Source organism: Chenopodium quinoa, unplaced genomic scaffold, assembly GCF_001683475.1.
Source record: "Chenopodium quinoa cultivar QQ74 unplaced genomic scaffold, ASM168347v1, whole genome shotgun sequence".
Classification (NCBI taxonomy): domain Eukaryota; kingdom Viridiplantae; phylum Streptophyta; class Magnoliopsida; order Caryophyllales; family Amaranthaceae; genus Chenopodium; species Chenopodium quinoa.
The window spans coordinates 2251074-2323162 of NW_018745684.1; the positions used below are offsets into that span (position 1 = coordinate 2251074).

Sequence of the window (72089 nt, forward strand, 5' to 3'; positions counted from 1 at the left end):
GAGGGCAGTTATTATGTTTAGTCAAAATTGTGCATTAACGTTGTCTAATCAAACTATCAATTAAAACAAAGAGTAATAAAATGAGTTTAAGAAAGATATTCAACCTAATAATGTATACCTACAAATGTTTTATTGTTGGTTTAAAACAGAATACTTCTATTACATAAGACTTGTATATCATGTGTACGATGGAATTTGGCTATAAATAAGTGTTTTAATTTGTGATTGAAGTTTCTTCATTATTTGTTTTGTTCAAAACCTTACAAAAATAATCTAGTATTTCGTTTTTTTATGTTTCCGTTAAGCGTAATTTTTAGCTAACATCCCTAATGGGCCAATGTATACTTAGGCCCTTTAGTTTGTCACTGCGTTGTATATACACTGGCTCATGAGAATGAAGGCAAGGAAATAGAGTTCCTAACATGGTATCAGAGTCAAGCCTACAATATGGGACTCTAAATGGCTAAAGTTCACTGGGCCATCAACAGGTTCATGTGAGGGGAAGTGAAAAAGTATTCTAGCTCGAAAAATCACATGAGGCAAAGTCAAAGGGACCTTATATGCGAGGGGGAGTGTTGAAGAATAGACCTCCCAAATATTACCACATATAAGTGTCCCACAATAGTTGAAAAAATAGACAGTTAATCATTTTATAAGGCTAAGGGCTACTCCTCCTATAGCCATATGGTTTTGGGATGGAACCTCCTTTGACTTGTGAAGTGGACTCTCTCTATTGGTTTGCGGGTGCGGCTCTGACTCGTATTTGACATGGTATCAGAGCGTACAAAGATGATAAGTTGTCGTACACCTGTCAAAAATAAATTCCTAACAAAACCAAATAACAATTTAGTAGGGTAAGTAGGGTCGAATACACAGATAGATGACTATTCAATCTAACTTCTAAGAAATTGGAGAAACTAAATTATGTCACGAATTGGGATAGAAAGGTAGTCTAAATTAAAATAAGAATAAAACAATTAATAAAAAGACCTAGGGTTATGGTTCACCATGTTTATAGTTCTAAATCTATCAAATATCAATAACAATTCAATTAGTCAATTATCTTGAGCAATTGCAAAGCCTACGGTCGGGTCTTAACGCTCTCAATTCAACATATGTAATTCGGTCGCTAACATAATCAGAATTGCTAATTGTACGTAAACCTCTAATAGTAAGATCTTTTGATTCAAACTCTTATTAACAATAATTAATCAAACAATTGATCAGGTTGCAAGATTAACAATAAAACACTATCAATTAGAGAAATCTATAATCAAAATATCAATAATATCAATTAAGATTCATTATATAAACATGGATTACAAAACCCTAGAAGTAAACTACTTTAGCATGAAATAAATAATTAAAGCTAGATTTAAGGGATAAAACGTATTTAAAAGCAAGAAATAGAAATATAATACCTCAATGAATTGAAATATTAAACCCAAGAATCATCCACGGAAATACCACGAGAAATTAGGGTTCAAGAGAAAAGTACAACGAATGTAAAAATGGCATAAGGGAAAATAATAATCCCTTGGAGTATTTATAAACTTCCTAAATTCTAATCTCAAAATAAATAAAGAAAATAAAGAAGAGTACATAAACATAATAATTGGTTGAACGCAGATGACGAGGCGACGATAATGAGCTACCATGAATATATGGGCGTCTGACGGGCTGCGGGGGAAACAGATTCGAAGCTTGGGCGTTGCTCGCGGAAGCTGCGGGCGCAACTCGCCCTGTAAGACTGGACAGCTTTGAACAGTCCATATTTCTTATTCAAGGAGGTTTATATAGGCGTGTGACCTATCGTTGGAAAGATCTTCAAGTCTAATTTCCAACACAACTTGAATCATTTCAATACAATTTTTAGAACTCAAGTTATGATCGAAAGAGTGAACAAAGGTTATTTTTAACACTTCGTAAACCATCGTTTTTCTTTGTTTCTAACTCAAATTCATTTCCGAAAGATGCATAAAGACCCTTGTGAATGCTATATTCATTCCTCACGCATATTAATCTCAACCTAGGCTTCCACGAACGCATATCCTTCATTGAGCGACCTTGATTCATCGACTTTTCATCCTTTCGTTGTTCGATTCTTCCAAAACTACTCCGAAAGCGTCCAAATTGTTATGAAAATTACCTGACACATTAAGATAACACAAACAAAGCGTAATAGAGCACAAAATGGACAACTTTTACGACCTAAAAAACAACTATAAAACTAGCATAAATATGCCTATAAATCCTATATATAAATGTGATTCATGAAAAGCATATTGAGGTTGATTGTCATTACGTACGTGATGCTATTCATGATGGTATTATTCGTACTTCATATGTGAGAACGGACAAGCAACTTGCAGATATCTTCACGAAAGCTTTTGGCAAGCGAAAATTTGTGTACTTACTTGACAAGTAGGGCATTTGTGATATGCATGCTCCAACTTAAGGAGGGTGTTAAGCATAATTATTTAGCTAATGTCCTTAATGGGTCAATGTATACTTAGGCCCTTTAGTTTGTCACTACGTTGTATATAAACCATGGCTAATAAGAATGAAGGCAAGGAAATATATCAGAGTTCCTAACAGTTTCTAATTCTTTTTAATAATAAAAATGACGTAAAAGCTCTTACAGTCTTACTCCTATAGTTTTGATCAATACACCACAAATTCAACTCAACTTTTGCATTTCTAATTATGGCAATCCAAACATTCAAGAATGCTCCCCAAATAAATACATACTCCGATCCGTAAAATAGTACACCAACTAGTTTAGCACCTGTGCCATGCACGGTAAGTCCAAAACAAATTATACATCAATTATACAACTATATAATAAACAAAATAGGTCGAAAAAAAAAAATCAGAGATATGCAATGAATATCGAAGACCTAAATAAATTATGAATAATACAAAATGCAAATATAAACTAGTTAAATAAAGTAAAAATATAAATAAAGTAGAATGGTGAACTAAAGGTAGTTGATCACCAATCTTATGGTTGTTATTTTCAAGGTAGAAAAAACATTGAATTATATAAATATTACCTTTGTGTCGTATATAACACCATTTCCAAAGAAGCTGTTTCATTAAAACAAGCTTTTGAAGGTGCAATCCATAACCTAATTACTCTAGCCTGTATCACTACATGCTCATTGGTAGCACTAATATCGTTAATTGAACTTTGATTTGTGTCATGATAAAAAGATGTTTGTGGCTCCTAAACACATTTATTAATAGATTTATTTATATAGTATAAATTATTCAAATTTAACAAAAAAAAGTTGGGGTTAGCTAAGTTTAGTAGTATGAAAAAATATTAGAAGAATTTACTTATGAAACTTATATTATAAGATTGTTATTTTATGAAGATATTGTTCATGTATAGGAAAGATATTGTGATATTAAGATAATGTATGTGTCCCATCTAATAGTAATGATTCATCAAATAAAAAAAAATCTAATAGTAAAGACATTGTAATAAATTTGAGAAAGTGTGATTATATACACGTGTATATTAAAGAATAAATTTCTTCAAAAAAAAATTAAAGAATCAATTTACACTACTAGAAATAGGTTGATTTCCGACGGACACAGAAATCCGTCGAAAATTGGGAATTTCCGATGCATTTTGTGTCGTCGGAAAATTCCGTCGGGAATTCCTTGTTCCGACAGAAAATTCCCTCGAAACTTTTCCGACGGAGTTTAATTCTGTCGGAACTAAAACTTTCCGACAGAATATTCCCTTGGAATGATTCCGACAGAATATTCCCTCGGAATGATTCCGACGGAATTTAATTCCGTCGAAAGACTATAATTCCGACGGAATTAATCCTCATAGGATTCCCTGAACTTAAACCGCGAAACTGGTTTTTAGAGGAGAGAAAAATTCGACGGAATTTGAAAGAGAAAAGAAAGAGAAAGAGAAAGGGACGAGAAAGAGGAAGAGGAAGCTTGGGTTTTTTTGGATTTTGTTTGTTTTTTTTTTGTTTTCAGTCCTCTAACCCTCACCACCTCCGTTGCCGTAGCCACCACCGTCGTTGCTGCTACCAGAGGGAGTTAGCTACCGCCGCCTTGAGGTCGCCGGTGGTAAGTCCTCTTGTTCGTTTCCTTTTTTTTTTAATTTTTTGACAAAAACCCGAAACCCTAAGCCACCTAATTCACACGCAGCCAACATCGAAGCCACCTCCACCACCGCCAGCTCCACCACCGTTTCCCCTTCGTCGCCGCGACTAAAACCACCACAATTCCGATGGTAAGTCCTCCTAAATCCCCTTTTTTTCTATTTTTTTTTATTTTTTTGTAATTCTTTTTTACTTAAATGAATCATTAGAAAACCCTTTTATGTTCTTTTTAGTTTTAACTAAACTAAACTAAACTAAATTTTGTGTAGGATTTGTGCAATGCATGTTAGTTTAATTTAGTGTATTTTAATTTAGTTTAGTTTTATGTAATGAATGTTAGTTTAGTTTAATATTATGATATGTTAATTTGGTTTGGTTTAGTTTAATATGATGTATGTTTGATTACTTTAGTTTAATATAATGTAGTTTAATTTTGTTTAGTTTAATATAATGTAGCTTAGTTTAGTTTAGTTTTATATAATGTATGTTATATTGGTTTAACATTATGATATTTTAGTTTACTTTGGTTTTGTTTGCTTTGGTTTATTTGAATATTATGATGTTATGATATGTTAGTGTTATTAGTATAATGTATGTTAGTTTAGTGTATATGTTTTGTAGATGAATCATTTTCATAATCATTTTCCTAGATACTCGTTCAAGGCATACACATTAGGAGCATGTCTTGAATAGTCCCCGGTTGGGACTGTCCTTGTACGCTTATTCTCACTTAGGTGGTGAATGTATGCCTTGTTATTGTTTCTAGGGAAAATCCTGCCTTTTCATTTCTCTACAATGTTCTCTGGGTACATATGTAGGTGTGTTTAATCGCCTACATCGTGTACTTGGAGAACTGTAGGAAAATGCTGGCGGATTTTCCATAGAACTGAAAACCTGGCTTACATTCACTAGTGAGATTAAACGTACAAGGATGGGTTAGGTTGGAGTGATAAGGACCCTTTGGAAGCATTTCAAATCTCATTTGCATTTCCATAACACTTTGATGGATAATGAATAGGAAATACGCTTTATGACTAATGTGATTATACATATGCGTGAGCTGTGTAGAAGTTGTAATCATGAAACAAACAGAACGTAGCTGGATGTATGAAAGGAAGGTTGGGAAAAGTATTAATCCAGAGTTCGTGAAAGGGGTTGATGAATTCATTCAATACGTCAAAGATAATCCCGAGAGTAGTAACCTGAATGAAGTTAGGTGTCCATGTGCTAAATGTAAGAACAAACGACTTTGGGATCCAGAAACGGTTAAAATTCATCTGTTTCGCACGGGTTTTATACCTAATTACTATGAGTGGATGTGTCACGGGGAAGGGTTTCCGAGAGTTCCTGAACGGCGGTCCAATGAATATTGTGAAATGGTTTTCGATGCGTTTGGTCATAGTCAGGATCAAGGGCATTCCGAGCAGGCTAGTGTTTCATCAGAGGAGGAGCCTAATGCACAAGCTAAGCATTTTCTGGATTTGTTGAAGGCTTCTGAAAGGCCATTATACGAAGGGAGTTCGTTGTCTGTGTTAGAGATGGCCGCTAGAGTCACTAGTCTAAAGTGCGAGTATAATCTACCCCACAGATGCGTTGATGGGTTTGTTTTCTTATAGTTAATTATTATAATAAGTTTATTATAAAGAATCAATTTATTATAATTTCGAATCAATATATTCATTGTTATATAATGTTTAATTTTCTATTATGATATTTATATGTTTAAAATATTTTAATCAAAATATATTCAAATTATATACTTGATATATATAATTAAAAAAATTATAGTGAAATATTATATATAAGGAATGACATAGTTTTGGGAGGGAAAATGACAGCACTAGGAAGTGACACGTGTCATTCCTGGTGTCTGTTTTAGTATTATGTTATTGATTGATTAAATTTGAACAATATCTTACATTAACTCGAATGTTTATACTCTTATATATTCCAAATCACACATGAAAAAATTCAAGTGTATTACAATATTGATTTTGTAAATTAGTGTTACAATGATAAAGGAGTACTTTATATCTTTACTTCTTAGTACTTCTTATTTATTAGCTGGAACAACCATTAAAATAGCGTCAAATGAAATAAAGCTCCACATAAACGAGCTAAGCCTTGTGATAATCATGCTGGTATACAATGGCCTCCAATATCAAAATCGATTTTACATTTGCTACCTTCACAGCAGGAGTTGTAAACGTCGCAATAATCCCCCACAGGCCTGCAACGGTTTTGCTCGGGGTCTACAAACAAAGTTTTACAAAGCATACTACATAAGGTGTAAAAGTGTCAAAATCTGACTTGACTCAAAATAATTTGATCTGAACTAAATTATCACAATTCAATTATATCATAAGAAAATAATGACACAATTTGCCACTTACCTTCTACACATTTGTGACCAGCACCTTTGCTGCACCTGTATCCCGGACAACAATTATTAAAAAATAAGTAAAATGAACATTTTTCTCTGGCATTACCACAACTTTCAGATTTATCAACCATAATTTGCACTGCAAAAGTTTCCCAAATAACATCAATCTGTAGGGTTAATAATCTTACGATATATCTGGTATAAGTATGCAGTAATAAATCAAGGTAATGAATATGAATTTGTGTTGTAAATTTATAAGAGATTCAATTCAGACACTAAGGTCCATGGTACGTAATGTCAATTGACCTTAATTTATGATAAAAACCACATACATTATGATGCTACTTAATTTATTTCTTGTCAAATTACACTCAAATTCATTCTCATTACCACCATCAATTATCAACTACGGTATCAAATAGACCATTAGTACTTAGATGATAAAGTTTATCTAATAATGATTGAAACACCTACAAAAATATAATGAACTAATTAATTGCATCATATGTGATTATAACGAAATTACTTACCTAGAGCCAGGATGAAAAAATGGCTACTACATTTTTCTTGGATTTGTAAAAAACCATTTTTCCCTCCATATCGAGTGATATATTTGGAAGACTATTAGTATATTAATTAATTAATTAAATCATTTAGAAATGTTTGTCTTATATATTAGGGATCCTTCCTATTTATATACAATTTTAACTGGTTTGATATCATTATCCTATGTACCTATATAATTAGTACTACAACCTAGCAACCAACATTGGTAGATCGATATTGTTTAAATTTGGATTTTTTAATCTGTCAATCCATTAAAATACATGCATGAATGCATATGTTATTTAGCATTTAATTAGTGTGGCTTCTTGGAATTTTCCATGAATTTGTTGGAAGAAAAAAATTAAAGTCCTTGTTTATCACTTGCAGCAAATTTTTGTAGAAAGCGCACCTGATTCACTAAAGCATCCAAATTAATTTAATCTCATGTCGCATACCTGGCTTATGGTGGGTTTCACTTGCAGCTATAGTTAGTATACTATTTAGCTTCTAAATTCATAACTTTTCAGATTTTTTATAATTAACCATTCTATTCATTCTCTTATGTTCAAATATCAAATTATTATTCAACTAAAAAACAAGTTTTTAAACCCAAATTATTCCTCAAGTTATCATTGCATAGTACTAATGAGTAATGACCATTGCATTGTGACCTTTATGTGTTAATTCTTGACTACTTAGAGTTTTTTAAGTTCTTTTTAAAATTGTAATTTAATTTGAAATTGGATATCTTCATCAATCACAACATTATTTAATCTATATTTGGGGATTTGACAAGTGGATAATTCATTACTACTATTTATCTTCCATTTCGTTATAGATGTTATACTTTTCATAAACAAAAATGTCACCATACATGCTATGATAAGTGTGTATGCTATACTCTTTTTTTGTCCAAGATTCGCCACTGTTTGACATCTATATATCATCGTTCATCAAGTTTTTCAAACTCTTGGAGCCAAAGAGAAGAAAAGAGATGAGTGATTACTACATCATAGGATAATAATTAGGCAATAATTATAGTGCACTGAGTCAAGGCCGACCCGCGAGGAGCACAATATTAGTGCAAGATATTATGTTTTTTTAGTTGGTTAAGCAATATATAACAAATTAAAATATCATTCCTCTCAAAATGAAAATATACGGGGATCAAATAAATTTCCTTACGTTAGGTTATGAATTTATGACCAATCTAATATTGCTAGCTAGAAGTTCTTAAAATAAGAAGGCAAAAATTAATGTGCAACTATTTTTTTTCACCCCATATTAATATTATTGTACACATATTCTAATTTACAAACTATAAGATTTTTCAATTTCAGTAAAATTCACAAAAAAATTAAAATAAATAAATAAATAAAATAAAACCTACACACTATGGTGACAAAAGACAATAAATTTCCCATAAAATTTTAATTTAGAGAACATGCTTGTTTGATTCTTTTCTGTGACACAAGCATAATTAGAAACTCCAAAAGATGATGACCGAACGATATGTGCATCTTGCACTAAAAAAGACACTTGGTATTAACAAATACAGTATTTAATTAGTTATCTTATCCTTTGAATTAATGCGTACTCCATTTTATAATCACAATGGATCTGTCATGCAGAAAAATAATACAACTTGGATCAACTTTAACTTACTCCAAAAGATTCCTTTTTCTTGTATTCTTGTATAATCACAATTTAGACTTGGATTTTATGTCTGGAGAAGTGAAGTAACAATCACAAAATTTAGCAATAGTTAAAAAAAAAAAAAAAAAAAAAAAAAAGGCAAAATTAGTAAAATGTAATTTGTTTTTACTTGAGTTTGTGATTTTTTCATCATTTCTTTTTATAAATATAATTTTGTTATTATTGTCAAAAAGCACATACCTTTTAAATTAAAAAATTTATCAAAATAACACCATAAGCACTGTACGGGAGCTTATTACCTAATTATATACAAGTGCCTATAGTTTTATCAATCATGCATATTACGAAGTACTAAGACTACTACCAATAAAAACACGCTTATGTTATGCATGGTTGTAAAAACTTATCCTGTAAATTTCTTGTATAAACTTTATAATTAAGCATGCATTCATCATAGATGAGAGAGAGAATTACACCTTGTTACATATCATATATTAGTTAGAAAGAAGCATCTTAATTAATTGATAGGCAATCTAATTAAAGAAACTCAAATTGTGATAATCAATATTTAGGGGGTCTACAATGGCCTCCCACAATGCGGTTTCCACAATTGCTTCTTCCGCAGCATGACAAATACGTTAAGCCACATACTTCTCCAACCGGTGTGCAGCTTATTGTAGAGGCTACAAAAAAACTTTGAATTAAACCTTTGTAATTATCAAGGTAATTATATATATGAAACATATTACATAAATTATCCAATGTAAGTTACAAATGGAAGTTTAATTAAACTATACTACTTTTACTAAGGTAGCCTGGCTATTGATTTACTTGATTTTTGCTTTACATGATCTAATTATTTGAACTTTTTGACAACCTTTAACTGAGCTGTTATTTCCTAGACTAAATTAAACTTTGAATTTATTTTTCCTAAAATGATAATAAAGTTATATTACGCACGGTAATCATCAAGCTAAGTATTCGAATTATTAAATTATTAATCAGCTAATAGTCTCCTTAAAAAAATTAAAAAAAATTAAAAAAAAAAAACTAATTATATAAATTTCAGGTAAACTTTAAATGTATCATTAAAAAAATTAAAAAATTCCAAATTAAAGTTTTGTCACTTACTTTCTACACTTCTTTGACCAACGCGGTGACTACACCTATATCCCGGACAACTATCTAATTGAAAGAATACATAATATGAACATTTATCTCCGGCAAGACCACAACCTTTAGATTTACCGACCATGATTTGCGCTGCACTACCCAAGTTCCAAACACACCAATAACATACAATATTAGTAAATTTAATAAATAGCAATAATGAGAATGAATTTGTGTTATAATACGTAAGAAAAGTTATGCATGCGCTACGGCTCATGGTAATGCTATTAATTTACGTCAAATTATTTTATTAGTTTTCTTTTTCATTTTTTTTAATTGAAATTTAATTTTTATCCTAAATATTAATCTTCAACTATCTATTATAATATAGGATGTTGAAAGAAAAAGGAAAAAAATAAACAATTATCATTTTTTTTTTTTTTGACGGGAACTATTTTCATTTAATTTAAGGAGTGATAATGGGTGAGAATGAAAATTTATGTTAAAGTGTTATGGTTTTGATGACATTACCATATAGTCATTATGAATTTATGATGCTACTATTATTTTTGCCAAATTACACTTATAATCATCTTATATTCCTGATACTATCATAATTACTCGAACAATTCGTTAATACTTAAATGAATTAAAGTTCAAGTAGGTCTAACTATTAAATATCTACAAAAACAAAATTGATCGACTAAATAATTATTAATTGACTAATATATAAACAATTACGAATTGAATTAAGTAATATTGAAGTAGCTAATTACCTATAGTTAGAATGAAAAGTATGGATATTACATTCTTCTTTGATTTGTAGAAAGCCGTTTTCCCCTCCATTTTGGGTGATATAATAGGAAGACTAATTGTCGAATTAAGTAATATTGATTAATTTTAATTAAAGATATATGTCTCTCTTATATACTTTGTATAAAATTTAAGGATTTTTCCTATTTATGTACAATTCCAACTGGCTTAACAACTGGCATCGTTTAGAGTTAGATTGTATATCTAAATAAGTTTGGATTTTTTTTTTATTTTTTTTTTGTTATCCATTTAAAAAAATCAAGCATGAATGCATGATCTAGCTAGTATCTGTAATTGTATTTTGGAAGTTGTCATGAATTCTTTGGAAGAAAAAAAAATTCATCACGTATACCTCCTTTTTTTTAAAAAAAAAAAAAAAAAAATCCTTAAACACACAAACTAAACAACTATAATTAGCCGTAGTTACGAGGATATGCGCCTTGTCTACACGATTCCTCTGAACCTTGTGGATGCTAAATCATGCAAATGTCGTACTAGCTCGGCGAATGTTATCAATCGTACTGTCCATCGAAGACTGACATTTGTGATTGTATCGCCCCTAAGCATCCTACCAGAGAAACAGAATCGATCCGTGTAAATTGTGACAGCATGTATTAAACGCGTTGTATTCCCCATAGTAGGCCTTCAAGACATGCATTCATCTCCGCATGTGAGGCCGATTGAGCCAAACCATAAGTCGCTCCTCCCAACTCTCCTTAAATACCAAACACTATAGCCTCCGGGCACCACCCCATTCCCGATCCATCACGTATATCCTTGCTGCTATATATTGTTAGTTATTACTACTTCCGTTTCAAATTATTTGCAACTTTTTTAAAAATATTTATATCTTATAAATAATATCTCAAATTTGCAAGTAGATAATATGAAAGGAAGGTATTACATACTACGATAATAAGTCAGTTTTATGATCATTTAGGATAAGATTTCATGTAACCTAGTTCAGGGCATGTTATATTAAGTGCACATTTGCACATTTTTTATGAAGACATCAACTTCTGGATCGGACTATGGAGGCAATAGATTTGAGGCCGGCCTGCGTCTTGCCAATTAAGCTAATGGTCGCATGGTCTTCGTACCAGGCCGGCCTCGAAGCTATGAAGCCGTCATAATTGTCGTCAATGTGTGCTCTTCTGGCCGTGCACACCACCTTCTCCATATCTGAAGACCACAAGGTTGTTTTGCTGTATCTGTCAACTCTTCAACCTTGTGTTTGCCCACCTTCCCCAGCTATAGCGCCAATGCAGTATAACATTTTAATATAAAATCAGTACCATAATAGAATATTAGAATGAAATGTTATGGTCACAACTCACAACACCTAGAAAGATAGAGGACTTTATAGACCTTTGGTAAGCTTTTTATGGTTCCAACTCAACTAATTAATATGACCGTAAGGACGCCCTATGCATTTCCGTCAGATATTGAATTTTTTTTTGAAATTGGCCTAAAAGCGTGGATTATATAACCTTTAGTTTTGGACAAGTTTAGACTTTTTTTGGACCCATGGAGGTCGGGGTGTTTCCTATGGACTCAGGACACCCCGAGAGTCTATTTGAGTCGTTTGAAATTGCCCTCTTTGCCTTTAAACTGTCAATTTAGCTATTTATAACTTAAGTCTTCTTTCATTAACTCAAGCCACCATGGGACTTTATATGGCCAACAGGTGTTCATATATAATTCCAAACAACATTATTTTACCTCGGGATGTAGCGCATCCCCTATAATCCCAATATTTTTCAACACTGAATGCCAAAACCTCTTAAATTAGTCCGATTACATGTAATGTAATCTCTAGCTAGTTTTGGACATTTTTTTTACTTTATCAGATCCGAAAAGAAAAAGAGGTTGATGTGCTTCCCATGGAGCCCACGACGCCTCGGAAGATTTAGGTGCTTAGAACCATTTATTTTGTTGTTAATTATCAATTTACCCATTTACATTCACACCTCCCTTGGTTAACTCAAGGCCACCCCAGGCCCTTGTAAAACCGACTAGTAGTCATATATGCATGGTTCCAAACAACATTATATGACCCTTAGATGCATCCCCTACCATCTCAACACATTTCGACATCGGGTCTCGAAACCTCTAAAATTGGTCCGAAAGTGTAGATTATAGAAATCAATTATGGTCATTTTTTTACTTTTCTAGACCCAGAAAGGAAAGAGGTTGTGGCGATTCACATGGACATCAATAGGCCATTTGATTGCTTGGAACCATCTATTTTGCCTTTAAACTGTCATTTTGTCTGTTTACAACTTATGACCCATTTCATGACTCAAGGTCAATACGAGACTATATGTGTTAGACTAATGGGCGTATATGAGTTCAAACAACTTTATATGATTTCGAGATGTGTCCCTGAAGATCTCATGAGTTTTGGACACCGGGTCTCCAAATCTCCAAAATAAGTCTGATTTCGTGTATATTTTACCTTCAAATTTGGCTTATGGGGAACACTTTTGGACTTGAAAAGATTATTCATCGAGGTTATTCTGGGGTTTAACGTTGTATATGTCATGTTATGGAACTTGTTGATGTAAATTTGTCATTAGAATAGACCTTGATTCTGTTAGCCCCTTGAAACAACCATTTAGTATGTAGACTACGAAATTCTTTATTTGGGTCTAATTTCGATCTATTTTGTTTTATAAATTATATAAAATTCTCCACCCACCTGGTGCGTCTGTGGACGTAGCTAACTCATCTGTAAAATCTTTATACTATTTTTTTTTTAATTTTGTTAGTCTTTTTCGCATCTGTTATAACACTAGTATTTCATTATTTCACGTCTCTAATAATATGTGTATTGTTAGTGACACGAGTGATGGATATAATAATATATAAGCACGTAGATATATAATTAGGTTAGCATCCGTACAATGCACAAATAACTCATCATTTATATCATAACAATAATTAACAAAATCAATGTTCTAATGAAATAAGATAAACTTGAATTTTGTCATGTGAAGAGAGAAAATTGAATTAAGTAAATACAAAATTTTACCAAAAATATAAATTTTATTAGCTTACATCCCATTTGGAAAAGAATTACACCTTGGCTATCACCAAGTTTATAATGATTAATTAGGAAGAAGCATCTTAATTAATAGCCAATCTATCAAACTCAAATGAAATAAGAACCTTCAATTCATAGCCTTGTGATATTTTAAATCAATATTTTGGTGGTACACAACGACCAGTAAATGCTTGATATGGTTTATCTGGTGTACACTTGTTTCTTCCACAGCAACTGGAAAATAGATTACACTTTCTCCCCTCGTCCAAGCAGTGTTGCTTCGGGTCTACATACAAACAAAGATTGAATTGAAAATAAATGTAATTATCAAGAAAATTATATAAAGCATACTACTACCTCTATTTCTCAATAGATATACTTCGTGTTATTTTGAAAGACACATTCACCAATATACTATTTTAACTATTACTATATTTAATTATGCTTTAGTGAAAAAAGAAAAAGGATTATATATATATATATATATATATATATATATATATATATATATATATATATTATATATATCGAGATTATGCTAGCAACATCTAAAATAATGAAATTAATTATTTAAGTACCAAGTCACATAAAGTTAAGTTTTTTTTAGCTAGGCTATTTAGTCTCCTTTTAAAAGAATTTTTTTTTATTAAATATTAGGTACAATTTAACTATATGATAAGAAAATAATGCCAAAGTTTTGCCACTTACCTCGGACACATTTGTAACCAGCACCTTTGCTACACTTATATCCCACACAACAATCAGTAATTCCTAAAAAATGTGCACATGGTTCGCCGTTATCAGCACAATCAACTTTAGTTCCATCAACCATGATTTGCACTACCAAAGTTTCAAACACAACATTAACATGTTAATAAACTTAGTAATTAAATGAATTAGAGTTTAAATTTGTCTCAAAATTAAACTTCGATCTACAAAAATAAAAATGGTCTAATTAATCGACTAGTAGCTAAGTTACAATGTAACTGATTGCTTATTACCTAAAACTAGGATGAAAAGAATGGCTACTACATTTTTCTTGGATTTGTAGAAAGCCATTTTTCCCTCCACTTTTAATGATATTATGGAGACTATACTGTATGTTATGTCTTATATATGTAAGCTAAATCCTTCCTATTTATAAGCAATTTTAATTGTAATATCACTACATAATTAGTAAAACTATCTGGCAACCAACATGGTAGAGCTAGATTGTTTAAATATGGATTTTTTTAATTTTTATTTTAAATTTATCCATTTGTTGAAAGTCAAGCATGAATGAAAATCCGTCTATAATTATTTGTTGGATATTACCATGAATTCTTTGAAAGAAAAGAAAAGTTAATGTATATCACTTGCGGCCATAATTAGTATATTAATTAGCTTATGTATTAGTGGCTCTTATCATCTTGTAAGATAAGTTAGATTACACACAATACAAGTAAATAGAAGATTAGTTCTAAGTATTACTGTAAGCAATTATATTAAGTTCTCTTCTATTCAAATATCAAATAATAATTCAATTAAAATGCAACTAAAAACATGCATTCTACAATGTTAACAATCATTGTTTACCCAAAGCTATGTTCGGTTTTCGTTTGCTCATTTTGGCTAAAACTTTAGAACTAAAAATTGATGATCTTAGCCACCGCAGTGCGAATAGTTTCCACAAACTCAGTACTTTGTTTTATACCAACTTCCATCTTTCAAGGTCTAACGAAATAATGCTGCTTAACTAGATTCAATTCTTTCAATGACTATGATCATCAAAGGCCAATATGAAAATTTATTAAGAAGACATACATACAGGATGGGAGTGATTCTGCACATATATTCTCGGTTTCAACTGGAACATTAAAATCCCAGGGAACATGTACAACTTGGGGAATCAGAACAATATATATGTCGAAATGGTAATCAGATGACACGGGCTTCATTTTTAAGCTTGCCGATCAGCTCATCCACTGAAGACAAAATGACCCCTGCTTTCCTCTTTGGAGGTTCAGATACTTCAACCACATCCAAATCAGATCTTATTTGGACATTCAGCTCCTCAGGAGTCACTTTCTTTATTGGCTTTGATTTTGCCTTCATTATATTGGGAAGTGTAGCATATCTGGGCTGGTTTAATCTCAAATCAGTACTGCAGCCCAAAAAAAAAAAGGGGGGTGTCAATTTCAACTCAGATCAAGATTCATACAACGCATCAACTTGAAGAGAAAGCACCTGAATCTATACAAATATCAATATATGCAATCAGGGAAATTGTATACTGCTAGATTCTTGGTGACTAATTTCGATAATATCTTCAACAGATGGGTATAATTAAAAGAAAAGACATCATACACATATGCAGTGTTCAGGCAAGGCAAACTTAACCTAGGCCTCAATGGCATACGAATGCCTTAGAGAGCACCTGAATCTATAAAAATACTGTATTTGATAAAGAAAGTTCTATACTGCTAGATTCTTATTGACTTTTTTTTGAAGAAAAAAATCTTCACTGAATATATTCAGGAGCAAGGCAAGCTTAGTCAAGCACTCAAAGGCAAAAGAGATCCATGCCAAAGCTTAGTACTTTAGTATGTTTAAACGCAAAACAAGATGTTCAAGTAATAGTGTTAGTAGAGTGTTCAATAGTATTAGTAAAGTATGTTCAAACTAAACATCAAAACTTTTGTTTCTAATTGTGGCGGCTACTTAGAGAATAAGGCCTGAGATTTTTGCCCATTGGCAACAGCAATAGACAAGGTCAATTTTAACATCTGGCTTTCTTTGTCATGGAAAAACAAAAGAATCTTAGAGGCCCACTCTACTAACAAGTTTGACTAATCAATCCAGAGTCTTGCTCATCAACTTTATAGCCAAAAGTCCATTGTCTGGCTTTGCTGCTGTGTAAAATGATAAGCATTGTAGATCGTGAGATGCAACTACCATTTACCTTTTTATTTGCCATAAGTTAAATGGTAAAGAATAAAGTAATGAGGGATGAGATGCTCACGTTATGATGGCTGGTAAGTCCAAAGATAGTGTCTCAATACCACCATCCACCTCTCGGTCTACTGTTGCTGTTTGTTTCTCCTTGTCCAGCACAACCTACTATAAACAAAGCATCAAGTTGAAAATGGGGGGAAAAAATTGATCATATAGGAAATCTATTTGATGAGCTTTTTAAAATACATACATAAATCACAGCTTGCCAATTTAAGATGCAACCCAGAAAATCTTAAAGATCAGAAGGTTGGTAACAAAACAAACTTTCCTACAGTTTTCTGCTCTACACTCTACAGTTTACAAATGAAGGTCAAACAATCCGATTCAACTATAAGCCACCTCCTAGCTATGTTCCAGCAAAAAGCATTGCACATGCTTTATAAAATTTGGTACCAAGAACCTTCCCCATGCTGGACTAGTGGACTCCCATGGCTTACACTTCAACAGCATGATCCAACTACAACACTATATCCACAACCCCAGTCAACTAAGCACTTCAAAATACACTTTCCGAAGGCTAGCAGATGAGAGAATTTATTACACATACAAGAGAATTGAAATAGGGAGTACAAACCACTTTTCTCCATCACAACAATATTTAGAGAATAACGATTAACTACAGAAAGTGACTTGTGAAAAAATAGCCATCGTCTTTATATCATCAAATCATCAATTTCTCAACCTTGATCAAACTATTAAAATTCTAGTCTTAAAAACTACTCCAGGTTTGTTTCAGTCTAGGCTCATGTCCTTTTCAAACTTTGCCCCTGGTTAAAAAATTTCAGTTTCTATGCTTTCCCTTTGTATTATTCACTTCAACCCATACACCCTGATTCCCTTGCAGAGAATTACACGCTCCAATTAACTATCTAAACCTTCAATATTAATTCCTTGTGGTTCATTCTCTACTTTATTTGCATATCACCTTCTTGACAGCTATCTAGTCTTAGGTTCTTAGGTTATATACTCAATGTAGTCTATGTAGTCTTCCATAGACCAACATTTTCTGTCGTAGTCTGTCAATCAACAGTGGTTAACCAATGTGTAGCTGATTGGTCTATATTCTAAAGTTCTATAATTCATTTTCCACCAAAAATTTAATCCTTTTGACTTTCATATCACCTTTTACAATTGGAGGCAGGCAGGCAGCATGTCACATTTTACTGGTGGGACGCTACTGCAGCACAGTGGTATAGAGTCAAAATTGCTGAAGCCATTGGGACATTAGTGGAGATAAATAGTATACTTGGCCGAGTAAAAAATGTAGGAGGATGAGGGAATATAATAATTAGCCAAGTCAAAAATGTAGAAAGATGAAGGAATAACTTAAGCAGCACAAGGTAAGAGACAACCATGACAAAATTGCAAAAGCCAACCACAGGACTTGGATAAGTTGAGATCATAAAACAAGATAGGTATGATATGATAAAGGTGTGTCGACATCATGTGGTGGAATTCAAGTGGCATTATGGGCTTATGGCAAGATAATGGTAATGGGAACTAGAACATTAACAAAAGAACTTACTTCCCTAAGTGAGGCAATGTGAAAGGACTTAAGAGCTACTTTTAGTTAGAATAATATGGACAGGCTATGATGAAAAGATCCAAAGTTCTAAATGGATCACAAGCCTTTGATGAATTATACATTGGTATACATAGATTTCTAGGTTACGGGGCAGAAACAAAGAAGGTAAGCAGTCCTGGATTTCACAAATTAACTTCCGACTTTCATACGAAGTATTTGTTTTACTAGCCAATAATGCAGGGGAAAGGATACCAAAGATAAATAAAGTAAGCAATGTGTAAATGACGCTATGCCATTGACAATAAATGACAATAGGCAATTCAGCTTAGCTGTGAACTTGAGATAAATGTGCAATACCTTTGAAGCGAACGTCCCTTGCGGCCACTTAAGTAGTCCTGCCACCATCTGTCCAGTTTGGTTACAGTCATCATCGATAGCCTACAATACACAATAAAAACAATAACCTCAGACACATGCTTTTAAATGTACTCAATAGATTTTCATATGTACCACAAATTTATAAGGGAATTGAATGAGAGCACGCTTGCACATAAAGCTGTGGAAAACGTAACCAGGCATGATAAAACAATATAGCTAGTTTAAAGGCAACCAGACACAAGCTTTACACCCCCTCCATATCTACTTCCTAGATGAATATAATGTCACCTCATTTCATTGATTAATAATATAGCACGGTTGCAACGACACGCGAAAATCAGCAATTGATAGACGTAGCCATTGCTACAAAATGTGTTTAAGTTAAGTATTCCCAATCATCCTTATTTTCCCATCGAAACCCAAATAGTTACTGTTTTGCGTAAAACAGAAAGCCTAAGTGACTTATTCTTCAAATAGATACTATTATAATATTTTTATTATTAAAGCATATTATGAAATACACATTTTGAGTTATAAACATATTTCTACTTCATAAAGTGAAAAATATAACGAATCGTGAAACTGACATCCTTTGTCACCGTTGCTCCAAAAATATAAGACAAGTATGTATATATTCCCCCAATGCCTATCAAAACAATTATATCAAATTCAAAAGGCAGGCCATTTGTCAAATTGAAAAAAATCTTGGAACATTCATCAACAAACATTTAAGAAGTAACATTTAGTGGAATTAAACCATCTCACAATCTGCTCGACACCATTGAGCTCAATTACGCAAGTACCTTACTTTCATCAAGTAAATATTCACTCACAATTGTGCAGCTACCTAATCTATAAAAACGTACGGAAAAGGGGTCTCTATTACAAATTCCCATACTTCAACAACAGTCCCTCATTAATGTCTGCAACTAATATTCAAGATACTTCAGCAACATCCCCTCATTTATCCATCCCAAATAACTAAATATCTACAGCTAATATTCAAGATACTTCAACAACAGTCCCTCAATTATCCATCCCAAATAACTTAATATCTACAACTAATATTCAAGATACTTCAACAACAGTCCCTCATTTATCCATCTCAGATAACTAAATATCTACAATTAATATTCAAGATACTTCAACAACAGCCCCTCAATTATCCATCCCAAATAACAAAATATCTACAATTGATATTCAAGTCTTTAACTCAACTCTCTTCCCCTAGAAGCAACAGTAATGATGATTAAGGTATGCTCATATATGAGTTCCCAGACACTCTCTAATTATATCAACAACAAATCTATCAATTAAAGAGGAATCTCAACTCTTAAAACCTAAATTACACTGAAAACACACATAAGCTGATAAGCCTAACTACGCTTTCACTATAGTCTTACCAAATACAATATACCCTTTCAAAATAATCAATCAAAGATGAATCTCGATCCTTAAAACCTAAAAGCCACTGCAGACACGCATAAGCCAAACTACGCCTTTCAGTACAGTCTTATCATACACCGTCATTGAATCCTCTCCTCATCAAAACGCCACCCAAAACGATCAGACAACATGTGCAAATTAATCACACTTAAGTTTCTACTTACAAAATCAAATATTCCCAAAATTTAACCTCTTCATTCCCAACCATCTTTCTCCTAATTCATAAATTCTAACCCTTGCATCATCAAAAAAATTGCAACAGAAATTACATTAAACAAATGCAAAATGAACTAATAAACCACTAAGAATGAGTGATCAACCTGTTTGCCAAGAATTAAAAGCCCCGGATTCTCAACATCAACAAGAGCCTTAAGCAACTTGGCAACATTCAAAGGGTATAAACGGTCCGACATCGATTCGACATGGATGGCTCGATCAGCTCCCATTGCTAAGCTCGTCCGTAATGTATCGACGCACTGCGCTGATCCCATGCTCACTGCCACCACCTCTGACGCCAAACCAGCCTCCTTTATTCGAAGCGCCTCTTCCAACGCTATCTCACAAAATGGATTCATCGACATTTTCACATTCTTTGTCTCCACCCCACTCTATCAAATTACACAAAATCAAATCAATCGTACAATTCATGCAATTCATCCAATTAAAATCACGAAATTCATCAAATCAAATAAATGTTTCTAATTATTGAATGATTGAATGAAGGTAATCCAATAATTGAAGGCCGCAAATAATCAAACCTCAACTTAATCAGGAAAGTAATTGAAATTAGATTGGAATTTAAGATGATTACCTTATCAGGTTTAACTCGGATTTTGACGGCGTAATCGACGACTCGCTTGATTGCAACCATTATCTTCATCTTCAGAGATTTGATTAGAGTTGAATTTCTAGGGTTCGAAATTTATGATTTGGGGGAAAGATGAAATACTTGTAGTAACAGAAGTGTTTTGATTTATGAAGTGTTGTATAAAAGTGGGAAAGTAGATGACTAGACTGGAGGTTAGTCATAGGCTATATCCGTTAAATGGATGATGACAGTTTGAGTGTTTGACTTGCTACGCAACTAAAGAGAACAGGCTTATGGGCTTAAGCCTTAATGTAGTATCATGATTTATAATTTGTGGCCTCTTTATATTACAAGCCCAATGGATAATATTTTCCATAATTTACTTGCCATATGTCAACAGCGTGTTCGACAGTAGCTTTTAGATACTCCATAGCTTAAAAAGAGTATCTAAAGGCTACAACTATACAAGGTATGGAATAGTTTTTAATGGGTTAACAAGTTAAAACATTAGGTAATTAAAAATGAGTTTCCATATGAAATTATATTTCATAGAAAGTAATTTTTCTTGTCCATTTCCTAAGAATTAACTTAAATTTGTTTGGTTGATAATATAGGAACTAGGAATTTATTTTCTATGTTTTATTAGTTAACTTGATAATTTTTTTATTTAAGTTAACAAATTTGGAGAGAGAAAGAAAGAGACTAAAATTATTAGTGATAATAATGCAACTAGGCCCCACAATAATCATAGGAATTGTGACTTACTAAGGGAGGGCTTGGTAAGTTGTTTTCCATGTGTAACTTCCCTTGGAATTTCCATATCTCCCACTTTGATAATTTTGTGTCAACCAAATAACACATGCTTTTTCCATTTACTAGGAAATAGGATTTCTCATGCTATTTACCTCCAACCAAACAACACCTAAGTATATTGGATTTTGATTAGTTACTAATTTTGGTAGTAAAAAAGTTAACAATAATAACTTTTGAAATATAAATTAAAAAAATTGTTAACAGATTTTCTACATTTTAGAAAATTTGATTCTAGCTTCATATGAAGTAATAGAAGTATATAAACTCCGTACTTAATAGCTAATACTCGTAGTTAGTAGCTACTTCCACAGCTACATGTATTTTGCCGCACATCACCAATATCTCATCTTCTCTAGCCTTTCTATTCTTCATTCAATTGCTCACCCCAATCTTAAGGTTTATGAATAGTGTTTAGTGTGGGGGATTAGGGTTTAGGGTAAGAGTCTGATTAGGGTTAAGAATTAAGTTAAGGTGTGGGCTTCAGGTATTAATTTTCATGCTCTACTTATGACAACCCATTATATATGTATAATCATATGACATTAATTAAACAACACTTGATTTTTTTTTTTTCTCTACTCCATCACTTGCATTTATATGTAGTATCATACGAAGTACGAGTAGTAAGAAACAAGGAGTATAAAAATATCTAGATACCATCTTTTTTTTTTTTTCTACGGTAAGAAGACTTCCTTATAAGTTGGGGGAAAATTAGGGATGCCACTTACTTGGGATGATAATCGAATCTCTCTCATAGGGATGAAAAGAGAGCCTCCAATCACCGGATCAAACCTTGATTCTCATCCAGATAGCATCTATCACATGATGATTTTTTGCCCTTGCAAAACTATAGGAGTATAAAAAATGGAAGTAGTGAACAAAATAGACCGACAAAGGCAGCAGAAGAGCAGAATAAATCTCGTGGAAGTAAGGGCAAAGTTGACATATACTTAATTGTCTTAGTCTTTCCTTAATTGCAGTGCCCAACAATGATCCATGTGAACAAGTTCATAAAATACCCAATACGTTAAAAATATACATGTATTCATACTGTTTATAAACTTGGTTTGACCACTATTTAATTAATTAACTTGGTGACCAAGGAAAACTTAATTTGCTTGGATTAATGTTAAAAGTATATAAATTTTTAGCTGTACGTTCGTATATGGACAACATGTAAAAAAATAAATATCGAGTTTCAATAAAACTTTGTTGGTAAACGATATCGACGACTAATTGTCAGCCCGCTATTACATACAATAATTGGTTAGAGAAATTTAGTGAAAAGTCAACTAGTTGATCAAAGAAATAGGATGGGTTTTGTTAGCCATAGTAAATGACGATAATTGTATTAATTTGTATACGTTATTCTAAACTGGCAAATTATATATTTGGCATGTTTGTGGTAATATCAAAATCGATTCACCATTATTAAGTGTAATTTGAGAGTGAAGGAAAAATAAATAAATAAATAAATTTGATAGTGAAAGATACCTCAAGTGGTTAGAGCTTCCTTCCTGGTTTTAGGAGATTCTACGATCGATTCTCATCATCCGTCCTCGTGGCTCTCTAAACACCAAAAAATTAAGTTTAATTTAGAGTGTACTCCGTATGTAATTTTTTATAATACTATATTAATGAGGTTTCAATCCAGTAGTTTTATCTATGATAGTTTACATATTCAAATTAACTCGCCCTTATTTGTACTTTGTATTGCTCTATATTTTTTATCCATATTTGATATTGTAGTGTGTTTATTTTGCATGAACAATAATCAAGGTTATTATACTACGTATTAGATTGAGGTTAGTCAATAACCATAGTGATAAATGCTGATAATTGTATTGAATAGTGATAACTATAAAGGACAATGATCGTATTGAATTCTCATATATGTGAATTTTATCCTAGATGATACTATTTATTATTAGTCCTAGCTAATAGAATAAAAAAAAAAAAATATACCATACAAATATAATGTAAATACGCTAAAATGAGCTTCAACTATAAAAACAAAGAAGGGGGGAAAGAAGAGAGGGTGGGAATAAAAGTATAGAACACTGTTAACATAGGATTAATTAAAACACTTTTAGGCGTATTGTTTGCTTTCACATCAAAAATTGAAGATATAGACATTAATTGTTTTTTTTTTTTTTTTTTTTTTTGTGACTTTTAATACTATAAGAAAACTTTAAATAAAAAAACATATACTTCGTATTATCCAACTCCTAATAATTTTACTATTAAATTTTCGTATTCCTACCTAATTAAGCATCTTTGTTTTTCTCAATTTCGTCAACACGGATTAGTGGGGTAAAAGGAATTCGTTTTGGATTTTGCACGTTTTCTTTTGACTCATAAGAAGTTAGCTCACACGTTTGGGAAATGATTCAAGCACGTAAACATTTTAACTTTGTAACTAGTTCCAGATTAGCTTTAAAATGTTTACACTATTAATTAAAGTTAAGATTATCCGGTACCTAAATTATAATTGGTTGGAACCACTTGACCCACAAATTGCATGATAGCTAGTCTTAGAATTTTAGACCTTCCGGTAAGGGTAATTTTGAATGTATAATGAAAATTAACTGGAAACCATAATTCGTATCGTATTTTCTTATATGTATTCAAAACTTTAAAATTTAGTCAATAAAAAGCCATTTTATACACATTTTGAATATTTATACGAAGTAATCAAACTCATTCTATATCGTTAAATCAAATTATTGGAGTCACTTCTATTTTCCATGCCATATAGAACCGAATTAGAAATTGCTTTTGTTGTTGTATGTTGTTAGCTTTAATTTGTTTGTGCTGGTTTGTTACTCTTATCCTATAAATCTGTAATTTCTCAATTGATAATTCATGACCTAATTATGTTTGTTTTTTATTTTTCCACTCACCGATGTGAAAACTACTTGATCATCAGAATTTAAAGTAGATACAAATACATACAAAGTAGTCTAGAAGCATGAAATTAAAATATAATGTGGCAAGGATGATAATTAGAAGAATTGAATGTCAATCATTTGGTAGTTAACTTGATTATGACACCTTACAATAAATAAACCATATCATATTATAGAGTATACAAACAGAAAACTTGATTTTAGGTAGGAAATTTGGATGGTCTATATCATAATTTAATTAAAAAGTCCATAATAAACGCATTAGAACATGTAAAAATAATTGACAAAAAACTGAAATAAAACATATGACAGGTATGAATTGAATGTGCAATGTTTAACTTGTTAAAGGAATAATCATCATAATATGCATGAAATTAATAACAATAATTAAGCTATATATAATCTTATATGCATGGATGGGTGATAAGGTATATATAATCTTATAAACTTGACTAATTCATCCTTGGTTAAGGTAGGTATGATGTTTATTTCAAGTTACTTAAAAATTTTGTTGCCGCCTATAGCTAGCTTGCACCTTAATGTTGTATAACATAAATAAGATTATATGAGTAGCTAGGCATGTTTCTATAGATATAATTTATACAAAGTTCAATTAGGTATGAGAATTTAGTTTGGAAGTTGAAGACAATAGTGAGATAGGTGCATGAATGTGGAGAGTGCATAACTAACCCTAAAAAAAAAAAAAGGTTCTCGTGCAATTGGGTCATGGACACCCATTTGGACACAATGGTAGTTACAAGTCACATAATTCTCACTTTGAAATAATACTCAAATAACAATGAATATTGTTTATTGACAAACGAGTCAAGTGAAAGACTAATTTGAGACAAATAGAGTGTCATATAATTAGGGTTAAAGGTTAATTAGACCAATTAAAACCACATCTAATGATTTAACCAAAATAGGAAAATGTCGTTTACATATGCACTAAGGTACGGTCCTGTTTTAATAAAGTCTTTCGTCTAATCACAAGCAATATAACAATCGAAGCGACAACGAAGAGAGAAACGAGGAGATCGAGGTAGGGGGGGGCAAGATTAATCCAATTAGTAATTTAAGTACAACAGTCTCAAGTAGTAAATGCCATGCCGTACCAAATAATAAGTGATGTAGTCCGAAGGGACAATGCCGGGAGAGAAAAGGTCCACCACCACTGCACCCAAGAGTAGATTACAAATGTTACAAGTCTTGCTCTTGCAACAAATGAGCTAAGCATTTTCGATGACAAGTAAACTCAGCTCCACATTTATTGCTCTATCTCAACAACCTCCAACGGTAGGCACAAGAATAGCCTAGGGATTTGCTATACTTTTGAATATCTAGGGGACTAGGGATCTTATTATATTATACTCGTATAGTCAAACTTATTGGGTACCACCTTCTTCCTTACAAAGATTTGTTTAATTAAAAAACATAGAATAATTTACAAAACAAAAGAGGCGGAAGCTTGATTTACAAGGTATATGGAGAAAAACATTAGGCTAATTTTATGCGACCAAACATGTCTAGTTAGTGAAATCAAAGATAAGGGCTAGCATGAGATTAAACAATAATAAATTTAAAAAGGAATAGTAATATACATTCTTTTGCTACATACGTCAAGTTAAAAAACTTTAATTTACAGAGTATTTCTCGAGTGTTAAGTGACAGTTGACTTGTTATAGTTTGAAATATTGTGCTTGATCAAGCACATATGTGATGAATTAGTTATACCAGCTAGTTGCTAGTAAAATACTCACTGATTCACAAGTGTTATGTGGAAAATATCGTGCACCCATGTATATAATGTTCAAATAGCCCATGTTTGTGCCTTTATATATATAGGATCAATGCTTTAAACCATAAAAATAGTTAAAAGAAGTACGTTAGTTATTTATCACATTACAAATGTATTTACTTCTGTTCCCAACAACCCTTAGTTCATTACAAGCTCTCATCTATGTTGCAAATTTTCTCTTCACTTCATTATTCAATACTCACACATATACTTTATAATCAATCATTTAACCACCCAATTGATAGGAAAATAGTTATATATATAATATAATTAGATTTTAATTGCCTTTCAATTATGTTAATCATCATTATCACAAAACAAAAAGAGAACCTAAAATAACAAAAAGCAATAAGACAATAATAATTGTGAAAACAAAATAAAAATTTGTCTCCAATCACTATAGTGGGAATTACGTAGGAGTGATATGTAAGGCCGTCCCCCACAATTCCACAAGTAATAATACTAATGGGTCATGCCGTCACACACAAATTTGCCAGTGGTCCAAATTTAAAATTGTCATTTATTATTAGCTTTAGATGAAAATTTAGCCAAAATAAATAGGGTAATGTTATATGCAGCCTTTAATATATTTCCTTTTTTAATATTAAGTTAAGAATTTATCGATAATTTATGAGTAAATCGGTATAATAAATGTTTATTTATTGTCAATTCTTAAGGACTGCATATATCTTTTTTCAAATAAATATACGAGTACAAAATTCAGGTGTCATTGAATGCCTCTTTCAGCAATAGATGACCGCAACTATCACACAATTAGGGTTAGTTATTATAGGAATCAAGTACTATCAGTCTTCAATTCATTGTGAATTCACAAATTAAACACACTTTTTATTCATCTTCTTTCTACGGATTGGAGTACGTAGAGACCACTGAATGTGATTCAAGTAAGAATTAATTTTTCATACAAGTAGCTCTTTAGTTGTTTATGCTTGTTCACACTATCACCCTCGGGTGATAATTAATTCAGACTAGATCAGATCAAATAAGAAATATTCACATATTTGTTATATACAAGTATCTTTTATAATATTATTTAATAAAATATTGATATTACACATATGAAGATTGAAGAGCTCTTAATAGTGTTTTTATTTTTGTAATCTAAAAATAAGGTCAAAATTGAGTAAAACTAATACTCGTACATTTTAGACTAGACCAAAAAATAAAAATAAAAATTACTCGAGTGGGGATTATAGATAACATATACTATAAATAAGGTTTGTACTTGTATAAGCTAGAAAAATGTAGAGGGGAAAAGTGTTGAGTGTGATAATGTTTACAAAAATTAGTATTCTCATTGATTAAGAGTCAAAATTACAGCTATATATTGATTGACAATCGTACAAATAAGGATATGAATAAAGGGTAGAAATAAAGTAATAAAACTAATTAAAGATAAGTTGGATCACTAATCAGATAACAACCGAAAACAAGTATACATGGTTGAGAGAAGAATTGCAGCCAAACAAATGAAATAAAAGTAGATAACGTAAATAAGTAGGATTGCTTTGCAATTTTTATCTTATTCTTAGAGTAACATGCACAAGGTACTTCAGATTTATAAAATTCATGGTATTTTGATGTGAACTTCTTATTATTTCAATTTATATATATGTTATTTTATACTTGTATGTTGTTTTTTTATATTCAACATCGATCATTTCATATACTCCAGGTTTATAAAATTCATGTTATTATTTTATTGTGAACTTTATATTATTTCAATTTATATATATGTTATTTTTAAATAAGTACATGTTATTTTGTACAACATAGTGTTTTTTATACATGCTGTTAAATAAATAAGTAAATAATATATAGTTTTAGCAAAATAAACAAGACTTAAGCAAAATAACATAAAGTTTAGGCAAAATAACTCAAGCATATTGGGTATGGATCGGAGTACCATGATCCAAGAGTATATAATACTAACTTGGATTGCTTTATTTAAATTTAACTCATTTTCATTAGTAGAACTTATCTTAGATAGGCGAATAGCCTTTAATAATTCTGAACTTCTTTCATCCAAACTCAATTTTTTTTAGTAAATAAATTTTTATTTGAAAAACTTTGCTTACATATTTTTCTTTATTTTTATAAATTGCTGAATCTTACCCAATTTTAATCAAGTAGACTAGTAGAGTAGTATTATTCAAAAAAAATAAAAAAAAATAAAATTAGAGTAGTACTGTACAAGATTTGTAAAATATTACGAGTAATATTGAATACGGAGTATAAGTGGACGTATCACGTATGTGAGCGTGAGGGCAGAGGTTTAAAAAAAAAAAAGCCAATCTTTGTTGACGGTGAATTGTCATTTGGCATTCATATACATTGACACATGTACATCACAGTTTTGTCGACACATTAAAAATAAATTAAATGGTCATGAAAGGGTATGGTTGCACCACTCGAGAAATCTATTATGAATACTCCACTTTGGAAATTACGGTACATAGATAAATCCATACATACAGTAGAATTTATAATACGCCTGGAGTTGGACCAAAATAATAATAATACCAAAAAAAGAAAAAAAAATCTACTTTATTAAGTTGATAAAACTTGAAATTAAGTTGAATTGACTCAATCTTATACTTATATAGTGTCATTTGATACTCTATAATACACGAAATACTATATGCCATATACGTTTATACATGAGCGAGTTTCTTGAATCAAAACACATGTCCTAATTTATTGTTCACATAGACTTTGGTATGTATTAAAGTTTTTTTTTAACCAAGTATGTTTGGTGGAATTGGTGGGGAATTCACTTTGTGAATTTAAGGTCATAAGTTCGAGCCACCAATTACATTTTACTTGGGAGCAAGGACTTAACTTGTAAGAGGTGCCGGTTCTCCTAAATATATTAGGCAAAAAAAACTTCAGGCTTGAGATTTAGTTAGGCGGAATTATTTTTTCCTAATAGTTGTTTGACTTGATCCAAATGTTAACCGCTATCCAAAATGTTATTGTCAAACAGGGCTTTAATGATATCTCAACACTTTATTTAATTGCAATTTTTACTTTTTTTTTTTTTTTCCTTTTAAAAAGACGACCAAATAGTAAAATAGTGGTACATGGTACTACTACTAAACAAATGATAAATTTCTGCCAGAATTTCTGATGGTTGGCTGGCTGCCCAGAAATTTCAACAATCAAACCAACTACTACGTCTACTACTACCACCTCTATTTGGCTATTTGGATACCTGTACCCATCACTCTTTTTTTTCCTCCACACTCTTTTATAAACCTCTTCCACCCCTCTTTTTCCTTCTTCCTACCACCCTGTTTTTCTCTCTCCTCCCCTGTTTTCCTGTCCATTTTCGACATTCAATCAAATTAAATTCATGTAACACTAAAACATCACAAACCACCCTAGCAACTACATTACACCACCCCTTTTATGGATATCTCCCCTCCGCCACCGCCACCGCCACCGCTGCCGCTATCGCCATCGCCACCAATCCTCCACCTTCAGCACCCGGAAAACAACAGTTTCCCGGTCATTGCAATCGCCGTGATCGGCATTCTAGCAACCGCATTGCTCCTAATCAGCTACTACATTTTCGTCATCAAGTGCTGCTTAACTTGGCATCGAGTCGATTTCTTTAACCGCTTCTTCTCCCGCGTTAGAGACCCTAGTAACGATACAGGTTCATTGATGAGTCCTACTCTATCCCCGGACGGCAATACTGCCGTCCCGAAAGGACTCGATGAGGCCCTCATTCGATCGATACCAGTAATAGAATTTCGGAAGCTGATTACAGAGCGTAAGCAACACGATATTATTACATCAGAACCCGCAGCTTCGTACGAGTGCGCGGTTTGTCTTAGCGAATTTGAAGAGGGTGAGAGATTACGAGTTATTCCGTATTGTTGTCACGCATTTCATATCGATTGTATTGATGTTTGGTTACAAAGTAACGCTAATTGTCCACTTTGTAGATCAGGGATTTCCCCTGCTTCTATATTGTACAATACTCAACAACATTTCACTCATTATCCTCCACCATTCCAACCCCAGAAACCTTCAAACGACGACGACGACGACAACGATAACGATAACGATAATGATACTGATAATGATGATGATGATTTTGTGGTGATTGAGATTCAGGGGAATAATTTGGATGAACCCAGATTAGTAACTAGAGGAGAATCAGAAGAGAAAAGAAGAGGAAGGAAGAAATTGGGGCATGTTTATAGTTTGGGAGATGAATTGATTGATATGAGAAAGCAGGATGAAGAATTTGAGGTAGTTCAACCAATAAGAAGGTCAATTTCAATGGATTTGTCAAAGGATCGAGAATATTGCTTCGAAATTCGAGAATATTGTAGTAGTGATATTGAAGTATGTGAGGTAAGTAGCAGTAGTAGTAACAACAAAGTTAGAAGATCTATCTTTTCATTTGGTTATGGAAGAAGTAGTTCATCACGATGCTCTGTTCAACCAGTTCATTTGGATCCATGAGGTTTTTTTTAAAATTATTTTCTTTAATTTTTTATATCAAGGGGGGATGGGGTTTGATTAGTGCAGATGCCAACGAGCTTAATTGGTTATAATGTTGGTATTACTATCCTTTGCGGCTTTTTTTAGGCCAAGAAAAATTGTTTGATTAGTGTAAATTAGAATGTACAAGTTTTTAGAAATATGTATTGGGAAGGGTGTAAGAATGGGATAGGTTGTTATAGAGACAATTTAGTTGAAATTTCATTCAATTGTTTGGTATAGTGTAGTTTCTTGATGATGTATCATAATTAGATTTATTTTATATAGTTATTCATTTGATTTTGAAATTTTATGTTAATAATTGTGTATTGGGACTTAGAGCTTAACTTCAAAGGTTAACCTCATAAGTCAAAAAGTGATATCCAATCACAAGTTGATGGTGAACGAGGGTTGAAAAATCCTCAAAAGATTTGTATAAAATGGGAAAAAAGGAAGGAAAACTATTGTTATGAAGTCAGATAAATATCTCGAGATAATGTACTAGTATGAGATAGCGTAAAAAAGTTCAATATTGACAAATAAAATTCAGTATTATGGAGTGTGTAAAGGACAATTAGACATGCTTAGTCTCACTATCTCACTAAAATAATTTATAGGTTGATCAAAATAAAATTAAGATGAGTAAGCTCATTTCTTCGAAACAGAAAAAAAAAAAAAAAAAAAAAAAAGTTAGCTCCACATGTCTATCTTACTTTGCTATTATAAAGGATATATAATTAATAAAGATATCAGTAATAATATAAAACAATAGATTCAGGTAATACGTATAAGTCATACCTTATACATCTAAAATTTTCATAAAAAAAGGACAAAGATTTGATTGTTGTACACTCGATATCATGCATCAAACAATTCAATCAAAAAATATGTGGAACAATCTAAAATTTAAGTTTCAATCCAAATTGAAGAATACAAAACTTCATAACCAAAATTCTCATCATGCTATCTTTGTTTCTTTTACCTACTTTAGTTTAATACTTTCCTAACACCGTATCTTTGTTGGTATTAGGTTTGAACGCATTGTGACATAATTAGACTACTTTGATGTTGGATACAGCCATGATTATAATCATAATAATCAATAATTACTTTAATTAGATTGCAATTTTTTAGTCTACTCAATCATCTTTTTGCAACTTCAAAGAAGATTATTTGTCTACTTTATTATACTCACGTTTGCTTGGCAACAAAAATTTTACCTTAAAAAGTTGTGGGCCGACGTCTGAAAAAGAGAATCGGTGCTTTCCCATTCGAAACGCTCCGTCAACATTTACTAAAAATGTTTTTGTTCATAGTCGTTATAGTTGTGCTAGCTTTTACATTGGTTGGTGATCAATTTGTTTATTTATTATGCTTTGATTTTTTGGATTTAATTACTAAGTACTTTATGATTTATAGATAAAAAGTTAAATTGTGTCATCTTATTTTTGTTACTTTACGAGTTTTTCAATATCACTAGTTATTATGAATTTCTTATACTGTATATGATAAGAAATAATGATAAAACGAGTTTTTTAGTATAAGTAGTTATTATGAAATCCTTATACACGATAAGAAATAATGATACTTATTATATAATGAATATTCTATTTTGCTTAAAAAGAAATACAAAGTACTTTTGTCCAAAAGCCGGTCTTTTGTCAAAATTAAATATCTTTGTTTCTTTTAAATGGCTTGAAAAACAATTCCTACAATGCATATTGCCCAATAGAATTATTGAATTGTACTAATTTAATAACAAATTTGTGTACTATTCCAAAAGATGCCTGTGGCATTCATGCAATCTTTTGCAGCATCTTTGACAATAATAATGCAAGGGCAATCTTAATTGCAATTGAGAGGAGGTTCAACTGAATTTTGTTGTACATTAGCATTCTCACAAATGGAGGTACTTTTTTTGCTAGGATCCGAAGCAGTAATGTAAATTGTTTCCATTAAAATGTTGTTGCATGGGATAGCTTGACTACATTGCACTGTAATTGCTTCGTCAGTTGCTGAGGTTCCTTGGAAGCCATTAAATGTCACGTCGGACACTGCTACCGCTGATGACTTGTATAATTACATGTACCAATGTACGTACGTATAATTAGAGTAATGCTACACGTTTAATATACAAAATTATTGATGAAAAAAAATTGTCAAGTTTATTAGAAGGTTTACCGAATTTGCACAATCACTATTGCTATTGCAGTAATATTGGTCTATGATAATCGGGTTTTGGACATCCTCAAGAATGATATTCTCATAGGTGATCTGCCTTGCATAACCAGATCCACCCTATATAAAAAATTTAAACTTAAATTAAGACGATAACAAGTAGAAATTAAATTATGTAATTAACATACAAACCAACAAAAAATATCAAAACGTAATTTTTAAGTTTATTACCTGCCATGTTTTAATTCTAGCTCCATTTGAAGTATTTTTGAAAGTGCAATTTTTCACATGTACTTGTTCTACTCTTGCTTCAGTTCCATCTTTTCCCAAGCTTCCCACACTATATATTATTAAGATAAAAAGATTAACCTTTCATTGCGCTTTATTTTCTAATCAAAATTCATATATATACAAGATTTTTGATTGTTTTAATTTTTTTTTTAGATTTTTCATTTTTTGAAGTAAGGAGAAGGCTGTACACAGCCAGAAGCTCACAAAAGTTAACCCGACTCGTGTTAGAAAGTACTCCATAAGACTCTTTAAAATGGGGGAGGGTTTAATGGTTTATGCTAGTTACTATGGAGATTGTACAATTTACAAAGTACTTACAAAATCTATACCCAAAAAAACACTGGGCCTTAATTGGGCCAACCCACCAGATAATAAACAAACTAGATCTTGTTGGGCTTGTGCCTAATTGACCTTTTATGGCCTAAAGAATAACTTGTAATAATCTAATATCATATCACTAATAAATAAAGTCGGTCTCGCAGTCAGACCACGAGACAACGACACTTGACATTTCAATTATTCGCCAAGTGTCACGCCACACAGGTGAAAACTAGGTATTATTGTGACACATATGATTTTAAGTAAGCGAATTTTAGATAGATTTTTTAAGATAAAATTGTTATATAGAGTTTTATTGTCGATATACTTCTAATATTTCGTATATACAAAATTAATCATAACTTTTATTAAATATCCTATAACTCGGTTCTATTTCCATCATAAATTCGTTTTTAAAAAGTTCTGTAAAATAAGATCCATTTATAATATATTTAATCACAAACTTTTATATGTAGCTGGTCAAACCGTGTCACCAACTATTTTAAGAGTTACTTCGTTAGTGCTATAGGGGTTACTTGGTCAGTGTTATAGTGGTTACTCAATCAATGTTATAGATAGGGGTTACTTAGCAAGTGTTAGAGGTTACTCAGTTAGTATTATAGGGTTACTCTGTCAGTTTTATACGGTTACTTTGTCCGGCAATATGGTGTGGCTAGCCGCATACAAAATGCATTGTTATTTAATTTACTTCCTTTGTTATTTTTTTTATTGCACCATGAGGAATTTCACGCTTGGCAATGCATTACTTTAACTATTAATATCTTCAATTATACTTTTGTAAAAATTAGTAAAAAAAATTGATATTTGAAAAGTAGATTTGGAGACGAATCACTTGACTATATTTTTCCTAATGGATAAATTACAAATGATGGTAAAAAAAGATTAAGTGAATAGTGTAAAAGTCCTTATGGTGCAGTAAAAGAAAAACGGAGGAAGTATTTACAAAAATAATAGAGAATCGGTAAAAATAAGTTTTAATTTGTAAAAATAATTTTAGTTTGGTAAAGATACTTTGAGTTCAATGAAAATAATTTAATTAAGCACAATATAAGTAATTTCAAGTCAATAATAACATAGATATCTATTATTTACAAACAAAACTACAAACACTATTATATATTGTATATATAAAGGGAAGTTTTTTCCCGAGTTTTTAGAAAGCCACATAGGATAGAAATTTCTTAACGCGCCATGTAGGATTATAATTTAAGTGATAGCCAATAAAATAAAAAATTTGTAATTTCTTTTAGAATTAAATAATTCAAATGCCACATAAGCAAAATTGGCGAATGAGATTTTTAAAGTTTAAGTTAATTAAATATAATGCATTATCTTTTGAACTTAGTAATTTTTATTTTAGAATTAAATAATTCAAATGCCACATAAGCAAAATTGGCGAATGAGATTTTAAAGTTTAAATTAATTAAATATAATATATTATCGAGTTTTATCTAAATATATAACGAAGGAAGAGAAATTAATAATTTATAAATACTAAAAAATTTGTTTAAAAAAATACAAACAAACCGTGCATCGCACGAGTTTCATCCAGTTTCTATCAATAATTTTGTACGAACCTAATGCCATGGCCTGGTCCGCAGATGACGTTTGTTATGTTAATCCCTATTGAATCTGAACCAATTGCAACACAATCATCACCTATTTTTAACAAAACCAAAAACATTGTTGATGATAAGTAAGAATTCGAATATTAGATAATGTGTACACTAGAATCCTTGTACAACGTCATATATTTATTATACACTGTAGTAAGAGTGTAACTTAACATACCAGTTCCAATGAAGGAGTTCAAGATTTGAAGGTTGTTAGTAGAAGCAATATCAATTCCATCGGTGTTGTGGCTATCTTGTGGCGCAATTAGGTTAATATTGTTTATAATCGAATTATTGCTGTGTAACATAGCTATGTGACTTCCAGGACAATCTTTGCTCGTAACGCCACTTAATTGAAGACCTTTGCAGTTAAAAAACATCATGTTCTGAAATTAACCAAATGTACTTAACTTGAACATGTATGCTTAAATTAATTGGCATCTAGTATCATAAACACCTCTAAATTACTTTTAATCACTATCAATTAACAAAACTTACCATTGGACGTTTGCATGAGCCCAATTCCTGGGATTAATGAGCACATAGTCAATGAATTATAGTGTAATATTATGAATAATGCATTATACACATAATTGAAACAATATAAGAATTCCCACATTCCATGATTATTTAGCGTATAAATTAAATACGATAATTTAGTTTAAGATAAATTTATATATACATACGTTGATTATGGGAGCATTTGTCCACCAAATTGAGCCTCTACCATCAATAACTCCTTGTCCTTCTACAACGAGATTATCAATAGATCCAAAATGTAGCCAAGCATTGTTTTCACATTTGTCCCACTCACCAATGCTACTCGGTGCTACAATATTACCCTGGATCAGTCATATTTACAAAACCCCGTACAATGTCAATATATAATCACCACTTAGATTTAATCATCATATTACTGGTCCAAATTACAATTTATGTAAAGAAGTGGGAAAGTAGTGAGTACTTTTCACCCATTTGATTAACTTTCACAAATTGGCATGATTAGATATATTTTGGATATAAATGGAAAAGAATTAGACGTTCAAATTATTCACCTCGATGTGAATGGTAGTAGTAGATTTGCAAGGACCATCAAAAGCAATGTATTTGATTAAGAATGTATATCCTTGTGGTACAACTAGGGTTGTACTATCACCGCCAGCATTGCATACATCTATCCATGCTTTTGCAAATGTCTGTAAAGTGAACCATACAGATGCGACGTTTATGTTAATAATGGAAAAAGTACAAATGCATGTAAAATGTTGGTACTTGGTACAAACACTCGTTAGATAAAATGTATGAAATTTATACTTGAGTGTCATCTTGTTGTCCATCTCCTTTTGCTCCATAATCCAACACATTGAAGGTAGGTGAACTGTTTTGTGCATTCGTAACACTTATGCCAAGCAAGCTAGTTGCAATGTATGCAACAATGAAGAGAATATGGCGATAGTCCTATCAAACACAACAAGTTATTAAACAAAATTAGCAAACCTAAAACAAATACGGAGTATTCCTTCCTAAAAGTTATTCGTAACAATTGTAAGTCATTGATTTTATTTGTAGCATGAAATAGAATGGGAGTTAAACGAAAATAAATCCAAATTACATGAAACTCACCATTTAAGCACACAAAGAAGAAGTTAATATATACTGTAATATATAGTTCGAGTTGCCGAGTTGTATCAATGTTTATGTCTTTCCCTGCTCCTAAACCATATATTTTATACATGACAAACTAATAGTACCTCAAATCATTATTGTTTATGTAACATAATTAACATTTATTCCAATTGATTAATCGACATTATGTCACATAATAACTCCTCAAATTATTGGAGGCTTGGCTATGATTATATTTCTAAATCTAGTCAATTATTTACCTTGAAATACAACAATAAGAAATTACTACTTCACTAGTGTACCTAGATTACTATCTTGATTTATGTTAATTTTCGATTCTGTGGTCTTGTTAGCTTTATATTCCAAAAAATATCAACATTATATTAAAAATTCATCTGAACTTGTAGATATTCTCTCAATAATGTATTATGTAATAATTAGGTTTCTTATTTTGATGATATTCATTTCTTTATTTTATTTTAAAGAAAAAGTCAATTACTTTTCTTCCTATATTGGGATTAAATTTGCAATACTATGGGCATATGAATGGAGGGAAAATTGTGATATTTTATTCTATCAAAATTTGAGGGTCCATTTTGTAATGTTCAATCATTTTTTTTCTGTATCTTATAAAAGTAATTATGATCTATGCACGATCGTAGAATTAGATCTTAGGGTTTATTCTTCAAACTCTAGAAATGTTTCAAAGAAATAAATTAAGATATGTTCACTAAATAACACATATTAGATCAAATATTATCCGTAATAAATTCAAATAAGGGTTACCTATCTACATGAACAACAATATTTAAAACATTTATCATTGGAAAACAAAAAAAGTTGAAAAGGTTGAAATATTTTTGTTTATTTATCTCTTGAATGACTTGAAAAACAATTCCTTTACAATGCATATATTGCCTACAAGAATTATTGAATTGTACTAATAATAAATTTGTGTATTGTCCTTCTCAAAGATGCTTGTGGCATTCATGCAATAGATCTTTTGCAGCATCTTTGACAATATAATGCAGGGACACTCTTAATTGCAAATGAGAGCAGGTGTAACTGAATTTTGTTGTACGTTAGCATTTGCACATACGGAGGTTATTTTTTTGCTAGGATCCGAAGCAGCAATATTGACTGTTTCCATTACAATGTTGTTGCATGGGATAGCTTCACTACATTTCACCGTAATTGCTTCGTCAGTTGCCGAGGTTCCTTGGAAGCCATTAAATGTAATGTCGGACACTGCTACCGCCGATGACTTGTATAGTTACATGTACCAATGTATGTACGTACGATTAGAGTAATGCTACATGTATAATATATGAAATTATTGATGAATAAGTGTCAAGTTTATTAGTAGGTTTACCTGATTCGCACAATTACTATAGCTAATGCAATAATATTGGTCTATAATAATCGGGTTTTGGACATTCTCGAGAATGATATCCTCATAGGTGATCTGCCTTGCATACCCATTTCCACCCTGTGCACGAAAATTCAAACTTAAATTAAGACGTGACAGCAAGTAAAAATTATGCAATCAACATACACTTGATATACGGACAAACAAAAATTAGCAAAACTTAATTTTTAAGTTTATTACCTGCCATGTTTTTATTCTGGCCCCATTTGAAGTATTCCTGAAAGTGCAATTTTTCACATGTATTTGTTCCACTTTTGCTTCTGCTCCATCTCTCCCCAAGCTTCCCACACTATTTATTATATTAAGATAAAAGATTAATCTTTCGCCACGATTTATTTTCCAATTTAAAATTTATATATATACAACTTTTTTTTTTTTTTTTAAAGTAAGGAAAAGGCTATATTGAGTCGGAAACTCATAAAAGTCAACCCGACTCATGTTAGTGAGTAAGATTCTTTAAAAAGTGGGGAAGGGTTTAAGCTCGTTATCGCGGAGAACTCACAAAGTCCTTACAAAATCTTAAAAAAAACACTGGGCCTTAACGGGGCCAACCCACCTTGTTGTGCTTGTGCCAGATTGGCCCACTTATGGCCCACTTGTGCCAGAATTCATGGATAATTTCTATCAATATTTGTATACGAACCTAATGCCATGGCCTGGTCCGCAGGTGATGTTTGTTATGTTAATCCATAATGTATCCGAACCAATTGCAACACAATCATCACCTATTTTTAACAAAACCAAAAAAATTGTTGATAAATTAGTAATAATTCGAATATTCGATAATGAGTACACTATAACCCTTGTACAATGTCATACTATCTAGCATACACTCGAGTGATATTCTAATTTAACGTACCAGTTCCAATGAAGGAGTTTAAGTTTTGTAGGTTGCTTGTAGAAGAAATATCAATTCCATCGGTGTTGTGGCTATCTTGTGGCGCAATTAGGTTAATATTGTTTATGGTCGAATTGTTGCTGCCTAACATAGTTATGTGATTTCCTGGACAATCTTTGCTTGTAACGCCACTTAATTGAAGACCATTGCAGTTAAAAAACGTCATGGTCTGAAATTAACCAAATATACTTGGAGTTGAATATGTAAGCTTCATTGGCACTTTTAATTATAAACACGTCTAAATTAATTTTAATCAATATCAATTAACAAAACTTACCGTTGGACGGTTGCATGAGCCCAATTCCTGGAATTAATGAGCACATTGTTATTGAATTATAGTGTAAAATTATGAATAATGCATATAATTGAGACAGTATGAAAAATCTCTCTTTAGTAATAAATTATATACGATGATTAGGCTATATTTAGTTCATCTTATTTTTACTTTATCGTTTTATGTAAGACTTTTTTTTTTATAACTATATATCTTTAATTTCATAATGAATTTTTTTTAATGAAAATTACATAATAATAAAATACACATACAAGGTCAAAGTTTAGTCAAATAAGAATATTAAACAATCGGAACAAATCAGAAAGATAAATTATGATCAGGAAAAAAAAAAAAAGGTTCATAAAGGTGAATTAAACAAAACCCTAGTGTAAAATAAGTTTATATAAGTGATTAAATGTATATATACATACGTTAATTATGGGAGCTTTTGTCCACCAAATTGAGCCTCTACTATCAATAACTCCTTGTCCTTCTACAAAGAGATTATCAATAGATTCAAAATGTAGCCAATTATTGTCTTCACATTTGTTCCACTGATCAATGCTACTGGGTGCTTCAATATTACCCTGTATCTGTCATATTCACAAAGCCCCTATGATATCAATATATATATCAATAATACTATCATACTACCTCCACCTAAATTTTAATTTAGTCACATTACTGGTTCAAATTATATTTTATGTAACGAAGTAAAAAAGTAATAAATTAATAATACATACTTTTCACTTGTTTGATTAGTTTTCGCAAATTGGGATGGCTAGTAATATTTTAAATATAGACGTTCAAATTATTCACCTGGATGTGAATGCTGGTAGATTGGCAAGGACCCTTAAATGCAATGGATTTGATTAAGAATGTCTTTCCTTGTGGTACGACTAGGGTTGTACTATCACCGCCAGCATCGCATGCATCTATCCATGCTTTTGCAAATGCCTGTAAAATAAACCATAAGAATAGGACGCATTTGTTAATATATATATATATAGTGGAAAAAGATACAAATTGTTCGTGTATGCTACAAAAAGTTAAAAAAATATATGAAAATTATACTTGAGTGTCATCTTGTTGTCCATCTCCTTTTGCCCCATAATCCAACACATTGAAGGTAGACGGACTTTTTTGTGCATTTGTAACTCTTATGCCAAGAAAGCTAGTTGCAATGTTTGCAACAATGAAGAGAACAAGGCGATAGTCCTATAAAACAAAATAAGACATTAGAAAAATCAGCAAACAAATAACAAATATAGGGTATTCCTATAATTAAGTTACTCTTAATCATTGATATTATAGCATGTAATAGAATGGGAGTTAAACGAAAATTGATCCAAATTACATGAAACTCACCATTTAAGCACACAATTCAAACAAGAAGTTGATTTATAATAGTTTAAGTTGTGTCAATTTCCCTGCTTCTAAACCATATAGTTATACATGACAAATACTAATAGTACCTCAAATCGTTGTTTATATAACATGATTAACATCTATCCCATTTGATCTTACATAATCAACATTATGTCACAAAATATCTCCTCAAATTATTGCTTGTTGAATTATTGGTGGCTTGGGTAAGATTATTTTTCTAATCTAATCTAATGTGATATTGAAACAATCAATTATTTACCTTGAAATATAACAGTAAGGAATCACTAGGGTATCAAGATTACTATCTTGATTTATGTTTAGTAACAATTCTGTGGTCTTGTTAGCTGTAATTTATATTCCAAATTTTCGAGATTGTAAAATTCATCTGAACTTGTAGATATTCATCTCAATAATGTATTATGTAAGAAATAAAATCCATATTTGTGTGATATGGTTTGATTATCTTTCCAATTCAAATCTAGCTGATACCATAGGATTATCTGTTTCGATTGGTCTTTTTTTTTAAAAAAAAAACAAAAATATTAATAATTTTCTTCCTACTTTGGAATTATAGTTCTTTGTATTTGTTAATCTTGGTATTCATTTGCAATAATATGGGCATATGAATGGAGGGAAAATTATGATATTTTATTCTATCTAATTTGAATCTATTTTGTAATGTTCAATATTATTATTTTCACTATCTTATGACTAATAATGATCTATGCACGATCTTCTCTATTGTCCGTCATGGCCTCATCTCATGGGATCATCATGATCTTAGAGTTATATTCTTCAAGCTTTAAAAATACTTCACAAAAATAAATTAAGATATATTCAAATAAGTTTTACAAGATAAAATAATGCAAATTAGATCAAATAAATTTTACTCCCGAATAAGTTCAATAAAGGTTACTTACATGACACTCAAATTAAAGTAATAAGTTTAATAATGCCAAGTTCTCAAAAAAATAAAAAAAGGCCCAAGACGAAGCTTGCGGTGAAGTGGGCTACATGTATGCTGGGCTTTAGGCTGCTTGCTAGACGCTGGATAGAGTTGGGTTTCATTGGGCTTTATTTACCTTTTTATTTGGGCATGTATATCATGGAGAAAAAAAAAGGTTGTTCCAGTCAAGTTTGCAGCAATCTCAATTTATGAGATGATGAACTTGCAGCATATATATCATCTTGACACGTAGGGATGTAAATTAACCAAGCCGATTAATAAACTACTCGGGTTCGAGCTCGGTTGAATCTCGTTCATGTTCGTTTATTTGATAAATGAGCCGAGCTTGAACAAATTTTGAAACTCGTTTAATAAATGAGCTTGAACACGAACATAGATATGCTCATTCAGATAAGTTCATGAACAACTCGTTTATTTATGCTTGCGAACTACTCGTTTATTTATGTTTGCGAACTACTCGTTTATTTATTCACAATTGTTAATTTAATTCTTAAGTTTTTTAATAATTAAGTTTTAATTCTTAGGTCTATATTTTTTTTTTTTTGAAGAATTCTTAGGTCTATAATTATGATTTAATTATTATGCTAATTTTGAGATTTTCAATTGACAAAAGTTCAAAGCTCGTTTAATAGAGAAGCTCGTTTATTACTAAGCTCGTTCATGAAACACTCGTTTAATAAATAAGTTGTTCACGAACCGTTCGCGAACATATAGGGCACTAAACGAGCCGAGCTTGAATAGATTATTGAGCTCACTTGAAACCTCAGGATCGTGCTTGAAATCGTGCTTTAAATGAATTTGAACTTAAACATGAACATGAACAAGGTAGTACTCAACTCGACTCGGCTCATTTACACCCTTATTGACACACAATAAAGAAGAGATTGAAGAATGTAAAGGTGCAAATAAATTGAAATAATTTCAATTTTGATATGAGGGATGAATTGGGATACTAAAGTTAAAATTATTCTAATTATTTGTCCATTTTCTTTGTTAATCACAAATTTACATTGCGTGCCAAAAGATAATGTCGCAAATATTTTGAACTAGAGGAATATCTTGTAAACAAACAAAAATAGATCATCAAGAATATTGATTGAATGTTTATCTTTTAACTTGATGTACGATACACGGGACAAAGGTAATATTCATTAGCAAAAAGTCGATTGAGATCTACAATTTTTTTTTCTATATACAGAGTAAAAGATTAAAATTTATTCTAGTAGTTTGAGAATTTAGGTAGTAGAAAACATGTGAATATTTTGATAGTTACACATTACACTTAGGTGACCTAAAGTTTCATAATCATGTCTATCATTGGTATTTTTATTTATTTATTGAATATTTGTCATAGTGCAAATACTTTTTTTTTTAAAAAAATGCAAATGCTTCGTACTTCATATAATTTATCAAAACTCGTAACAAAAAGATTTTTTTACCCTCCATTTTCCGGCTATTTTATAACCTCAACCTCAATCTTTTAACCTTAAACAAAGAATTAGCAATTCGATTTCGAATTTATCATCAAATATCATAAGCAATGTAGGAAGGGTTCTTCCTATGTCACTTGTGAGTTAATTATTGGTGTGTAGGGAGTATTGTATTGTATTATTATTGTTGATTGTCAAACAATGAGTTCCACAAAAAAAAATATATATATATATATATATATATATATATATATATATATATATATAATAATAATAATAATAATAATAAATAATAATAATAATAATAATAATAATAATAATAATAAAGGTTCTCTAGGTCAAATGTCTATAGATTTCATAAAGTTTACAGATTCACAATAATTCTGTTTCTGGAAGCCCACCTTTTTCATGTTCTTTCTATATTTCAGCATATGTTCCAAGTAAAAAGATCATATGTTTCTGGAAGCCCCTTTCAATATATTCCCGGTAAAATTAATTAATTAGTTCTTCATATCAGCAAGATATTTAATATTTTTGTTTTGTTTTTGTGAAAAAAGCCTGTGATTAAGGGCTTTTTGAAAATTATGGCAAGTTAACTTCCATGATTTACATTGGACTTTTTTTGTTCACCTTTAATCGTAACATTTTGACTTTAATGATTGTTGATACATATTTCGTATAACTTTAATTTTTAATAAAAAAGAAGTAAATTTAGAGAAAGCTAATATTTTTTAAAAAATATTGAGATTTATTAAATAAAGGATGACATATGATATACAATATTATCTTTTATATAAATCACTCACGATGGTTATATGTAAGTTCCTGAATAGAACAAAACTCAAAATGTTATAACAAAAAATGAACGATGGAAGTACTTGGCGAATGACAGTATCCCAAACCATAATTATGGATGGAATCGGATCCCACAATTCGCTTTGATATCATGTTTAGTTAAGTCCTTTGTAGTTTAAATTTGTTTTATCATTGTAGAATCTCAGTGATGGCATTACTGAAGTTCAAGATGGGTGGGTGCATCAAGAATCATATCTCTTTATAATGGATGAAAGAATATTTTTGAAAGTTATTAGAACTTTCCATACATACAACATAGACAAGAGGAAAAAAAAAAAAAAAAAAGGGAGATATACGACAAGAATATGAACACGAGTTTAATGAATTTTGCATCCCGCAATTTTATCCGAATTTTGAATGTGTATGTCATATACTTAAAATTAAAGCACCTAAAACAATGGTCCTAGTGGTACAAGGATTATACACTCGAGTGTGAGATGATATGGGCGCCCACATATTAATAAATATGCTGAATTGCTCCCTACAGCATCTATTAATAATTTGTCGACATATGATACTGTATTATAATGTATAAGATTTTGTCAATGTATGATACCTTATCACAATTACATTGCACACAGCTTCTATACTTTTTACTTGAGAAAATACGAGAGGCACACAAACTTATAGTTCACCTATTTCTCAATACAAACAAAATATACGGAGTTAAAATTTTGCACTACTTTTTTGTTGTGACTGTAATTTTGAATTATTTTGTTATGACTCGTACTTTTAATAGTCTATAAGCTGTGAATATATATTGGTGTATTAGGTCAGTTCTGTTGCCTTTCTTCTACTTATTTCAAGTAAAATAAGTTTAGAAAAGGTTTTAATTATTCGCATTTTGGATCAAATATATGGTTTAATCATAATTGGATAAATGTCAATTTGCAATGTCTTTCAGTGACAAACCATAACTAAACTGGTCCAACTGGACCCCCCACCCCCCCTACAGTTGTACTCCAAAAATACATTTCTGGAACCATCATAACGGTCAATAATAAATAATGTTCTATCAAGTGTAGGCAAACTTACAAACCATCTTCAAAAGAATTTGGGTTTAGCAGCACCACACAGTATGCAGTACTCACCAATTGACTTGGTCTCAAATATTGACTTATACTTAGTCCTAGAACATGTTGACTTGATACGACTACATAACACTAATCGGACATGAAATAACTGGGTTAATGTTGAACATTTTTTACCTATCTATATTATTCAATATGCAAGCAAAATAAGATCTATCTAAACATGATCTGATACAAAAACATAACAAAATGGGCATAAAAAATTAATTTATGTTCAAAATTTTCTTGAGATATAACTTAGATGAGCTGACATCTACAACAAATCATCGATTAATTAAATAAATTGGGATAGCATTAAGAATTTCAGTAAGATTAATTAAATACAGTTAGACAGATAAACGTCAAACTCGTTAACTAAAGTAACAGGTCTGACACGAGCACAAACACAAATTTGTTACAACCTGACCTGTTTAACAACTCTACTTATCACGATGTTACCTCGGCCGTAGCATAACATAAATTATGGTTAAAATTCTGGAAGGAAATTCCACACGTGTGACAACGAACACATAAGTACATAGCTAAATCTAGTCTCCTTACCCTGTCCCACAAAAGGCCAAAGTTAAGGATTATAATTGGTTAATAACATTAGAAGAAGCGACCAAGACATAAACCAAAAGAATTGAAGACTTCTTTTTTTTTTTATTTCAAAGCCATCACCTTGACTCTTCCACTTAACTCATCCAGGTGCATTGGACTCATTTTTAAAGTCTTCAAATTTGACGAAAGTTGTTATCAAACGTGCTACCTTTTCTAATCTATAGTTTTTTGTGGACCGTAGGATGTTACAACTGGCGAACCTTGGACCATTTATTTTGCCAACCTAAGATGTACTTTTTTACATTTCATACACCTTATATATTACATCTACTCACTGCACTAACACTTAAGTCATAATATTTTCATGCTATATAGCATAAAAACAACATATTTTATAACATATACTAAACTTCTTTTTGTTTTTCTTAGAAGTGTAACGTTAAAAGCTTAGAAGGAAAAATGGAGGATGATAAAGATTGTAGTGGTGGAGAGGTTAAGTATAGAGGTGTAAGGAAGCGGCCATGGGGGAAGTACGCGGCTGAAATCCGTGACTCGACTAGGCATGGTGCACGAGTTTGGCTTGGTACGTTTAATACGGCTGAGGAAGCTGCTAGGGCGTATGATCGAGCTGCTTATAACATGAGAGGTCATTTGGCTATACTTAATTTTCCTAGTGAGTATAACATGCCTCGCGGTGGTTCTTCCTCTAGGGGCGGTTCTTCATCTTCATCTTCATCGACGAGGAATAATGTTGGGCAAGATAGGGCTAAGGAAGTTTTCGAATTTGAGTATCTTGATGATAAGTTGCTCGAAGATCTTCTTGATTATGATAATAATAAGGGTGGAAGGCAATGAAGCTACATGTATATTTGATGATTTGATTTCAAGCTCTATAAAAACTTCGAACGAGCATGTTCGAATTTGGACAATGTGTCCTTGCATTTATAACTTATTTCATAATGTAACATCCTTTCTTCTCTTTCTCTACATCCGGCCTCGCTCCTCATTAAGGCCACATCGTTTTTCTTGAGAACTTTAATTTGTGTTTGATGATTAATAGGTCAGTCTAATAACTTTTACAACTACATTATTGTATGATATGATTTTCTCAATTTTCTCTATGTGCATTTCTTTCCTATATATATGGTATTATATTTACGATTATGTACATAGATAGATTGACACAAAAAATGTATTTATTTTTAAGTGGAAAATGAACTATTTGTGAAATGACTTGTAACAAGTTATGATTAATGTTGTTCTATATCAAATTATAAATGGGTGATAGCAACCATTTCTTAAGCAACCGAGTCACAATGGACTTAAATTACAATGTGGTGCATTTATTTTCTTTTGCTATAATTAGGGATCGAATTTGGTGCGTGGTAGACAAATAGAAGAAAATTCAAACTAATTTTCTATCATCTAAAATATTCTTCTTTTTTGTGGCTTAAAGATAGGGTAATGTGCAAATAATAACCAATGATAAAAATAGGTAATTTTATAATATTTGCATTCCATTGGTGTATTGGTGCGAGCATCAATGAAAAATGAAGAATATAGAGATGTGTCGGCCCATTTTTACATAAAAGCCCGTCGATCGGTTCATTTTCATGGCCTTATTCCTTAGTCTCCAGGTAACATCAGTAGATCACTTACTTCACATCACTCTCATCAACAAGCAATTTTTTTAAATAAGGTAATTTATTGCCTCCAACTCCGAGGCCCGCCCTATCCAAAAATAGAAAGAAAAAAAAAACATATTCCCGTCATCTCTTAATAAATACTACTCCCTCGATTTTTAATTACTCACAAAGTCACAAGTCACAACATATGTGTTTATGTTAATCTTAGGTTTAGGTAGACTTGTTGGGTGATACTATACATTTAAGAGCAGGTAGAGCTAATGATAGATTATTTTAATATTTTGCGTGAGAGAAAAAAAATTGAAGAATTAATTTAAGTAGGTTTAGTAGGAGCGGAAAATACACAACAACAATATATAACAATTGTGTGGTTATTGAAAGAGAAACAAATTAATAATAGTAGTATTAATTTCATTTCAAATAAAAAGTGTTACAACTTTTGCAAATATTATGTATATAGAAGAGGAAAGAGCTTTATTTGTATGGAAATAATTTCTAACTATCTTTATCAGAATATTAGATAGGTGGTCTATACTTAATTGGAAAGATTGCGAAAGCCATTATGCTATGTAATATTACCTTACCATAAATTTGAAATTCCTAAGAGTTATAGTGAAAAATTCCTAACGAACGTTGTGGACTTGTGTCGTACGTCCATTTGCGGCTGATGTTGCTAGCTCGGATTATGTTTTATTCTCCAAATTTCCAATTGTGTTGGATTCTTTGTTTGATTGATTAGTATGATTAAACATGCTTAGCTGTAAGTCAAAGGAAAAGTTCTATTTATCTTCGGCTTTCTTACTTGTATCTTGGCTTTTAGCACAATACAAATGTTCTTTTCATCTTACTTCCAAAATTAATGAGTATTACAATTAATTTATTTTTAATTATAATGTAAGAATACAATAAAATTTGGGAGAAATAAATTGATGATTGGCTTCAATTAAGATTTGACAACTAGATGAATGTCTAGATATATCTTACAGTATATAATTAGGGTTTCTCTTATTTGGAGTAAAAGTTAAACTCCTCTCTCATAGGGGTGTAAGGAGGGCGTCCAAGGCTCCAACCATGATTCTAAAATTATTATACTTACCGCTCCATTTTTATTATGTATTTATGTAGATTACTTTGTCCAACACACATGTCAATGTACACTTTGACCATCAATTTTTTTTATTGTCCATCACGAGGGAAAAAAAAGGGCGTTAAAAGTTGATATTATGAAAAAATGAAAATATACCTTGTAACTAATCCAATAACATTTATATAATAAAATAATGTTTACTTGTACATATTATTAATAATGCTTAATCAAAGTTAATATATAAATAACAGTGCTCTTTTTTGGTGTGACCAACCACACCGTGCGACAAGATGACACGCACACATCAAAAGACTAATCGGATAACTCCTAACCAAATGAGTAACACCTGACCAACCGAGTAATCCCTTATCCCTGACTGCGTAATATTTGTGAGATGCGGATATAGATCTATTCACAAAAAATGCGGATATAGTCTCATATAGACGATTATATGTTATTATGAGCTCTTTACCATTACGAAAATTTTAGGCCCAAACAAAATTACATTTCAGGACAACTGCAGCCCACACGCTTTTTACTCCTCCAAGTTATAATGGCTAAAAACAATCATGCCTATCCTATGGTTGCCCTAGCCCATATTCAAACTAAGCCTAAGCCCAAATCCAAGCCCAAGACCAAGACCAAGACCAAGACCAGTACGTGAGATTGAGAGAAACGCATCAGGTTTTCATTTCTCTAGTCTAGCAAATAGTGAAAATAATAAAAATTATGAGTTTGTTTTTTTTTTTTTTTGAGGAAATTATGAGTAAAATTTAGAAGATAGTCTTAAATACAAAATTTGCTCTAAATGATTCTTCTATAATCATATTTGTGCAAAATGGTACAACTGCCATTTTGATTTTTCATTACCACTAGAATATTTGATTAAATTTATAAACTAGTCACTAAAATCCCTAAACTTGGTATTTTTTTTTATGGAGATATATATTTGAGTAAAGCCCTGTTCACTTCACCTTTAAAAAATAATATTAAGTAAAAATAATTTTAGTTTAGTAAATTAATTTCAATTTAGTAAAAATAAGTTCAGTTCAGTAAAATTTAGTAATATAAAGAAGAAATATAATTGAAAATCAGTAAAAATAATTTTAGTTCAACAAAAATAATTTCAGTTTAGTAAAATTAATTTCAATTCAGTAAAAATAATTTAAGTTCAGCAAAAATAATTTCAGTTCAATAAAAATAATTTCAGTTCAACAAAAATAAGGTGAAGTGAACGGGGCCTAAATGTTAACTTTGCATTTTTGTAAACGAGTGTTGGGTATCAGCAGTCCCCTAAACTTGGAAGTTAATATATTTGATTAAAGGGCATCCACATGCATGATCATTATTCTTAAGACTTTGAAATCTATCTATCTATAACTATACTAAAACAGAGGGCACTACAAAAAAATAGCTACACGTGTCACCTTCACAAACAAAATTTTTCCGCTCTTTTCCGCTATCCTAATTAAAGCAAATATTCACTAAATAATCTAACACTTTCTATTTCCTATAAATATTACATATAATATATATATATATATATATATATATATATATATATATATATATATATATATATATCAGTCTATATATATACTAAAATATTATTGATTGATCTTATATAATATTTTTTGCCAAAAACAATATAAATTTTATTGATCCTATGTAGAAAATATTTTCATTAACCAGTAGAAAATTTCACAATATATTTCCACTATATATCAATAAAGAATGAAATATACTTGATAAAATAATATCTTTGACAAGATATTGAAAAAAAGATAATATACAATAACAGAAGGTAACAAAATATTTGCATGATCAAAAGACATTTTATGCATGCATTACGGCTGTGATATGCAAGGAAGATAATATCAAGATACTTCCTTGATATTATCTCAATATTTAATACTTAATTTTGCCAAATTTTGATACCCCATTAAAAAATTTTGTACGGGTTTTATACTTGGCAAATTCCACTATCATACAAAACTTATGTATATATTTTATTATATACATGTATCACGGATTGTTAAATTAGTAGAATATAATATACATGACGAGTGTCACCTTGTAATAAAAAAATTTCTCGCTCTTTTCCACTATCTTTAATAAAGCAATTAGACCTTTTATTTCTTATAAATCATACACATAAGTATTTTTTATTCAAACAATAGTTATAGATTTATCTCAAAAATATTAATAATGGATACTTTGTATGCGTAATATATAAATACCAAATCAAGCTAATTGTTTTTTAACATTTAAAATATTTTCCTTCTCCACATTTTTTCCTCTAAGGTAATGGTCTAAATTCAGCAATACACATGACAATATTATACAGTCAGTTGATCTTTTATATATATATATCACAGTTTGTAATATTAGAATTAAGATAATTAATCTCATATAATATAATATTATTGCCAAAAAATATAACTTTAATTGATCTTATGTGATAAAATTATTTAATATAAGTATTATTCTTATCCAAAAAAAAAAAATTATTAAAGTTTTTAACCTCTTCTTATTTTATCTTGATATATAGATTTTTATGACGTTTAGTTAGGCACTTAGGCTAAGTATGTGGGGTCAATCCACTCACTTGGGTAAAATTATAAATTTTGTATCAATACTTTCCTAATTTTCACCAATAATTTTAAGAACTCAAGTGGGTTAATTTGCACCCCTTACTGCACAATGGCTTGCTTATAAAAAAAATATAAAAATTTGATATTGATAAAATACATAATAAATATATTACCAACTAAATATTAACTACTGATGATTCAGAGTGTTGTATGGTGCGCGCCCGCGCCCATGTTAAGCACGCCCGTGCCAGGTAGCGCGGTCGCGAAGTGAGCGCGTCTAACCCGCGCACCTTTCTGAAAATCAGCATGTTGAATGAAAGTAGGGGCGCGCCCCCGTTGTTGGTAGCGCGCCCGCGCTAAAACCGCGCCCCTCACTGTTTTCAAGATTCATTCGCAGGTTTTTGGGAGGAGCGCCCGCTCCGCCAGGAGGCATGCCCGCGCTACTTCCCAGTTCTGCGGTTATTTGTTGACGGTTGTTTCTCTTAAGGATTTCGTGAAAAACAGAAGAGACAGAACAATTTTCTCTCTTCCTCTCCAAAAGAAATTCTCCACAATTTTCTTGCAAACTATTGTGAGAAATCTTGAAACTTAGCCTTTATTGTGAATTGTTCATTATTCACTAAAAGTTTACTGTCAATTGTATCTCAAAGAGGATTTCCGGTTTAACCCAAGCACCGTGTGGGGGAAATAAACCTCTTTAGGAAAGTGTATACATGCCTTTGACAGTGTATCAAGGTTTGAGACTCAAATGGTCATCATTTTCTCATATTCATGTTCATCGATCATCTTCAAGGCTTGGTGTTGAGGCAATTTTGGATTTTTTACATTAGTGTTATTATTTGTGTTTTCTGAAATACATTGTAATTTTGGTGCTTGGTTGTAATAATTTGAATAGTATTTGGATTGTTGTATAATTGATTGTTATTATACACAATTTAGGTTTTGTTCCCACAGATTTTTAAGTAATTCTTTGTTGTTTGAATTACTGTAAAACCTAACATTAACAAAGATTATAGTTAAAGTTTTGAAAGTTCGACTTAAATCTATGTAATTGGACAAAAAAATTAGGAATAGAAAGAGTAATTAGACATGTCTAGCAAAATTCATGTTTGAAAATTTAACCAATTTTGGTAACAATTTTTAAGGCAATCAGTTAAGTACCCAAAAATATAGCATTAAGATTAATAAAAGCTTAATTATTAATTTTATAATGTAAACTATAAGGTCACCATTAGATAGGAAGCATAAGGATTTCATTAAATGGATTATTTTTATTTATACCATGATAACTTTTATTTATCTGATCTTGTGGGTGACTTAAGTACGTGATTTAAATTTTGTGACCATATTATGGGATAGTGAGAGACTTTTATTATGTCAATTAAACCTAAAGTACACATTATAAAGGTAAAATATAGGATATATGAATAGACATGAGTCATCTATCAATCTATATATCTATTCTATCTATTGATCTATCTATATGTATACTAAAACAAAGGGTGCCTAGATGCAAAAATGACATTTGTCACTCTGTCAATTAATATTTTCCCGTCCATTTACAAACTCTTAAATAAAGAAATTTTTATAATATCTTTTAATTATTATTGCAATATTCCATTTTATTATTGATTTTTATCTTAAAATAATATCTTTCACATCTTTTAACTCATTTCGGTAAGTACGATTTTATCTAATTAAAAAAATCTACGCCTTTTAATTCTTTTTTTTTTAATTTAATTTAATTTAATATCATTTTTATCAAATCTTCAAATATTATAATATACAAAGTACTTTGTAAAATATTTTTTTGTAAGTACAAAATATTATAATATACAAATTACTTTGTAAAAAATCTACGCCATTTTGAAAATTACGTTTAATAATCTCCTACTTATTATGAATCATAATGTGTTTTAGACTTTTAATATCTTCAAACACACATTGTGTATAATATAATCTGGTCACTTAAAAATAATTTCCTACTTAGCCTTACTGGTTTCTTTAATATAGCGATTTAAAACCCTTTGTCTACTAAAAATGTTCTGAAACCAATCTGTTAGAATGCCCAAAAGTTAGATTTTAAAAGTGATTATAAAAGTATATATCCTACGTAGATAAGTATTAGACTTGCTGGATGTTAGTCTTCAATCTTACCCCAAAAGTTAATAATTAATGGTGGATTTTGAAGAGAATAATCACCTGGTGGAGTTAGAATGATTTTAAATGGAATATTTAACTACTAAAATCATACAAATTTTTATATGTGGATTGAAGAGAACAATCAGTTGGTGGAGTTGGAATGATTTTAATTGGAATATTTAACTACTAAAATCACACAAATTTTTATATGTGACTGGCCACACCGTGTGGCCGAGGTTACTTGAGTTACTCGGTTAGGGGTTACTTGAGTTACTCGATAAGGGTTTCGGTCAGGGTTACTCGGTCAAGGGTTACTTAAGGGGTTCGATCACGGGTTACTCGGTCAGGGGTTACTTGAGTTACTCGGTCAGGAGTTACTTTAGGGGTTTGGTCAGGGGTTTACTCAGTCAAGGGGTTACTTGAGGGTTCGGTCAGGGGTTACTCGGTCAAGGGTTACTTGAGGGTTCGGTCAAGGGTTACTCGATTTGGGGTTACTTGAGGGGTTATTCGGTCAGGGGTTACTCGGTCAAGGGTTACTCAAGGGGTTAATTTGTTAGGGGTTACTTCTCGGTCAGGAGTAACTCAAGTAACCCCTAATCGAGTAACTTGAGTAATCCCGACAACTCAAGTAACCCTTGAGCGAGTAACTCGAGTAACCACGACAACTCGAGTAACCCCTGACCGAGTAACTTGAGTAACCCCGGCCACGCAGTGTTGCCAGCTGATTAGGGGATTTTTCCCCACTACGTGGACCAATCATGTGTTGCCATGTGGCCTCCACGTGGACCAATCATAAGCCGCCACGTGGATCAATCATAAGCAGCCACGTGACCAATTATGTGTTTCCATGTGGCCTCCACGTGGACCAATCAGAGTCCGCCACGTGTCACCTCGTGAAAGGTCCAAAGTGGACCTACCAGGCCACAACACGTGGCAGACAGAAAGACCTGTCAGGAAAAGCAGTCTACAACGGCCCAATTTCCCAGGCAAGCCCAATCAGTCCTAGGTTTCCCAGAAATCTAGTATTGGGCACAGTCTTTTAGACTATAAATAAAGTGTTTCTCCCAAGGAAACACTTATTCAAAAATATCCAAACACATTCAGAGAGCTTCATATCAACCCTGATAGACTCTCATACCTACACTTACTCTCAAAGCAGAGAACTAGTCAGTCACCTGACACTCCAAAACTGAGAAATTCACATTGCAAATCCTCTCTTGGAATCCAAGAGAGACTTTACTTTCCGCACTTAAACTCCTCATACACGTTCTAACTTGACCGTTGGAGGCGGAGCTCCCACCAACAGGAGTCTCCGTTATTTTGCAAGTACAGGTGTCCAGAGGTCAGTCTTGGAATCGTAACTCTCCCACAGAACATCAAAAAACCCGAAACATTTGGCGCCGTCTGTGGAGAGAGTACATCTAAGATGGCTTCACAAGAACCTGTACCGAGTCTAAGTGAGAAGCGGCCCATGGCCGACGTCCAGGTCACCTCAGACCAAGACACAGATGACGACTATGAAGTCGTTACTCACACGGCACCTGAAGGGTCCCTAAGGACTCGACGCATCCGTCCCACCGAAAGGGGGGAACAGACCGTCAGCCAGGCAGGGCTCAGTGAAACAGTCGGTCCGTCGACTGTTTCCCAGGAGGCCGAGGGATCCACCCCTATTACTAGGAACGAGCTCATGAATCTCATGACAAGTCTCAAAGGGGAGATCAAGGATCTCATTGCTGAACGAATGGATGTTTCTACCAAGAAACAGTCGGCCAAAAAGCCCTCCCATTCCGGGAGGAGCAAGCCAGTCAAGGATCGAGAGCCCACTCCTTACCCTATGCCAAGGGTAGGGTCGAAGCCCTCGACCACCTTGGCCTGACTTAAAATTCCTGCGCCAGGAAATAGGAAAGCCATCCGACATATTCAGCCGGATGGCTCCAAGAAAACATATTCTGATGCTCGGATGATAATCCAGCAAAAGAAGAATATGCAGCTATCAGAGTCGGCCTCCACGTCGAACTTTAATGATAGTTTTCAGAATACCTCTATGGGGTATTCCAATCTGCCCCAAGGGGGTCAGATAGGCGGCATGTTCGCCAAGTCTACTCCTCAGATGTTCCAGGCGGCCCCGTATGTGGCCCAGCAGCCATACGGGCCGTATGGACAATTTTACGTGCAACCTACCCTTTTTGGGGGACAGGCGGCACGTATAGTCCAACCTCTGGACTGGCAACTTCGGCTGTAGAGACTTGGGGAACAGCCTACGACTTTCTCCAAAGAAATAACAGAGGCCGCACAGCCGGCCAAGGTAAAGAATGTGTTGGTAAGCACCTATGATGGTACCACCAATCCTGAGGACCACCTAATGGCCTACACCAACCTTATGTATCTACAGGGGTTGGACGACGCCACTTGGTGTAAATGCTTCCCGGCCACATTGAAGGGCGTTGCCCAGCAGTGGTTCGGCAACTTGCCAGCCGGATGTATTAACAATTTTAGGACTCTTGCATACTTGTTTGCGTCCAACTTCTCAATGAACATCCCTGCTAAGAAAACGAGCCTTGATTTGGGCACAATACAGCAGGGAGAGAAGGAAGGGTTGCGCTCGTATATCAGGCGCTTCAATCTGATGAGAATTCAGATTCAAGGGCTGTCTGATGAGGTAGCCTACACAGACTTTTTTAAGGGTCTAAAGGACGGGTCGGCCTTCAAGTTCGACCTCGTCAGAAAGAGGATTGCTACCCTCCAGGAGGCATTGATGGAGGCGGACGCCTATATACAGGCGACCGAGCTCTGCAATGTCGGAAAACAGTCGAACTCAAAGAGGTCCGACAAGAAAGAGAGTCGGCCTCAGCAGCCAGCTAAGAAAGAAGAGAAGAAAAGAAAGCAAGTCTGGGTGGCTGAGACTTCTGAACAGCCATCCCAGAAGAGAAAGAAAGAATGGAAGACGTACTCCCCAAAGTACGAATATAATAAGGACTGTTACTCCATCCTCATGGAGATAAAGGACCGGGTCTCCATTGAGAAGCCGACCCCTATGAAGGGTTCCGCCAAAAATTGGAACAAGAGCAAATATTGCCACTTTCATGAGGATATCGGTCATGATACCAATGAATGCTATAGTCTCAAGTGTTTGTTGGATCGCTTGGCTAATAAAGGGGTATTAAAGTCCTATGTTCTGAGGTCCAAAGTTACCCTACATACAAACGCTGGTCAGCCCCCCCAAGAAGAAGTCAGCTCTGTTAATACTTCGGATACGGATGAAACTCCGATCTATACAATAGCAGGCGGCTTCGCCGGAGGCGGCCCGACCATTCAGGGTAACAAGGACTACATCCGGGGCCTTGATATTAATTCAGTAGACGAGGGACAGACGTCCAAGGACCCCTTCCCCGAAGTCATAATTACTGAAGAGGACCGGGGACAGGTCAAGAGACCACATGATGACCCGGTGGTCATCGAATGCAAAGTGGCCAACCAAAGAGTCGGCCGCATTCTTATTGATACTGGGAGTTCTTCTGATCTCATCAGTCTCAAATGCTTGACCAAGCTCAAGTACAAATCTAAAAGTATGCACCAGGTCTCTCATCCCTTGGTGGGATTTGGGGGTGGTGTAGTACATCTGGTAGGTCGGATAGACCTACCCGTCCGCTTGGGTGAGAAGGGAAAGGGACGTCACATGGTGATCCGGTTCTTAGTTGTTGAAGAACTGACGGCCTATAACATGATTTTGGGGCGCCCTACCCTTAACCAATCTAAGGCTGTGATCATCCCATCTCTTATGCTTCTCAACTTTGATAGGGATGATGGAACAGTCGGCTCCCTACGGGGAGACCAAAAAATGGTCAGGGAGTGCTATCTCTCTGATGTCAAGACCACTGCGGTCGTCGGCCCTAGTGAAGAAGTTGCGCTTGCTGCAACGACAGCTGGCAAAAAGAGAAAGGTCAGTCAACTGGTGGCCCAGAAAAAAGACAAATAGCTGTCACTGCCCGGTCAGAGGCCGGATGAACTTCGTCCCCAACCAACTGGTGAACACATGGACATTATCCTAGATGATTGTCGTCCTGACCGAACTGTTAAGGTTAGGACGGCTGCTTTTGCTGAACTTGGTGCAGACTTGCACCGACTGTTACAAGACTTCAAATACATCTTTGCCTTTGAAGTAGACGAGATGCCAGGCATCAGCCCGGATCTTGCCGTCCATAAACTCGCTGTGGATCCCAAAAAGAAGCCGGTAAGGCAAAAGAAAATGAACTATGGCGAGGAAAGAAGCCAGGCGGCTGCCGCCGAGGTTAAAAAGTTGTTGGAATCTAAGTTCATTCGGCAATGCTACTTCCCTGACTGGGTTACCAACGTTGTTCAGTAAAGAAGCCGAATGAAACTTGGCGTATGTGTGTGGACTACACAGACTTGAACAAGGCATGTCCAAAAGATAGCTATCCTCTCCCAAAGATTGATAGCCTGGTCGACTCTACAGCCGGCCATGCCTTGATGAGCTTTATGGACGCCTACTCAGGCTTCCACCAAATACCCCTATGGGAAAAATATCAAGAGAAGACAACCTTTGTCACTGATCAAGGTTTGTTTTGTTATATGGTGATGCCGTTTGGTTTGAAGAATGCGCCTGCTACCTTCCAGAGAATGATTAATTAGGTCTTCTTTAATCAAATTGGAAGGAATGTGGAGGCGTACATCGATGATATGATAGTCAAATCCAAACTCCAGGCGGATCACCTAGCAGACCTCCGAGAAACATTCACCACAATCAGGCGGCACAATGTCATGCTTAATCCTAAAAAATGTGTTTTCGGTGTTGAGTCTGGGAAGTTCCTTAGATTTTTGATTGACCAAAGGGAGATAGAGGCGAACCTTGAAAAAATAAAGGCGGTTATTGACATGCAGTTGCCCCGCACTGTGAAAGAAGTCCAGAAATTAACAGGTTGTCTAGCGGCACTGGGAAGATTCCTCAGTCGGTCAGGCGATAAATGCCTCTATTTCTTCCAAGCAATAAAAAAGAAGGCCATGTTCGAATGGGGGCCGGATGCAGAGGCGGTCGTCCAAAAGTTAAAAGAACATGTGCACTCTTTGCCAAGGCTTGTCAGCCCTCTGGCCAAGGAAGTGTTGTACATGTACTTGGTCGTCTCTGATCATGCGGTACAGAGGTCGAGAGGTCCGATCATGGGAACTCTTCAAAAAAGGCTATCTATAACCTCTCTTGAAATGTGTTACCCCAGAAAAGGGCCGAGAGGTCCTAGAGGACTTGCACTCTGGGTTCTGCACTTCCCATGTAGGCGACAGGGCATTGGCAAAGAGAGCCAGGCGGCAAGGCTACTTCTGGCCTACCCTAGAAGCAGACGCCATGGAGATGGTGAAAAAATGTGACAAGTGTCAAAGGTTTGGCAAGCTCATCCATCGTCCGGCTACTGATCTAACGGCTATCCATAGCCCAGTACCATTTGCTAAATGGGGCATGGACATTCTGGGCCCCTATACGCCTGCTACAGGCGGACGGAGATATATTTTGGTAGCAGTCGACTACTTCACCAAGTGGGTAGAGGCCGAGGCAGTCAAAGGCATCAAGACCAAAGATGTCATCTCCTTCATTTAGAGGAATATCATAACTCGTTTTGGGGTTCCCATGTCTATGGTTAATGATAATGGACCTCAATTTGAGACGCCTACTCTCACAAATTGGTTGGGAGACCAAGGAATCTCTCATTGTTTTGCATCATTCGGCCGTCCTCAAGCAAACGGCCAGGTAGAGGCCTTCAACAAGTTGATCTCTGATGGCATAAAAAAGAAAATTGAAAAAGCAGGCGGCCTATGGGATGACGAGCTACCGCATGTTCTGTGGACCATCAGGACAGCTGAAAAAGGGGTGACTGGTGAAACTCCATTTCTAATGGTCTATGGGGCGGAGGCTATGTTACCAATTGAGCATTATGAGCCGACTCTTCGAGTCATGCTTTATGACGAAAAGGCTAACTGGGAAGCCATGCGCCTAGTATTGGATGAACTTCCAGAGCGCAGGGGCAATGCAGCCTTGCGTCACGAGATTTACCGTCTGAGAATGACGAGAGCCTATAACAGGAGAGTGCACAAGCGGCCCCTAAAAGTAGGGGACTTTGTGCTTAGAAAGATGAAAGCAGTCGGTAGGGTCAATGAGCAGGGCAAGCTGACCCCTAACTGGGATGGTCCCTACCGAATCTGTGAAGAAATCAGAGGAGGCACCTATCGTTTGGAAACACCAGACGGCAGGCAGCTAGCCAGAACTTGGAACGTAGACAATTTGAAAAAATACTACTTCTGAAAATTGTAAATTTTATGATTATATCAATAAGAATTTGCGACTTATTTTATCAATTTTACTGTCTCTTCAGTCGGTCTGTAATACAGTAGGTTTAATAAGTCCTCTCAGTAGGACAATCCGAATGCATTACAGTCGGCCTTATTAGTCCTCCCAGTAGGACAATTCGCCTGTTTAAACAGTCGGCCTAAAACTCTCCTTAGTGGGGCAAGCCGACTGTTCTCAAGAACAAATTATTAGTACAAACTCGGAAGAGTAAATATTGCTAAGTCTTGACAACCTAGAAAACTTTGTTCACTGAACAACTGACCACGGCCACGAGCCGAATGATCAACCTAAGGCCTATGGCTGGATGATCCTTTAAAAAAAAATACGTCTGTCCCAAAGACAAAACAGGCGTCCGGCGACATCCCTCCGGGTGATCTCGTCGCAGAGAGCAACGCCCCTCCGGGCAGAACATTGCTCTATAAACAAAAATAAAAGGCCCACCAAAGTGGTCCCCTGAACCTCGAGGTTGTTTGACATGAGGCAAGGACAAGCGTACCGCTGTTTCTGAAAAACACGTGGTACACATCAAGTCTGAGTCAGAAGTCGGCTGAATTGCTTGGGACAAGAACAGTCTGCATTTCATTTGAGTAAATAGCCAAGAAAAACTTGGCGAATCAAGGGGATCATGCGGCCTCCGCCGCCTGCTTCCTCTACTACTCAATCAGGGGCATAGATGGATCAAATCTCAAGATTGATCTAGAGCCTCCATCCTAGTGGGAATAAAAAGGTCTGAGAGCCGCCTGTTTTCTAAAAAATAGGCAGTATATGACCACCAAATTTTTCAGAGCCAGCGCAACCGCTTGTTTTGTGGAAAACAGGCGGCTCCTGACCAGCAGTAACGTCACCTGTTACTAAATGATAAGGTAACAGTCGTCCTAAGTTGAGTAAATAGCCAAACAACACTTGGTAAATAAAAAGGAACTTGTGGCTTACGCCACCTGCTTCTCCTACTCAACGCAAATTTCTTACCTAAAGAGCACGAAAGGCCGACTGTTTATTGGCAAACGGTCGGCATTTGACCATAATTCCGCATATAATTAGCAAGGTGACCGCCTGTAATCCTACAGGCGGCACCTCCAAATGGGAATCTACGACGCCTGTTTCCACAAGAGAAACTGTAAACGGCGTTCTGATTGCAATAAGAGGATAACAGCCGGCCATGTCCGCCTAATTCCCTTGATTACATTACATTCTAAAATTGACGAAGACTGATTAACCTACTAAGGTTAACTCATAGTCAATACATTGAATTAATTAAAATCTAAGACTCAAGAGCGTCCGCCTGTTTCGAAAACAGGCGGCAGATGGCTACGATTCTTGTTCACTCTCGCCCTAGCTTAAGATGGTTAAAAAATTTCCTGATTGGCGCTTGTTTTATACAAAAGCCCCAAGTAGATGGACAATTTAAGCAATCAACAATGAACTAGGAATACTAGGATCGCTAAAAGGGCTGACTTGACGACCAGTTACACCAAACTAGCCGCATGGTCCTTAGCCGACTGGACTCAGTATAATGCTAAGGTCGACAGTCGAACGATAAGAGAACAAGCGGCCCCCTACTTCATTTACAAAGATCAATATCGAGTTTTCTCGGCAGTCGTCCTATTCTAATAATGCGTCAAGTAGGCCATCAAAACTTGTGCGTATAATAAAGATGAATATCCGCCTGTTTCGTAGCCAAATGGACGACTGGTCTTGGGCGAAACCAGACGCATGGTATTTGGCCGACTGGACGCTTGGTTTTGGGCAATCACCATAGTGATTGATTGAGTCAGAATTAGTCATACTTTTAGGTATCAAAAATTCCAAGTCAATCAAACACCTTTGAAAACCAGGTGCCAGTCGCCTAGGGGCAAGAGCAGCCGGTATACTAAACAGTCGGTACGCTAAACATTTATGAAGAAAGGCTACAAACACTTAGCAAGAAATTCGTGAAAAACAAAAATGCAAACATGCAACAAAATTCCAAGGAAACCGACCAAAATAGTCGGATATTTGATAAAATCAGACGGCCATATGACCGACTGAAAAGTTAAAAATATTAAAAATTGTTGATACACCCCGACCCCTTGGTTGGGTAATGACACATGCGGAACGCAGGCCAAAGGAAAGTTTACAAAAAAGCTTAAAAATTTAAGCAGGAGGTCGTACATCAAGAGCCGCCTGGTCCTGACCTTCGGACCTAGACCGGGACGGCTCCTTTTCAGCATTCACTCCCTCCTGCGCCTACTCCTCCTCGACAGCCGCCTCCTCATGGTCCAACTCCCCAGCAGTGGAGTCGGACTCCTCGCCCTCAGCGTCCTCATCACCGCCTGCTTCCTCCAAGATCTGTTTATTGAATACATCAGAGCAGACGGCAAATTAGCGATCCCACTTTTCATAGCCAATATCAGGGAGGGAAGAGGGAAGCCCAGGTCATTTTCATGATGGCAGTGTTGTCCTCCATCATATCCTGGACGAGAGCCGCCTTCTCCCCCTCGGCCTTCTCAGTTAGCTTCTGGGAGAGGTTCGCTTCCCGGCTAGCCAGGCGGTCCTTGAGCTTGTCGACCTTCTTTCGGAGGCCCTCGACATCCTTCTCTGCCTGCTTAAGAGTCGTCATCTCCTCGTTAAGGTCGAAGACATCCTTCTCAAGATCCAGGATCTTCTTCCTGGCCGCCTCTAGATCCTTTTTGACCTGCATGTTGGCTGACGCCTGAGAATACAGAATGTCAGTTGTCAAGACTTCATTATGAGCTATTTGAAACATAGCCTTATCTGAATCAAAGGCGGCCATGGCCTTCGCAGCTTTTACCTCTTTGTTTTTATCATTAATGGGCTTGCGGAGACCATACACTCGCAGCATGGACTGCAGTCGGTCGAACAAAAAGCAGTCGTCAGTAAAACAGGCGACCAAATACATAAGCAAAGACAAAAAATTGCAAAGATAAAAAATTGGTCAAGTATACCTCAACGAGAAGGGCGAGGATGGCTTCGAGGTTAAGGGTGCCGACTCCCTTAACAGCCTTCCTGTCCTCAACAGGATTGCTCTCAGCATGGCCTTGGCCATCTGGACCAAGTCAGGCTCTTCAGGGGCGCCTGCAAAATGACACCCTGGTTAGTTTACATCAATAAAAATAAAAGATCGCCTGATTTCAAACAGGCAGCTACAACATGAAAGTAGGAACACTTCAAGTATACCTTTGGCCGCCTCTTTTTCTTTTTAGACCCGGCTGCTACCAGGGGTAACATGGATCTTAGCCCTACTTGGGGGAGTCCTTCCATGCTTCTCAGACCCGGGCCGCCTGGTATTACCAGGAGTCGGCACGTCGCCTGCCGCCTGTTTCCTAATTTTAGGATCAGGCTGGGACGAGGAGGATGGTTTGGGAACGTAGCCCTACAAAAATGCAACACTCAAAACAATTAGCTTGAAACAGGCGGCAAGTACTTACAAAGCTAAGTGAAATTCACAAAGGCTCACCTTAGGCGCCTGTTTCGCAGGCGACTCTTCAGCCGTCCGCTTGCCAAGAACGGTTGCTCGGAGCTGGGCGGCTGCCTTTTTTGATGCCGAGATCTTTTACATGGCTATATCTACAAAAGATGAACAAATCGGTTAGTAAGCAAGAAAAGTTCCTAGTAAGACACTAAAAACAGGCGGTCTGCTACCTCTCGGCATCTGTTCGCTCAGGCCACAGGCGGCCAAGTACACCCCATCATATAGCCATTTGTACTTGGGGATATAGTATTTGGGAATGAACTCCCTTACCCCTGTTTCAGGATGCGCCTGTATGATTACCTGGAACAGACCACTGTTTAGGATTTCCTCCTTTGCTTTTTGAGGAACAGGCGGCAGGTCCGAGGCACCTGGTAGGAGGGGTGGATCTCTGTTCCACCTATTGTATTTTTTTGTTTTGGATTTTATTGGGACTGGAGACTATGAAGAAGGTGTTGCGCCAGTCTTTCCATTTATTCTCCTTCCCCATAGTCATCATAAAGCCTTTATGGCTGGAAATTTGATACCAGCCGGTACCGCTTGCTTTTGGGGTCCAGCTGAGGTAATTCATATGGGCAAACGCTTCAAAATTAGCGTCCACCCCATACATTTCACATGCGGCTACATAGCCGAGAATGTTGAACCAAGAATTTGGGGCCAACTGCCATAGGCCAAGCTGGTACCCGTCCAAAATCCTCTCTACAACCGGATGTAGAGGAAATCTCAGACCAGCCCTGATAGCCGCCTCGTAGTAGCCAAAGCAGTCGTCCCCATAACTAGCCCTCCCTGGCCAGACGACTGTATCCTCAGCATCCGGCACATGAAGGATGTAACCTTGGCCCATAAAATGCTCAGACACAAAGCTCCTAAGCTTCTCAGCCATTGTTTTAGCTCTGCCTCTTGGAACATGGCAAAAGTAGGGAGTATGCGACTCCCTTCGCGAAGCAGCCGGCTCAGCCCAACCGTCTCCTCTCTCTACAACAACACTCTCTCTCGCTTCGCGAAGCCGAGAGTGCTTCTCCTCGAAGTCGGCCGAGTGCCGACTGGAAGTGCTCGTCTCTGAGTCACTAGAGCAAACAGGCGCACCCGCCGCCTGTTCTGATAAGTTAATAGTGAGGGGCGCATCCTCAGCCCCCTCATCAGACTCTTCTAAGATTGAGTCGCTTGGGGTGCTAGGTGCACCAGGCGGTACGTCTGAAACCTCACTTAAAGAGACGTAATATGAAGAGCCGTCTGAATTTGATACTCTTGCCGTTCTCTTGATTCTGGCCATGGTGTCCTGCACAGACACATAGACAGTTGGACTCCTAGTTCGCAAAGGGTGGTCCAGCAAGGGGCAGTCGGCACTCCTAGTTCTAGATTCAACTGTCCCCGGTGACCGGTTGATCACTAACCTAGGTCGTGCCGGGTGCTTTTGGGATACCATTTTCGAAAAATAATAAAAGAAAAGAAGAGTAAAAGGAACAATCGGTTACCTTTAGAAAAACTCTGGAATTTGTGCAACTCTGGAAGGCTGAAAAATCAAGCGGCCAGTAAAACAGTCGGCTGTTAAAAATTAGTCGGTCTGTTAGTAGTCGTCCAAGGGAATCAGAAGGATATCTTCTTAAGACAGAGCAGGCGTCCTGTTTTTGATTGTCTGAAAAGTTTGGTAATCATTTCAAATGATTTGGACATCCCCTATTTATAGGGGGGTGAATTCCAAGGGTCATGGTAGTAAAATAAAATAAAATAAAAAAGTGTATTTTTTTTAGCCAATCAAAAAGTGACATCTGTCACAGGCGCCACGTGGCACGCCACGTCACCCCTGTGAGGGGCAAATGATTAGGGGATTTTTCCCCGCCACATGGACCAATCATGTGTTACCATGTGGCCTCCACGTGGACCAATCATAAGCCGTCACGTGGATCAATCATAAGCCGCCACGTGAACCAATTATGTGTTGCCATGTGGCCTCCACGTGGACCAATCAGAGTCCGCCACGTGTCACCTCGTGAGAGGTCCAAAGTGGACCTACCAGGCCACGACACGTGGCAGACAGAAAGGCCTGTCAGGAAAAGCAATCTACAACGGCCCAATTTCCCAGGCAAGCCCAATCAGTCCTAGGTTTCCCAGAAACCTAGTATTGGGCACAGTCTTTTAGACTATAAATAAGGTGTTTCCCCTAGGGAAACACCTATTCAGAAATATCCAAACACATTCAGAGAGCTTCATATCAACCCTGATAGACTCTCATACCTACACTTACTCTCAAAGCAGAGAACTAGTCAGTCACCTGACACCCCAAAACTGAGCAATTCACATTGCAGATCCTCTCTTGTACTCCAAGAGAGACTTTACTTTCCGCACTTAAACTCCTCATACACGTTCTAACTTGACCGTCGGAGGCGGAGCTCCCACCAACAAGAGTCTCCGTTATTTTGTAGGTACAGGTGTCTAGCGGTCAGTCTTGGAATCGTAACTCTCCAACAGGACATAAAAAAACCCCGAAACACCAGCCATAAAGAAAAATCCCCCCTTAAATTATAGTTAATAGAATATTACAAAAGATTATTGGCAATAAAAGATTATCAAAAGATTGAAAAATATTTCATTGAATTATTACTAAGTTTAATATATATAGATTCTCATAAATATTGGGTAGGGGTAGATAATTTGGCCTTGGATGTGGATTTTTTGTCTTGGCAATATATCAACATAATTATTTTATACACCTACATATATCAACATATATATATTTGGACTAATGTATTCTCCATATATACTTTGAAAATTCTAGAATTATTACCATGAGTATTATTATGAAAGATCATGCATATAAAGTTTTATAATATTACATTTGTTTGATAATTTCCTATAGAATATGTCATTATACTATCTAAATTGTTGTAGATAGATAATTTAATAATATATTATACAAGTAAAGAGTAGTCAATTTATTTGTATAAAAAGTAATCCTTCATCATTACAAATACAAAAAGAATTACATAAGAAAATTAGTGATAGTAATAAGTTGGTAAATTGAGCGGGTAGGTGGGTTATAGACGGGTATGACATCAAATCCATCGCTTACCTGTTGGTGGATATGACATATGTACTCATGCTTGCCTATCCATCTAGGGCAGGTGTGGTGCGAGACTAGCGGTTTTATACCCACTAGCATTTTTCAGTCGAGGCTGCTAAGAAAGCGCTGGAAACTCCCATTCCTAATTTTAAGTTTATAAATAATTTAATAAATAAAATAATAGTATAATTTAATAATATATTATACAAGTAATAAGTAGTCAATTTAGTTGTATGAAAAGTAGTCCTTCGCCATTACAAATACAAAAAGAATTAAATAAAAAAATTAGTGATAGTAATAAGTTAGCAGGTAATTGAGCGGGTAGGCGGGTATGTAATAGGCGGGTATGACATCAAATGCACCGCTTACTTGTTACCCACGGTGGGTATGACTTATATACTCATACCTGCCTACTTACCCGCCAAAGTTGACCCATATCTGCTCCATCTAGGGCGGATGCGGTGTGAGACTAACATTTTTATACCCACTTGTCATCCTTAATTTAAGTCTATAAATAATTTAATAGATAAAATAATAGTAGAATAATTATGTAAATACCAATATTAAATCATACTATGATATTTCTAGCTAGGAGTTATATATATTAGAGCGTAACTTTTGATTTTTAGTTGACTATTAATATTTAAATTTATTTTAATAAGTAAATGATACATATGAACTTATTATACCGTGCAATTACACGGTTACTATACTTAGTTTTATCCTCGTTTTATACGTAAGATCGAGTTGCACTTTCCTTTTATAATTTTATTCCTTGTTGGTGGACCAGCGGTGCGAATTTTCAAAGAATTAAATCTTACACAATCCAATCAAAAACTAACTTTTTCAGCTTAGTTTCTTTGGTCCATGACCATCAGATATAACGAAGGCTTTACGTCGATTACTTTGTCTATTCTTAATTAAAAGTCTCATTTCACACACACAAAAAGACAAATAATATATCGATTTATTAGTCTATAGTTTGTGTGATACTATAACAATTTAAACCCGTAATATATAAATATCAAGAAATAAAACACAAAAAATAATAATTCTTTGATATTGAGTTACAACTCTTGTATTGCTTATGAGCAGCTTGGTAGAGGAGATGGAGTCTATAATAAAATATCAATTTATTAGTCTACATTTTGTTAACATACCTATAAAAATTTAAACCCACAATATATAAATATTTTTAGAAATCTTGAAGATATTATTACATATTTTTGTGATATTATCTTCTTATTTACATAAATATGACACCTAAGAATTTAGTGAATTTCAATCTCTATATAATCATAATATTTCATCTAAGTCAAGTCAAAAAAAAAAAAAAAATTAATATATATAGGAACCAATGTGTATGTGTATAATATCATATGGGTAAAATGGTCTTACCACGTGGGCATGTCTTTGTAGTGCAATTGATAAAATAAAATAGGCAGTTGGCACCAAATATTCGAAATCTTACCAAACTAGGAATTGTACCATTCTACTTTTGGTTACGGACATAAATCTTCAAACCAGCTTTGTGCCAATTATATTACTTAATATTTAATTATACTTGTATTATTATTATTGTGCTATTTATATTTGATCATAAATCAAGAATTATTAGGTTCAAATATTGAAGTAATTTATTCTATTCTTATCCTGTCAACGGGTGGGCATAAACTTTATTTTGACTTGTAATTAACGTCCAAATTAACGTCCAACCATTGACTTAATAAGTGTCTAAGATGCTCACTTTTTTTTTGGTTTGGATGATCGATATTTATGCATGAATCTTTATTTTTTATTATTATTGATTGATTTATCAGAAAGAAAACTGCAAGATTCTTAAGATTTGGGAATAATTTTCATGTTGATAAGTGCCATCAGATCTTAGTAAAAAGCATTATTTTATGAGTTTTCATGGATTCTGTTCATTTGTAGTGTTTTTGTTCTTGAATCAAATTCGAGGTCACGGTTATTTCAAGATGATACATGATACTTTTTTTAATTACTAGTATATTCAAATTTGATTTACTATATATTATCGTCTCACATTAGTTTATATACTTAAAAAAAATTTATGTTCTAGACTATGGAGTAGTTTTTACATTTTTTTTTATTTATTTTAGAAATGATTTCGTTACTTGTATTATTTAGTACATATTTCTCTTCACCAATAAGTTAGGGTTTCAACAAAGTAGTAATTGATGTCAACAAAGGTTGTAGGATCGATGCTCACTAAGGGCACTTTAAAAATGGGGATTTTCAATTATTCTTGACACCGCTCACTCTCAATAAGTCTAATTTTCTAAGCTAGCGGCAATGGATCAGAGGTCTAAATACATATAAGTGTAATCTCTTATAATATACTCCATATAAGAGTTTGTTTTTTTGAAATTGTAAACAATAATGTTATGCGAGTATTAATTTGATGGTTAAGTGATCACTTCACATTTCATATGCACATATTGAACACCATGTAGAGTCGTAGAAAAAATAATTTATAATTTAAAGATAGAATGAAAATTGATTCTTTGTACGAGAGGAGATTTGTTTTCACTTTATCGAATTCATGAAATCAAATAATACAGATTTGGTGTTACAAGAAAAATCTAGATTTGGTGTTATAAGTGAAAAAAAAATGATTAAAGGTCTTGGTTGACAATATTGATTCATTGTTTGTGCGAGATTTTCTGACAAGAGATTTGAATTGACTATATATAGGGTTTACAAATTGCAATTGCTATTATCTAAAGATTATAGTAAAAGGTATTGTTTGCAAATTGCTTGGTGTTAGTCAATTTGATTCTCGGAATATAGTATAGTAGGGTTGAACTTGTTTCGAAAAGTGGTCTAATGATTTTTTTTCTTTTTTGTTTAATTTTTTTTTTTTGAAAAAAATAATTTATGGTCTTATGATGTCGGGTCTTATTGATGATGACTTGATTCATAGAGATTAGAGAGTGCATTTTTCTTGCATTGGCATATTTTTAACTTTAGGCGAGAGTTTCATTTCTATCAATGTCAAAAATAAATCTTGTACTACTATTATTATGTGTGTTAAAAATGAACCTATTTTTTTGATAAACTTACTTTTACTAAACTGTTTTGCTAAAGTGATTCCTCTAGTATCCAAAAAAAAAATAGTAGTAGTGATATAAACTACCTAGACTTATTGGATCTAAACAAAAAAGACTAATACCTAGGTAGATCCTTATTATTTGGCTAGCTATGTTATGTTGGGTTTATTAGGGTCCAAATCAAGCCTCGTATTAAACTTACTAATTACTAAGCTATATCTTATATAGCGCGTTTTTCATCCTTATTATTCGTCACCTACTTTTTGCATGTATGAATTGCTTAGTAAAGCTAACACATGACCAGAGGACGCGGCCAGTAAATGAAGTATCTCCCTTGCAACACTAAACCTCCACCAATCCTCTCATTCCTCATTTCAAGTTCACAATTCTCTCACTCACTCTTCATCCCTCCGATAATAATCTTTTTACATGAATAAGAAATAGACACAGAAATAGATTTATAGCTGGATTAATGGGAAGAAACTTTCAAAGTTTTTGAGGGAGTTAGTTAACTTTGACTATGTGCTTTTGTAAGACATTATTTTATTTTCTTATTTGGTGGATAACATTCATAAATAACATATACTTTGTATTTACTTATTTAAAATAAACTATGATTGTTTGAAAAACTTATATAAAATAGTAGTTGAAGTGATATGAAGAATATGAAATTATAACGAGAATAAATTATTGTAAAGTGTGCCACCTTATTATACTTATTTGTCACGACACGTGTGCAAGGACTTGCACCCGGACATTGATGGCACTTTAGCTAAGACCATATCTTGCTCTAGTTGTTAGCAAACAACCCTATCCCAGTGATACGATAAATATTCATATATACGAGTATATTAGATGGAATCATAAGTTTTTATTATAGCTCAAAATTTACGAAATTAGAACTAACACCTAATAAATCACTAATAACTTTTGCTTTTAACGTATGCAAATGGATTTCATCCTACATTATTTTAGACCCTAAAACATGGTAAACTCTTCACGTAATTTCTTTCTTGTACTTAATAATAATAATAATAAACAACACAAAAAAGAAAAAAAAGAAAAAAAAAACATAATTGATAAGTACATACATCAACCTAGCTAGAATTTGCCAGTGGCATTGATCTCTACCAGATTCTTCTTGTTGTAATAAGTAGTACAATAATAGACCTTAAAAACAACATTAATTTTAATCATCTTCTTCTGATCTTCTAAGCATATCTTCCAAAACTTTGTTATCTAAGTACTCAAACTCAATCACTTGCCTCTCTTGCCTAGGCTGTACGGATGTATTCCCCATCGACGAACCGCCCCCTCTATCAACCCTCCATCCATTATTAACGGCCGAAATAGTCGAATCCGACGGTCGATTGGTACCAAAATATCTTGGTACATTTGGAAGATGAGGTATAGGGTCTAATTTCGAGTAATACTCATTTGGAAAATTCAACGTAGCAAGATGACCTCTTAACTTAAATGCGGCTTGGTCGTAGGCTCGGGCCGCTGCCTCAGCCGTGTCAAACGTCCCTAGCCACACTCGTTGCCCTTGCTTCGTCGGGTCACGAATTTCCGCCGCGAACTTACCCCATGGACGTCGTCGTACACCCCGGTAACGGACATCGTCTCCTCCCTCTTGTTGCTTCCCTCTAGATGATCCTTCCATATCTACAAAGTCAGGTTTGTTTTGATGATATAGATAGTCGAGAAGAATTAGTTTAAATTGACTCGAAATTATTGTAAGATTTTGTTGTGAACTAAGTGTCTTTATATAGTCAATTATTTTTGAGATTCTAGACAACATTTGTGTAATGAAAAGGTCAAGTTGAAATCATGCGTTGACTATAAAACAATACAAAATTTATTCCAAAAAAATTTTTCAACGAAGTTGGCCCATGATGTTGCAGCTAACTCGATAAGATTATGCTTAATTTGTTGTGTTTTTTCTTGGATTTGACATAAATATTTTCAAAAAAGGATCTTTGAAAAGTCTAATATTATACCGAAAACCTTTCTTTTGTTGTTGTACACTTGTAATGGGTCTAATCGTACTACTGATACTGTTAATCATTCGATGTTAACATAATCTTTTTCTTTAATTATGACCAAAAAATGGTGTGACATTATTAGATGCTTTTGTTATGGCTCAAGAAGTTCAGATGTGTTGTAGGCTTGTAGCATTAAATTTAATGCTTGGATCTTACTTTGTCTTTTGCTATGGTATAACCAAAGGCGTTAGTGAGAGCACCAATATTTAATGCTTGGAGGATAAGATAATTTTTGAAGGAGAAATCACAATGCAAATACAAAGAAATTTCAAAGAAAGAGACATATAGTCTAAATGTCTTGTAGATTCTGACCATACACTGATGATAAAATATAATAATAAAAAAAAATGACGCATGTTCACCACTTGCTTTGGATGGGTTAAAATTTTCATACCAATTTATAAAAATTCAATTTCTAGTACTGAAGAAGGGGATTCATTTGAGGATGTGATAAGGGAAATCGCTAAATGAGTATCATGAGATTTGATCTCAATGCCGTTACTCTATCACCATAGGTCCTTAACCTCCTCATTATTTGATCCGTTAGACATAATGGTATTATTTATATATTTATTTATTTATTGAGCAAAGACATAATGGTATTATAATTGTAAGCTACTAAGCTATTACCATATTATTTGCCATTCTGTAAAAATTAAATATTAATAAGGATTTCTATCATGAAATAATACAATAACTCGAGACATCACCCAGGCCTTAAAACTAGTTTAATTATTACAATTTGCAATCAAACATTAGGAATTGATTTTAACTTGTCATGTTTATATAATTGTATCTATCATTCATGTTCTTTCACATATCT

General features: G+C 33.7%; 6 protein-coding genes across 7 annotated transcripts; 2 read left to right on the forward strand and 4 right to left on the reverse strand.

The window, feature by feature from the left end:
* Positions 1 to 13644: 13644 nt before the first annotated feature.
* On the reverse strand, positions 13645 to 15256 carry LOC110717606. The gene is made up of 3 exons (XM_021896351.1): positions 14689 to 15256; positions 14396 to 14527; positions 13645 to 13973 (listed from the first exon to the last, which is right to left on the reverse strand). The coding sequence occupies exons 1-3, from the start codon at positions 14744 to 14746 to the stop codon at positions 13843 to 13845; spliced, it is 321 nt and encodes a 106-aa protein (XP_021752043.1). The 5' UTR covers positions 14747 to 15256; the 3' UTR covers positions 13645 to 13842.
* A 135-nt stretch (positions 15257 to 15391) lies between these two features.
* LOC110717605 (electron transfer flavoprotein subunit beta, mitochondrial-like) lies at positions 15392 to 21089 on the reverse strand. Of its 2 annotated transcripts, none has more exons than XM_021896349.1 (5): positions 20842 to 21074; positions 20351 to 20638; positions 18564 to 18644; positions 16689 to 16783; positions 15392 to 15830 (listed from the first exon to the last, which is right to left on the reverse strand). In XM_021896349.1, the coding sequence occupies exons 1-5, from the start codon at positions 20908 to 20910 to the stop codon at positions 15605 to 15607; spliced, it is 759 nt and encodes a 252-aa protein (XP_021752041.1). In that variant the 5' UTR covers positions 20911 to 21074; the 3' UTR covers positions 15392 to 15604. The 2 variants fall into 2 exon arrangements, with proteins under 2 accessions (XP_021752041.1, XP_021752042.1); XM_021896350.1 differs by lacking the exon at positions 15392 to 15830 and adding an exon at positions 15860 to 16578 and having other exon boundaries at positions 20842 to 21089.
* An 8069-nt stretch (positions 21090 to 29158) lies between these two features.
* On the forward strand, positions 29159 to 31116 carry LOC110717876 (RING-H2 finger protein ATL1-like). Its single transcript, XM_021896660.1, has one exon. It carries the CDS (start codon positions 29791 to 29793, stop codon positions 30856 to 30858), a length of 1068 nt encoding a protein of 355 aa, XP_021752352.1. The 5' UTR covers positions 29159 to 29790; the 3' UTR covers positions 30859 to 31116.
* A 1605-nt stretch (positions 31117 to 32721) lies between these two features.
* Positions 32722 to 41023, reverse strand: LOC110717540. The gene is made up of 19 exons (XM_021896265.1): positions 41000 to 41023; positions 40599 to 40742; positions 40344 to 40481; positions 39956 to 40117; positions 39528 to 39554; positions 39212 to 39419; positions 38996 to 39077; positions 38533 to 38641; positions 38296 to 38412; positions 38023 to 38187; positions 36612 to 36755; positions 36353 to 36493; positions 35984 to 36139; positions 35796 to 35822; positions 35476 to 35683; positions 35262 to 35343; positions 33286 to 33394; positions 33058 to 33174; positions 32722 to 32946 (listed from the first exon to the last, which is right to left on the reverse strand). The coding sequence occupies exons 1-19, from the start codon at positions 41021 to 41023 to the stop codon at positions 32722 to 32724; spliced, it is 2385 nt and encodes a 794-aa protein (XP_021751957.1).
* A 5154-nt stretch (positions 41024 to 46177) lies between these two features.
* LOC110717775 (ethylene-responsive transcription factor ERF095-like) lies at positions 46178 to 46936 on the forward strand. The gene has a single exon (XM_021896542.1). It carries the CDS (start codon positions 46256 to 46258, stop codon positions 46649 to 46651), a length of 396 nt encoding a protein of 131 aa, XP_021752234.1. The 5' UTR covers positions 46178 to 46255; the 3' UTR covers positions 46652 to 46936.
* Positions 46937 to 70207: 23271 nt separating this feature from the next.
* LOC110717730 (ethylene-responsive transcription factor ERF098-like) lies at positions 70208 to 71109 on the reverse strand. Its single transcript, XM_021896491.1, has one exon. It carries the CDS (start codon positions 71020 to 71022, stop codon positions 70411 to 70413), a length of 612 nt encoding a protein of 203 aa, XP_021752183.1. The 5' UTR covers positions 71023 to 71109; the 3' UTR covers positions 70208 to 70410.
* Between the last annotated feature and the right edge of the window lie 980 nt (positions 71110 to 72089).

Bases quoted from the DNA above. Each gene is read 5' to 3' on its own strand.
- LOC110717606 (XM_021896351.1), bottom strand. From the start codon at position 14,746: ATGGCTTTCTACAAATCCAAGAAAAATGTAGTAGCCATTCTTTTCATC. The intron at 14,528-14,688 runs GTAATAAGCAAT...AAACTTTGGTAG, and splicing joins TCTTTTCATCCTAGTTTTAG to TGCAAATCATGGTTGATGGA. The intron at 13,974-14,395 runs GTAAGTGGCAAA...GTTTGTATGTAG, and splicing joins TGGTTACAAATGTGTCCGAG to ACCCGAAGCAACACTGCTTG.
- LOC110717605 (XM_021896349.1), bottom strand. From the start codon at position 20,910: ATGAAGATAATGGTTGCAATCAAGCGAGTCGTCGATTACGCCGTCAAA. The intron at 16,784-18,563 runs GTATTGCACATT...TGTTTATAGTAG, and splicing joins AAGGGACGTTCGCTTCAAAG to GTTGTGCTGGACAAGGAGAA. The intron at 15,831-16,688 runs GTGAGCATCTCA...TTTGGGCTGCAG, and splicing joins GACTTACCAGCCATCATAAC to TACTGATTTGAGATTAAACC.
- LOC110717876 (XM_021896660.1), top strand. From the start codon at position 29,791: ATGGATATCTCCCCTCCGCCACCGCCACCGCCACCGCTGCCGCTATCG.
- LOC110717540 (XM_021896265.1), bottom strand. From the start codon at position 41,023: ATGTTATATAAACAACGATTTGAG. The intron at 40,118-40,343 runs GTGAATAATTTG...TGAATATGACAG, and splicing joins CTACCAGCATTCACATCCAG to ATACAGGGTAATATTGAAGC. The intron at 35,823-35,983 runs GTATGTATATAT...CATTAATCCCAG, and splicing joins CAAATGCTCCCATAATCAAC to GAATTGGGCTCATGCAAACG.
- LOC110717775 (XM_021896542.1), top strand. From the start codon at position 46,256: ATGGAGGATGATAAAGATTGTAGTGGTGGAGAGGTTAAGTATAGAGGT.
- LOC110717730 (XM_021896491.1), bottom strand. From the start codon at position 71,022: ATGTTGTCTAGAATCTCAAAAATAATTGACTATATAAAGACACTTAGT.